Source organism: Mus musculus, chromosome 8 (genome assembly GCF_000001635.26).
Source record: "Mus musculus strain C57BL/6J chromosome 8, GRCm38.p6 C57BL/6J".
Classification (NCBI taxonomy): Eukaryota; Metazoa; Chordata; class Mammalia; order Rodentia; family Muridae; genus Mus; species Mus musculus.
This window is the reverse complement of record NC_000074.6, coordinates 80,680,184-80,742,747: the sequence shown is the minus strand read 5'-3', so window position 1 is coordinate 80,742,747 and position 62,564 is coordinate 80,680,184. Positions and strand designations below refer to the sequence as shown.

Sequence of the window (62,564 nt, the reverse complement as noted above, 5' to 3'; positions counted from 1 at the left end):
TCATAATGTCGTGCCAGGGCATTTTTTTAAAAAACATTATAGATCCCTTATTTGTATATTACGGCTTCTGGCACTGTGTTTTTATGACAGTCCTGTGTGTGAATACGTGTGTCTCCATCTATATGTTTCCTGTGCTTTTGCTTTGACTTTCTTTTTATTTTTTAAAGTTTTTATTTATTTATTATTTATATGAGAACACTGTGGCTGCTTCAGACACTCCAGAAGGGAGCATTAGATTCCATTACAGATGGTTGTGAGGCACCATGTGGTTGCTGGGAATTGAACTCAGGACCTCTGGAAGAGCAGTCACTGAACGATCTTAACCACTGAGAGCCATTTCTCCAGCCCTTGCTTTGACTTTCTTTTCTTCAGTTTGTTTTGTCCTGTTCTGATGCTTTTCTTCTTATTCTGTAGATGCCTGCTTGTTTTCTAGTGGGAGACAGAGAGGGTGTGGACCCAGATGGGAGGGGAGATGGGAAGGATGGGGAGAGTAGGGGGAGAGGAACCAGCAATTAGAATATATTTATAAGAAAAATCTATTTTCAATAAAAGAAAATGTTGCTTACCTTTTATTATTATTATTTATTTTTGAGGCATGGTCTTATGCAGCCTAGGCTCTTGAACTTGCTATGTAGGTAAGAACCACCTTGAATTTCTGACCCTTCCACTTATATCCCAAGTATTGACAGTACAGGTGTATGCCATCGTGCCCTGTTATATGTAGTCCTGGAAACTGAACACAGGGCCTCTTTCATGCCAGGCAAACACTCTACCATGCGGAGACGATCCTTGATCCCTTTATTCATTTTTACACTGGTGGGTTATCTCACCCAGGGCTATCTGCATACCAGGCAAGTTCTGGACCACTGAACTACATCTTCACCAGACCTTAAAAATCACATACACACCCACCATGCTCTCGTGGTAATTATAAGAGATGATGGTGAGTGGGTTCATCAGCTTCAACTAATCATTCATAATATATCTGTATTTCTGAACATCACATTAAATACCTTGAATAAACACACTTTCACTCTTGTGCTAGGGGTTGAAGATACCACTGAGCCAAACCCCTAGTTCATATAAACTTTATCTGTCAATTATACCTCTAAAAAAGCAGATAAGAAGTAGATTTTCACTACTACAACACACTTGTTTAAAAAAAAATTGTGAGACTGCTTAGTGGAGAAAGAGGCTGCCAGGACCCACATGACAGGAGAGAACCAACTCCTCAAATTTATCCTCTCACCTGTACACATGCAGACATGTGTGCATATCTCCCTACCATATATAATCAGAAAACAATGTAATAAAAATGAAATGCTGACAAGAATTAGAATATACAGCCCACAATCAATTTTTAATAATTCCACAAATATACTTGTTTGAACACATTTTTGAAGTACAAAACATTTTCAGATAGTACTTCATAATGAACATACTTTTATGTTAATGATTGTTAAATGCTACTAGTTCATTTTAAAGGTGTACAATATTCTTAATATTAATATGTTCAATTTTAGCCCTTTACTAGCTTTTTGCCACTATAAAGACTACGCTGAGAATTATTGTATTTAACCACATATATATGTAAGCATTACTATATCTTTGAAATACTTTTTAATACTACTTTTTGTTTTGTTTTTTTGTTTTTTCGAGACAGAGTTTCTCTGTATAGCCCTGGCTGTCCTGGAACTCTCTGCAGACCAGGCTGGCCTCGAACTCAGAAATCCGCCTGCCTCTGCCTCCCGAGTGCTGGGATTAAAGGCATGCACCACCACCACGTGGCTTTATACTACTTTTTAAAAAAAGATTTTATTTTGCTGGGTGGTGGTGGTGGCACAGTGTACACCTTTAATTCCAGCCTGGTCTAAACAGTGAGTTCCAGGACAGCCAGGGCTATAGAGAATAACCCAGTCTCACTCCCCGCCGGCAAAATATTTTTAATTATGCATATATGTGAGGGGGTTGAATCCCCTGGAACTAGACTTAACAGTTATGAGCTGACATACGGGTGCTGGGAATTGAACCAGTGCTCTTAACCTTTGAACCATCTCTTCCAGCTCCTTATATCTATTAGTTTTTGGAGACACTTTTAGTGTCTTTTAGTCTAGGCTGGCCTAGTAGCCAAGGATGACCGTGCCTACACTTCTCTAAGTGCTGGGATTTGGGGTACGAGTCACGGCATCCAGATTAAATAGTGCTAGGACTCAAGCCCAGGATTTCATGTATGCTCCCCAACAACTCACCAAATGAGCTACAGTATGTTAAACGAGAGCGTTTTCAGGTTCTCCATTTTAGTTAACGATTATTCGACTGGTTAAAACATTTGAAATTATATATGAATATTATCTATTCCAAGAAGTTTGAAAGTAACTCTGGAAAAGACTTTTTATTCAACATAGGTGGGGACTAAATAATGGGATTAATTAAGATAAAGATCTTTTGTGCCTGGGAGTAGGTGGGGGATGAATGGAACAGTGTTTATATTCCGTAGGATTCAGTAGCCTCCATGACAGCCTAAGGCAGGATAAAGAAGCAACACGAATAACGAACACTTGTTTCCTCGGTGTAGCCCTGGCTGTCCTGGAACTCGCTCTGTAGACCAGGCTGGCCTCAACTCAAGAGATCCGCCTGTCTCTGCCTCTGTAGTGCTGGGATTAAAGGTGTGCGCCACCACGCCTGGTAAACACTTCTTGAGACAAATGTGTATTTGTTTCATGCGAAAACTCGCCATCATTTGTCTGCCTTTATCTGCTGCCATTCTAACAGGGCAGCGCGTCTTCTGTCTTAACTTGAACTTGACAAACGCCGAACTCTCTAAACGAAGCCGACTGACGGAGCGAACACGCAGACTTTTTAATTCTGAGGTGATTTTTCTTCTCAGGCGTCCAACGTCACTTAACGTCACGCCCGTGAGCGAAGGCGGCAGGACGACGAAGGCCAGCCCAGGCCTTTGCTCCTTGCCTAACAGTCGCGCCGTTCCCAAGAGGGAGCCCTAGCGCGGCGGAAGACAGCGAGCCGAGCCGTTACGGGAGCGCCGAAGACCCAGCTCGCGTCACTCGGAGGAGCGGAGGCGCAAAGCACCGCCGACGCGCTTCCTCGAGGCCCCGCCCACTCGGCTCCACAGCCCGCTAGAGGCCTGGAGGAGGCGGGGCCAAGGAGGAGCATGCGCACGCGCCCTCGCGAGCCGGCCTTCTAAGGGGGAACGAGCGATCTCGCGAGGGTTGAGAGCGGGTGGCGTAGGTAGCTGTCCTGGTTGGCTGGAGAAGAGAATCCACTCCCGGAGAGGAGAAGGCGCCGGGAGGCCTCTGAGAACCTTCCGTTTTCCTTTCCCTTTCCCTCGGCCCTCCGCCTCCTCAGAGTCAGCCCGCCTTCCCTGACCTCCGTGACCCCGCTGGCCCCGCCCACTCCCGTCGACGTGATTCCCGCCGTGAGGTAAACGCCTGTGGAGCAGAGTCCCGCGGAAGAGGACGGCGAGGCGAGCGGCGCGGCTGGGCCGGCTCGGGTCGGTGGCGGAGCCCTCGCGCGTGAGAGCTTCCGGGCAGGTCTCACTCCTCCGGCGGCCCGGACGCCCGTGTCGCGCAGGCCCAAGCCGCTTCCCTCGGCGCCGCGCCTGCCCGTGGCCGCGGCGGGTGACGCAGCCGGAACATGTCGTCCGCGGTGGAGCCTCCGCCGCCCCCGCCTCCCGAGAGCGCGCCTTCCAAGCCCTCGGCGGCGGGCGCCGGCGGGAGCAGCAGCGGCAACAAAGGCGGCCCCGAGGGCGGCGCGGCGCCCGCGGCTCCGTGTGCTGCGGGCTCGGGCCCCGCGGACACCGAGATGGAGGTGAGCGCGGCCGTGCGCGGGGAGGGAGGGAGGTGGATGCTCGGCCGGCGCGTCTCCTGCTCTTCACCTTTACCTTTTCCCCTCGGTGTAGCTAGCCTAGCCCGACCGCGGATCGCTCTTACGAAACACATGTTCCTGATTACTGGGGCCGAGGGGACCCGTTTCCTCCATTGCCAGGCTCCCCCAGAACTCGCTCAATTTCTCCCGATTTAGGTTTTAGTTTGCACTAAACTTTGAGGAAGGCGAGGGAGATGCCCCTCCGGAGTGGGATTCCCGGGGCGAGGGGCGACGTTTCCCAGCGTCGCAGCTGGGGACTTGCGCCTCCAGTGCCTCATCCCCGTGCTGGCGGGGGCGGCATCTGTCTGTTCTGGGCAGAGACAATGGCGAGAGCTGGAGGGCCGAGTGCGCAGTGGGGATAAGCGGGGCGCAGCTGCTTGTGTGCAACGAGGGGAAGCCCCTCCCGGGCCCTGCTCCACCGGGAGGGGAACGAGCGTGACAGCCGCAGCACCTGTCCTGGATCCCCATCCAATTACGGGTGTATGCATGGAGAACTGAATGAATGGGAGCCTCGGGGAAGGATGATGGGCTTCTAGCTCTGCGCATTGCTTCCTTTTGAAGCCATTCGGAGGATTCGCTGTTGAACCACCTTCTTGGGGCTCCAGTGGGCCAGATGATGGTGACAATACTGGAGGAAGCGGGGAGAGAGTGGAAAATGGGGGAGCTGCCAGGCAGGTCTCTTTGGACATGCTCCCAGGCATTGAGTTGCCTGGGAACAAAGTTACTGCTTCCAATTTTTATTCTTGGCCTTGGCCTTGTTTTGAGGTATTCTGTAGTTCCAGTCTGAAGGAAGACTCCTGGGAGTTTTAATCCTCAGATTGGAAGCAATACTATAAAAGTGAACTTTAGTGCAGGATTTACACTATAAGGAAATGATGGTGCAGTCTGCATTACTTTTATGAGGCAGCTTGGGTGAAATAACGTTAATCTTTGAAACAACTTTTAGTGGGGAAGGTAGGTGTTAGTGTAATGCACCAATTTGAAGTGAATGCAGTTTCAATTTAAAAATGTACTTGATGCCCCCCCCCCCCTTTAAGGTTTTAAGTGGCCTTTTGAGTTTTTAGTGCTGTTTTACTTGGATTCTTAGATTTCTATTCCATGAAATAAAAGAATCTGGACACCAGTGACACTGGTGGCTTAGGCCTTTTAATCCCAGCACTTGGGAGGCAGAGGCAGACAGATTTCGGAGTTCCGAGTCCAGCCTGGTCTACAGATCGAGTTCCAGGACAGCCAAGGCTACACAGAGAAGCCCTGTCTCGAAAAAACAAAACAAACAAGCAGTAACTGACATAAACAGAAAAGAAAATGCGTGAAGAATAAGATTGAGAAAAAAATAGAAACTGTTGATATTCCTATACTGAGAAGACTCAGTTTACTCATCTGATTAATGAAAATACCACTTATTTTGTGTTTTCACATTTGTGTTTATATTTAAGTTTTAATTGAAAAATAGCAACTCAAAAATTAAAGTATTTTATTAGGGTTTAAATGCTCCTGGCTATTTTATTGTCCTTAAAATAATTATCATCAGACTGCTTTTCATCGTCTTAAGTGAATTTAGAGTCAGAATTAGTTTTGAGTTGAGTACACTTGCCTAATGTATTTGATGACCTTAGATACGTTTTACAGTTGGAAAAAAAGACATTGAATTATTTTTTTGGGTAATGTTCTAGGAAGTGTAAATTAGGGACTAGCTAATGCTTCCTTTCTTGTATACATTTCTATAAAATAGCACAGTAGGTAGATGGAATTTTATGATACAAAGAGAACTTTGTTCACATTCAAGTTACTTAATTTGTATTTATAATTTTATTGAAAAAATATAGATTTGTCCATATGGCTTGTATAGAAAGTAATTTTGCCTTAGGGTGTAAATGATATTTTTACCCCAAAAGTTATATAGTTTATAATTGGGAAAAGTGATTATCCCCATAGTATTTTATTTCATCCATATCAGGTTTCATGTCAGGTTATCTGATAGCCATTAAATATCTTGGGACGGGCCTTGGAGCAAGAATATTATTTACAATTTTTTTTAAAGAAATGAGTATAATGATAGTTGACAATCCTTAAACAATTTGATGATTTTCCTTTCCTACCAGGAAGTATTTGATCATGGATCACCTGGAAAGCAAAAAGAAATCCAAGAACCAGATCCTACATATGAAGAAAAAATGGTATGTTCTAGACATGTGAATACTTTATAATGAACTTCTTTGTTAAGATAATTAAATCTACTAAACTTATGTATTTACTTAGAAGCAGTCAGAATGTCAACAGAACAGCTGTTTTTTGTTTTTTTGCAGTTATAGAGTGGTATTCAGACAGAACAATTATCTTTGTATAAGCTTCATCAGAGACAACTGAAGATAAAACAAAAACAAAACTGAAAAAAACCCAAAATATTGCCCCTCCACATATATAACTAATTTGTGCTGTACATCAACAAGAACCTGTTTTAAATTTCCATGCCACTTTACAATCCCTAGACTGTACCAGGCAAAGCTAGTGGCTATTGAAAATATTACAGGACAGGGCTATCTAAAGATACATTCTGTAGTGTGTTAACTGTGCAAAGGAAAGACACTGTGCTGTTAGAAACAAATCTGACACAGCCTTACATTTCAATTTTTTTTCTTTAAATGGAGTTAGTTGTATTTGTGTGTGTGGGGGGGGTTAAATGTTTTATAGACAAGGAAAAAAACCTTTGAGAACCACCTTCCTCTTCCTCATCCTTTCATCCTCTGCTTCAGCTTCCTCCTTTTTCTTGCTCATTTCAGCCTTTACTAACCCTCCCCGCCCCCCTTTTTTGGCCACATCAGGTTTTCCTTTAGTTCTGTAAGCCGCACTATCCTTTTCGTATTTCTCCTTCAGGTTGGTAGGCTCCTTGTCACAGGGCTGCTTATCACCTGCAGCAGTGTTGTTCCACATCTCTCCCAGTTTCTTTGCAACAGAGGACCAACCAGGATGTCCTCCTTTGGTTTTTGGACAATACTCAGAACAGAATGGCAGGAGGCCTCGGGTGCTTTGGTGTCCTTGAACTTCAATTTGGTCTCCCCTTTGTGTGTGGGTGATGTGGGTTTTTATGTCAAACTTTGCCATGTCTTCAAATTTCCCCTTTTCTTTAGCAGCAGACATGGTCTTCTGCCTCTCTGAGCACTTAGGGAACCTGAGGAGCTGATAGAAGCATCCGGGTGCTGCTTCTTGTGCTCTTCTGGAAAGTTTGCACAAAGAATGCATATAGAAGACATTTGCCTTTTAGCTTCTTTGGGTCTCCTTTGCTTGCCCAGGGTTAGTTGGTTTTCCATTGTGAGACACAGAGTCACCCAGTGTCTGGCTCTCACTTGCTCTGTGGAGCTCAGTTTACTGTAATTTTGTGTTTAATTTTTATAAGTAGAACATAGATATCTAATTGAAATATGTATAACATGGGATATTGTTTGCCTACATAAACCAGACAAGTATTTTAGGAAGGCTACATAGTATGATATAATTACTCACTTGCATTAAAAAATACCTTTAAAGAGAGCATTGAAAATGATTGTAAAAAATTTCAGCAAATTGTTGTCTGTATGTCTAGTTTTGTTCTTCACTATGTTCAATGACTAATTAATGCAATTTGGTCTCCGCTTTCTCTCTCTCTCTCTCTCTCTCTCTCTCTCTCTCTCTCTCTCTCTCTCTCTCTCCCTCCCTCCCTCCCTCCCTCCCTCCCTCCCTCCTTCCTTCCTTCCTTCCTTCCTTCCTTCCTTCATATATGTGAATACACTGTCACTGTCTTCAGACACACCAGAAGAGGGCATCAGATCCCATTATAGATTGTTGTGAGCCACCATGTGGTTGCTGGGAATTGAACTCAGGACTTCCGGAAGAGCAGTCAGTGCTCTTAACCAACGAGCCATCTCTCCAGCCCTGGACTCAGCATTCTTACATTGTGAATGGGTTTGTGTTTTTCTTGTGCTGAGGAGCAAACCTTGTGCATGTGTTTACTGTTGAGCTACAGTATCAGCTTCTTGAATAGAGCCTTACTTTATAAAAAGGAAGCTTGATATTTTACTCTTTTTACAGAGCCAGTTTACATCATGTACTTTGCTCAACTTAGTACCTAAAAAGAACTTTATGTTTAAATTCAGTTTTTGATAATAACAGCCAACAGTGAATGCTTATTATGACCCTGTTCTGAGTGCCTTATATATATATGTTTAAACTCAAGAACATTTAGACTGTTTTTTTGTTTGTTTATAAGACAGGGTCTTACTATGTAGACTAGGCTGGCCTTGAACTCAGTTCTACCAGTTCTCAGTGCTGGGAGTAAAGGAATGTGCCAACATCCCTGGCTAGGGTAGAACTTTTAAAATATATATATATATATTTTTTTTAATTTGGTTTTACTTCTCCTTCAAATATTAGAGAATACTTAAAAATATGTTAAAAAGCTTCAAACTCTCAATATTATGGCATATGTACAGAATTAGCATAATATATATGCTAGCAAAATGTAAATTATAAAGATTTTAATAGGTGCTGGAGAAATAGCTCAGTGGTTAAGAGCACTTGTTGTTCTTCCAGAAGACCCAGGTTCAATTCCCAGCACCCACATGGCAGCTCACAACTCTCTGAAACTCTAGTTCCAAGGAATATGAAAACTTCTTCCGACCTCTTCATGCATGCAGGTGGCTCACAGACTGCCAACTTATTAAACAATAATGCCCATATAATTTTAGTTTTGGAAATAATTATATGAATTCATTTAAGTATTACTGTAAGCATGCTATAGAATATTTTCTGTTGTGCCCCTTTGCAGTAAATCCTTCTTGCCCTTAGCCCATTACCCCATCACTAACTAGAACTAAATGTTTTCATTTCTATTCAAATCTATGCTTGTCTTGGCTATGCTTTGGAGAGTCACCCAAGTAGCATGTTTCAGGAGTTTACTTGATTCTTGAGTTTGTCATGCAGACATGTTGAAATTGATTCTTAAAGTTTGATAAAATGTGTCTTAAATTTTGCAGCAAACTGACCGAGCAAATAGATTTGAGTATTTATTAAAGCAGACAGAGCTGTTCGCACATTTCATTCAGCCTGCTGCTCAGAAGACTCCAACCTCACCCTTGAAGATGAAACCAGGGCGCCCACGGGTAAAAAAGGATGAAAAACAGAATTTGCTTTCAGTTGGAGAGTGAGTAATAGTTTAATATTTGATAGTTTAAACCAAATGTGCTTTTTAAATTCTATTTTTTTAAGGTTTTAAATTTATTTTCTGTGGCTTCACAGATCAATGTTTAAATATCTAAAAATAGACACAGTGACTTACTTTTATACTATTGTATGCTTTATGAATTGTTAACAGCCATGCTGTACATGACATGAAGATGTTAAGCTAATCTCTAGGTTAAAATGCAGAAGTTAAATGTGTTATTCATCATTGCATAGAAGTAAGTAAGTAGGTCATCCAGGCTTGAATTTGTATCTATGTTCTTAGCTTTCAAAACACATAGGTGCATTAGTTTTTTTTGGTTTTGGTACTGGGGATAGAACCCAGGGCTTCATGCTTGCTGGATAAGCATTCCACTGGCTTACAAAATCCACCCATGTTTTTTCCCTTTTTAAAATTTAGAGGCAGGGCTTCTCTGAGTTGTTAGAGTTGGCCTTGAACTTATCTATAGCTCAGACAGGCCTTGTAGACTTCTCTCTTAGTCCTTATCACCAGCCTTGGTTATAAGGGTATTTGAAATCTGAGCTGGTGTGTAGAGTATTCTAATTTGCTTTATTACCATTTGTTTAAAATGTTTGCCACTTTGTTGTTTTTTGATAATATCCTGTACATACTGAATATACAAATAATTCAAGATTTTTGTGCTAGCATATTAATATATTTAGGATAGTCTCTTCTATGCTGGTATAAAAAATGAAACATGAAAAATATATGTAAGATTATTTAAAAGGGAGATTATATATTTATCAATGTGAAAATTGCTAAGTGATTAGTTGAAATAAGAAAGTATGTTCATATAGAGGGAATAAATATCGTAATTTCTTAGTTTTATTTGGAATATTTTAGTTTATCTTATCAATTATTCTTACCAAAATTATATACATATATATACACACACACACACACACACACAACACACAAGTATTGTTTTTATACTTAAAAACTTTATTTTAATATAAATGCATTTACTTTCTTTGTTTTGTTTTTATATCCTTACTGCAGTTTCCCCTCTTCTCCCAGTCTCTCCCTGCACCCTACACCTCCCCTTCCACTCCTCCTCCCTCCTCCATTTCTCTTCAGAAAAGGCCAGGTTTCCTATGGGTATCAACCAAGCATGACATACCAAGTTTCAGTATGACTAGACACCTCCCCTCATGAGGCTGGATGAGACAACTTAACAGTAAAGGGTTCCTAAAGCAGGCAAAAAAGTTAGAGACAGTCCTGCTCCCATTGTTAGGGATCCTACAGGAGGCCAAGCTGCACAACTGTAACTAACATATGCAGAGGGGCTAGGGCAGTCCTATGCAGGCTCCCTGTCAGTTCAGTCTCTATGAGCCCCTGTGAGTCCTTGTTGGTTGACTGTGTAGTTTTTCTTGTGGTGCCCTTGACCCTTCTGGTGCCTGCAATCCTCCTTCCATTTTCTGCAGGATTCCTTCAGCTCTGCCTAATGTCAGCCTGTGGGTTTCCGTTTCCATCAGTTGCTGGATGAAGCCTCTCTGAAAACAACTGGGCTAGGCACCAATCTATGAGTATAGCAGAATATCATTAGGAATCATTTTCTATCCTAGAAGGCTGTCCAGCCTTGGCTCCTAACTTTCCAGGCAGTGTCAGGGGTGGGCTCCCTCTTCGGGCATTGGTCTCAAGCTGGACCAGTCATTGATCCAGCTCCTGGATTGATTGACTGCTCCTGTAATTTCTCCCCTTTATTCCAGCATACCTTGTATATAGGTCACAGGTTTTATGGCTGGGTTGGTGTTGATAGTCTTTCCGCTGGAGGTCTTGCCTGGTTACAGGAGATGGCTAGTTAGGACTCTGTATTCCCTATTACTAGGAGTCAGGGTAAACCCTCATAGATACCTGGGAGTTTCCATTGCACTAGGTTTCTAACTCATTCCAGAGATTGCTCCCTCCCCCTGCACACCTCATTCTGGTTGTATCTCCCAGTATTCTTCCTCCATCCTTCCCCCAACCTGATCCTTCCTGTTCCTGTACCCAACCCATCACATAGGACCCCCCCACCCTCCATGTTGGTTCTGTTTCCCCTTCACCGGGAGATTCATGTTCCCTCCCCAGCCGCCTTTGTTATTTAGAAATAACTGTGTACTTCAGATGTATTAAGTTGTATTAACGGCTAACAAGCTGTTAGCTACTTAAATATATCAGTGTTATAGAAATTACTGTTATAAGCATTATTGTGGGGATAGTAAACATAATATAAAAAGAAATGCTCTTGCTCTTTTAGTTTGTAATTCTGTAAGATAAAGATTGTCCACAGAAAATACAGAGTAAGTTACTAAGTTGTTTCTTTATTGAATAGTATGATTGGAAAATAAGATTGAGATTTCTCTCTCTCTTGAGATAGATAGTCTTGTGAGGATCAAACCCCATGCCTTGGGTATACTAGGCAAGTACTTTGCCACAGGTAGATATATTTTAGTTCCCCTTTCTCATTTTGGAGATGGAGTGGAGTTTTGTACTACCAGAGATAATGTCTCAGTGTGTAGCCCAGACTGACTTTAAACTCAGTCTTTCTCTCTGTTCCTGGGATGTTGAAATTATAGGCATGGCCAGCTAAAACCAGAGATTTGGTTTTCTCTGCCTCCTCAGTGCTGGGATTGCAAGCTCAAGCTGCATTTGGCTTCTGTTTTGGTGGGTGAATAGGTTTGAACTCCTGTCTTCATGCTTGATATTTTTTTCTTCTTTGACTTCAAGACAGGGTTTTTCTGTGTAGCCCTGGGTGTCCTGGAACTTATCCTGTAGACCAGTTGGACCAAACTCAGAGATCCGCCTGCCTTTTAATGTATTTTAATTTTATTCATAATTTAGTTAACTATATAAACATTTCAGGTTATATACTAGTAATTTCTACTGCTCACTTTCTAGGCTTACTCTGCTTTTTAGTTTTTTTTTTTTGTTTGTTTTTTGTTGTTGTTGTTTTTTTCGAGACAGGGTTTCTCTGTATAGCCCTGGCTGTCCTGGAACTCACTCTGTAGACCAGGCTGGCCTTGAACTCAGAAATCTGCCTGCCTCTGCCTCCAAAGTGCTGGGATTAAAGGTGTGCACCACCACTGCCCCGCTTATATCACAATAATCTTAACAGGTATCTAAGTTAAGCCAAGGCTACACAGCACTTGTCTAGAATGAGTAGAAGTACCAAGTTAGATCCCACATACCAATAATATAAAACATAATAAAAAACTAAAAAAGCCGGGCGTGGAGGTACACGCCTTTAATCCCAGCACTCGGGAGGCAGAGGCAGGCGGATTTCTGAGTTCAAGGCCAGCCTGGTCTACAGAGTGAGTTCCAGGACAGCCAGGGCTATACAGAGGAACCGTGTCTCGAAAAACAACAAAGCAAAACAAAACAAAGCAAAAAAAAGATTATTGTGATATCATCATTTGGCTTCTATCATGTCGAAATAAGTCTCATTATAAATGATTTTGTTTTCATTTTGACAGTTACCGACACCGTAGAACGGAGCAAGAGGAGGATGAAGAGCTATTAACAGAAAGTTCCAAAGCAACTAATGTTTGTACTCGATTTGAAGATTCTCCATCATGTAAGTTAAATTCATTGAATCATTTGATTTTCAAAGGAGCCTCCTTTGAGAATCTCATAGTTGTTTGAATTTTACTTTTCATATAATTTATAAAGGAAAATTTTTAGTAATCTTGGATAGTTACTGGCTGTGTATAAGTTTTAGGTGTGTGTATGTGTTTTTTAATTTGAGATGTTAATATGTTGGTTGGAGTTATAGCTATAGGGTGCTTATAGATAGCATGTGCAAAGCCCAGAGACGATGGTATGTGCTGTATTTCAGAAGTATATGAAGATGCTACTCAGTTTATTATGGTTCTAAAATCCGTGTAAAATGGAATGATTTTTGCCACATACTTTTTCCTAAATTAGGAAACTTCATAATAGGGGAACATCATAAAAAATTGCTTTTTTTTATGATGAATTTATTATTTTTGTGAAATATATTAGTGCTTTTCTGTAAGATAACAGCTTAATTTTACTTATACACAATCTTGATTTCTGATAGGGTTAGAAGCTTTTTGTCTGAAGCCTAGCTTTCCTGCAACTCCTGTTACTGGATGAGTAGTTAGTGTGGACAACTAATAGAATTTTAGTTGTATTCTTGCTTAGTTAGAGTATTAAGCAGTTCACTCACTCACTGGTTCACTTTTACATACACTTTCAGTTCTCCCTTGCCTTACAAAGCACCCAGTTTCTTTTTCTTTTTCTTTGGTTTGTTTTTTATTTCGAGACAAGGTTTCTCTGTGTAGCCCTGACTGTCCTGGAACTCGCTCTGTAGACCAGGCTGGCCTTGAACTCAGAAATTCGTCTGCCTCTGCCTCCCGAGTGCTGGGATTAAAGGCGTGCACCACCACGCCTGGCTTTTTCTTTGTTTTCAAATCAAGCTAGAGGCTAGAGCTATGACAAACTGGAAAGGATATTCAGATTATTTCTTCCTCAAATTAACTAATGTACCCAGTCCTGATTAGCTTTTCATTCTTAGGCAGTGATTTGTCCAGGCAAGTACAACTAATGTCTGCATACTGAAGGGCATGGGTCCTTATGTACGATCTTAAGGAATAGAAAGGGTGGACTTGGAGAAGGAATTTCCTGTCTTTATTTCTACTCTCAATGGGAAGAAAGGAAAAAAACCTTCAGAGAACCACTATCTGATCTTTATGAAAGATGAAAACTCTTGGTTAAAAATGTGCTAACATTTAAAAGAGAGGTAAAGAGGCCAGAGGTACTCTTAAGACCAATGTGCTTTCTCATTGGATTGAGTGATTTACTGAGGACTCTGATGCAAACAGTCAAGAGTTCCTTATCTGATAACTTCATTATCAGCTAGTTGTATCCAACTGCCTCTGCTTCAGTCCAGATTTCATTAGCTATTTTTAATGATTTTAACCTTACAGAAACATGTAAGGTTACACATGTATCCTCTAGAAAAGAGTAGATACCCATAGGTTCCTGTTAAACCTCTGAATATCAGATAAAAGGGGCCAGCCCTGTCTTATATTTCTTGTCCTTAAAATGAGCATTGTTTTGTTGTTATTTTTAGATGTAAAATGGGGTAAACTGAGAGATTATCAGGTGCGAGGATTGAATTGGCTCATCTCTCTGTATGAGAATGGCATCAATGGGATCCTTGCAGATGAAATGGTATGTATTTGGTTACCTTGAAGCTTGGAAGATTTTTATTGTTGTAACAAGATTGTTTGACATAAAATTTGTAGCAATTAAGAGAGATAGTTTTGTTTGATTACAACTATTTTTCTTAAAGCACTATAACCCACTGCCTTAGTTGTGTAAGTGACATGTGAAGAATTTCCATCTCTCCATTAGAGTACATTTTAATATAGTACATCTTGAGAACTCTGTTGTTTTTGCAATAATTTGACTGTTTCTTTTTCCATTTTAAAAAACAGCCCACAGGGTTTAGTTTCACAAGACATCTTCTCTTCTGTTCATTACTTACTAGTTAGTGAAGATTTTAATCCTTCTCAAAGTAGTGTTCAAACAAGTGGTTGGGGAAAGTATGCAGCCATTAGTACAGTCAAATGTATTTCACTTCTGCCTCTGATAGTTTACTTTGGAATATCACATTTCCTGAGTCAGGAGGTGGTGATGATACCTTCCTTATAGATTTATGTGACCTAAGTGTAAACTTACACACACAGTAAATCTTGTCATGCTGTCTCACACTCAGCATTTCCTTTAAATGTTCCTGTGTATGATGGGGCTATAAGTATGGGAGAATGTTTTTAATTGTTTAAGGATTAATTTGATTAATGTAATTAATTAAATTTTTTAACGGTTAATTATGATGAATTTTTTAGGGTTTGGGAAAGACACTTCAAACAATTTCTCTTCTTGGATACATGAAACACTATAGAAATATTCCTGGTCCTCATATGGTTTTGGTTCCCAAGTCTACATTGCACAACTGGATGAGTGAATTCAAGAAATGGGTACCAACACTTAGGTCTGTTTGCTTGATAGGAGATAAAGAGCAAAGAGTAAGTTTTTATATACTATGTAGTGGTATTTTTATATTAAAGGAATTTAATTTTAGACTAATAACGAAATAACTGGAGAAGAGATTAAAAAGAAAGGATCTTTACAAATTGTTAATAGTTTATAATTACCATACTGTCTGGTTACTCAAGAATCTTACTGAGAAGGCATTAAAGACTAGAAAGCTATATGAATTTCTTAATTTTATTTTTAGTTTGCTTCACTCCTTCTTGGAACTCATTGTATAAAGTCCAAGATAATTTATTTGGAAATGTTAGCTTGTTTTTTGAATATGTTAAATCATTGGAAATTTGAGGGGCCAGATTTCTAAATTAGGGTATAGTGGTAATAGTCATAGAATAGTAATTGTTAAATATGAGTTGAGTCAATTTAGTAATTTGATGAGCTGTTATGATACAAATGTGAGTTAAATTATTGACTTCTTAGCCACATCTTTTTGGGACAAAGTCATGGAAATCATGACACTATTAAGAATAAAGAACTTAGATTTGGAAGTTGGGGATAATCAATTGCCTTCATTGATTAAATGATTGAATTAAATGATTTTATACTTAATTAGGTTAGTTTTTTAAAATATTGTTTTATATTTATGGGTACTTTGCCTGCATCCGTGGTTTCCACTGAGGCTAGAAAAGGGAGTCAAATCCCTGGAACTAGAGTTACGGATGGTTGGGAGCCACTGTGTGGGTGCTGGGACCTGAATCTTAGTCTTTATAAGAACAAGTGTTCTTAAACACTGAGCCATCTTTTCAGCAGCAGTCTAGATTTCTTTGCTCCTCAGTAGGTAAATTATGTGGGTTATTTTAAGTTACCAAGTTGCTTTTTGGGGAAGTCAATTAATTCTGCTTTTTTACTTCATATCCTTATCTATAAAATAAGAATAATAACAGTAATGTGCCAATACATCTACAAATCAGAGGAATGAGACCATCTACTACCAACTGTCAGGTCTTTCTTAACCCTGCTTCCTAAGAACGGCAAGATCTGTGGAACTTTGGAAAGACATTTTAAAGTTAAGCTATGGAATTTTGTGACTCACTTCAACTTTTTGAAACTAAGTTAAAACTGACATTAAAGTGATAATGAAGTAATTTCAGTGATAGGATGGTAGCTTTAAATGCTTATTTATTAGCTCTGTTTAATACTCTAATTTTTTCTTGTTTTTGATTACTTGTTAAGTGAATTTAATGTGTAATTGAGTTGAGTTGTGTAATTTTTTTTGTTTTACAGGCTGCATTTGTCAGGGATGTTTTATTACCAGGAGAGTGGGATGTGTGTGTCACATCTTATGAAATGCTTATTAAAGAGAAGTCTGTGTTCAAAAAATTCAACTGGAGATACTTAGTTATAGATGAAGCTCACAGGATAAAAAATGAAAAATCTAAGGTAATTTGATACTTAATATGAACATTTTTTGTGTCTGAGAGTTTGATATTTATTCAGAATGTTCTAATACTGGGCTTTGGTTCTTTCAGTTGTCAGAAATAGTGAGAGAATTCAAGACTACAAATCGGCTGTTGCTAACAGGGACGCCTCTTCAGAACAACCTGCATGAGCTCTGGTCACTTCTAAACTTTTTGTTACCAGATGTGTTTAATTCAGCTGATGTAAGCTTCTCTTTTGTGGTTAATAATATTTTGGTTAATACCTATATTTTAATAATAGCACTGTTTGATATGGCCATTAATTTTTTATACTTATGTAGCTAGCCAGTTACTAACCTACTAAATTGATTATGTATTCTGAGAATTTATTCACTTTTGAGCCTTGGCTTTAATGTCATTCCCATCAGTTTCTTCATCTGGGTTGGAGTATTTTTTCTGTTTGGCAATCAAGGCTCTTTAATTTTACTTCAGGGTTTCTAGGTTAAAGGCTCGTCTTTAAGCATTTTCAAGTATCTTTATATCTTACACATTGTGTTTTAACATTAAGAGATGGCCTTCAAATGTGGAGGGATTTGTTTGACCCTTTTGTCTTATTTTCTTTTCATGTTGCTGTGACAAAAGCAGCTTAAGGAAGAAAGGGTTTATTCTGGGCCAGTTCAAGCGAACAGGACAGCGGGTGTAACAGTAGCTGATCATGCTTCACTCACAGTCAGAAAGCAGACAGTGCGATAAGTGTGTCTGTACTACTGCTCAGTTCTCTTTTTTTATTCTGAGCAAGACAATATCCCCAACCCAGGAAATGGTCACACAATTTAAGATGGGTCTTCTTAACAGCAATTAATGTAATCAAGACAGTCCCCTACAGATGTGTTGGGAGGGCCAGTTCTGGGCTAATTCTAGATTGTGAAGTTGACAATGACCAATGAGCATCACACCCGTCTTTTATTACCGTGTAATAACCTAGTTTTTATCAATTCTTTACATAATAGAAATGATGGTATAAGTAGTTATCTTTATGCTGTGTGACAGAAAATAGTTTATGTAATTGATAGTCTGTGCAGTTAGTAAAGACAGTGGCCAAACTGGAGTTCTGTTTTGAATGTTTGCTCCTACATCTGGAGTGGATGGGAGAGCTTTGTAGAGACCCATGTTAGTGCTTTTATATAAACAAATTCTATAAAGGTGTTAACTTGGCTTGTTACATTAAGGGTTCTTTTCATTTCATTTCATTTCTTTTTTCTTTTCTTTTCTTTTCTTTTTTGAAACAGTTTCTATGTTTATCCTTGGCTGTCTTGATCATTCTATAGACAAGGTTGGCCCCAAACTCAGAGATCTACTTGCCTCTGCCTTCTGAGTGCTGGGATAAAAGGCATGTACTACCACCAGCCAGCTAACGGTTATTTTACAAAGAACAGAAATGTGTATGGAAAAAGTACATTCAGATTTGAAAGTTTTAATTCTTTTAAATATTTTGATGTTTTACAAATAGTTTGAAGATTATTTGTTTTTCTTCCTAGTTATTTAATGATTTCTGTTAAAGCCTTCAGTTATAACAGTGACTATAAGATATTTATTTAAGTAGCATATTTATAATAGATATTTTCAGGATACTTGATAAGGAAATTGTCTTTATACAGCTCTTCTCTAAGTAGTAACAAAATGCTTTTTGTTTCAAGTTTCACTTAGATTAATGAGATGAACTTTTCTCTGGAAACCTTGTTGTGTCTTCTAATTACTTCTGTAAACTAGCTTTCAGACTCTTTACTGTCAGTCTGTGTACTTACCAAAAAAAAAAAAAATGCTTAGGGAGCAGCCATTAGTCCTGGAGCTAGTAGTAAACCTGATACTTGGGAAGTAAGGGCTTAAACTAAATTTTTTTTTTTTTTTTAAGAAACAGTTGTTACACTTGGAGATATAGGGCATTTAAGGTTAATTTTATCTTTGAGCTTACGATGTTTTTGTTTGTTGATCTAGGACTTTGATTCCTGGTTTGATACAAATAATTGCCTTGGGGATCAAAAGCTAGTTGAGAGGCTTCATATGGTAAGTATGGTTAGAACATACTTTTAATAGGAAAGTATTTTCATTATTTTACTGTTAACAGAAGTATGGTATTGTGTGTGTGTGTGTATGTGTATGTATGTGTATATAACATGTATATATGTATATATACACATGTTATGTATATATATATATATACATGTATATATGTATATATATGTGTGTGTGTGTGTGTATGTTTGAATTTAAAATCCAGTGTTTGAAATGATATTAGAAAGATAATCTTTGATAGTTTTAGTATCTAGTTTTAGAACCTAGAATGGATTTTTAATGTAATGAAGAAAGTAATCTTTTAGTTTTAAAAGGTATAGTATAAAGGATAAAACAACAGAGTAGATAACTTCTTAAAGCTTAGTTTCACTTAAGTTCCATAGCAGGATCTAAAAAATTGATATCTGAAAGGACCAGTTGATACATCTGACTCTAAATATAGTGAGTGTACATAAAGCTACTACTGCATAGTTCAGTTTCTTCATAGTATAGAAGTTCATAGGTAAAAGTTGGTAGGTAGATAAGGATACTCTTTTTTTTTTTTGGTTTTGGTTTTTTGAGACAGGGTTTCTCTGTATAGTCCTTGCTGTCCTGGAACTCACTTTGTAGACCAGGCTGGCCTCGAACTCAGAAATCCGCCTGCCCCTGTCTCCCAAGTGCTGGGATTAAAGGCGTGCGCCACCACTGCCCCGCCGATAAGGATACTCTTGATTGTCAGGTTCAGGATACTGTAACCATGCGCTAGAGGTTCTTTCATGACCTATACTGGAGCTTTTAAACACTTGGTCACATTTTGGCTAGGGTAATATGTAGGGGATAGGAGGAGAAGAGAAGGTTGCATTGTGTACTATATATGTAGTCCCTAACACTTCTTCCTACATGCCATGCATGACAATAAAAATGTCTGTAAGTTCCCTGGAAGGTAAATCATGCTCTGCTCACCTCTCCTTCCTTACATCCTATTCTTTTCAGATACACCAGCGTTAATTTTACTTTTACATAAATATGCTAGAAACATTTGACTAGTTTTTCTTATTCTTTCTTTGTTCATTGTTTTTACTCTAATTGAATCTCTTCCTAATTGTCTTCTACATAGCCTAAGTCTCAGTTATATCTACCACCTTTCTTGTTGACCATCTAGGCTGAGCCTAGCCTAGGTACTTTGTGTATTCATTCCATCTTTAGTCATTTGAGCAGTCTCATTTATAGGACTTCCTACAGAAGACTGAAGGGTTTTCCTTAATGGATCTTAAGCACAAACTCTGAAAACATAAATACTTTGCATGGTTCCTGGCTTCAGTGGATATTTTTCTTCTTTCTCCTCTTCTGTTCTGTTTTGTTGAGACGTGGTTTTGCTTTGCACCCCTGGCTGGCTTGTACTAGGTAATCCTGCCACAGCCTCTCAAGTGCTGGGATTATAGGTGTGAGCCCTTATTGCCAGGTTGGTCTTTTTTTCATATATAAATTAATTATACTTTTAAATTCTTGTGTATTGAGATTTTTTTTTTTTGTTAAGTATATCTGAGAGTAGTGATAGTCTCCTAGGAACTTTTAATTCAGATAACAGTAAAACATTTAAATGTGGTTTAGGATTTTCTTATTTAAAGGACTGAAATCTTGAAATGTTAGAGTGTTGATAAGATCTTAGTGATGAAAAATGAGGCACAGGAATTGATTCCTTTCTAACTTTCCCCTTTACTTCATGACTTTCCTTTAAGTAAATGTCTAGGTACATGTAGATAAAGCAGGCTAAAGTGCCTATGCAGCAGAGTCAAGTGTTTGGTATCTTTGTTGTTTTTTCTCAGAGTAATATAAAGTACTTATCAACTCAAGGGAGAAGAGAAATGATGTTTTCTACTTTGTCCTCCTGCCCTTGCATTCTGAAATCCCCACTCTGACCCTGTGGTGAAAGAGACATAAGCAGTCAGCCTGGGAGGCTGGTGGCATGTGTCAGTATTACAGAAAGGTGCTTGCTTTGGAGGCCTCGTAACCTCAGTTAAATCCCTGACACCCTCACCAAGGTGGAAGGAGAGAACTGATTCGACATGGTTGGCTTCTGACTTCAATGTGTGTCATAGCAGATACAGCATGCACGGATACACTCAATAATAATAAAAAATTTAAAACTCATCCTGGCATTCTTAGGAATAATACAATGATACAAAATCACTTCCCTACTCTCTACAAATTTCTATCTTAATAACTTGAATTTTAATAGTTTCAGAGTTTGTGGGTAGTCTGATGAGTTCTTGGCTGGGTTTATCAAGCTACTGGACAATTTTATAAGAAAGCCAAGTGGGACTGAAGGTCTTCTTGTCTCTGCAGTAGCTGGTGTTTGGCCTAGCTTTGGTATATGCGGTAATCAGAAAAGAGTTGATGATGGTTTTTCTCACCCACTTTAAATTTGTTTTGTGATATAGTCATTATTTTATAAGCCAGTAAAACTAGTACAAAGAAAGAATAAAAGTAATTTTTTGTTTTATTGTTATACTAAAACTTATATTTTATAAAAAGGACTAGTACTTTTGAAATTTAAGATACTAATCATAAACATTGAATAAAGTTATAAGTGATAATATGTAGAAATAATGTGTTGTATACAATTAAAAACAAGAGGTGAAACAGATCTATCTTTAAAAAGAAAGAATATTGCTTACTGTTAGGAAAGAACTGAGAGCAAGCCGGGCAGTGGTGGCGCATGCCTTTAGTCCCAGCACTTGGGAGGCAGAGGCAGGTGGATTTCTGAGTTTGAGGCCAGCCTGGTCTACAGAGTGAGTTCCAGGACAGCCAGGGCTACACAGAGAAACCCTGTCTCGAAAGGAAAAAAAAAAAGAACTGGGAGGAACTCAAGGATTTGTAGTCCGACTACATTTGCTAATCTGAACTTGCTAAAACTGAATTGAACTGGGTTTTTTATAGTTGTCACATTGAATGCTTTTGTAATGGGTAGTTATTTAAACGCAGTCACGCAGGTCTTACTGTGGGCTAGCCATGTCTTAAGCAGTGCTGAACAGCATGTGTTCAAGTAACTCATTTTTACACTTGATCTTAGCCAAAAGGCCGAGAAGCGATGTAACTCATTTTTAAACAAACATGAATTAGCAATGGTGAAAATAGTTTTAAGACACGTCATTGTTTTCTAGTATTTAATGAAAATATAGCAAGTATTATATAAATACAAATAGAATAAGTGGTGAGAGTCAGTAATGCAATAGTAATAAATGGTATTTTCTGGACAGGAAAATACTAAAAATAGTTGTTATTCAAGCAAATTGTTTCTATGTATTTGGTACATAATTTTAAGACTTTGAAATAATATCAGTATTGCAGATAAGGTCATCTTTTTTTTCCCTCTTTCTAAGGTTTTGCGTCCATTCCTCCTTCGTCGAATTAAAGCTGATGTTGAAAAGAGTTTGCCTCCAAAAAAAGAAGTAAAAATCTATGTGGGTCTTAGCAAAATGCAAAGAGAATGGTATGTATTCTGAGATACTTGCTTGTACTGTTTTCCCAGATTTTCATTTTACAGTCTTATTTACCTAATTTGTGTCTTTAGAATTTCTGTGTACTTGATTAGGCTTAACCTGTTAATTCAGTGCCCATTAAAAGGTAGGTGGGAGGAGGCAAGTCAGCACACCAGACTGGCTTGCAGTGTGGTTTCTGCTGCCCAGGTGTATTCTGGTGGGGTGTCTTCCTTCTGTTTATTTGGGACAAGTGATAAAATACTAAAGGTTTAGTTTAGTTATCCTAACATTGAGTGATATGCTTCTATTTAATGTTTGTTTGTTTGTTTTTTGAGACAGGGCTTTTCTGTATAGCTCTGGCTGTCCTGGAACTCACTCTGTATGTAGACCAGGCTGGCCACGAACTCAGAAATCCGCCTGTCTCTATCTCCCAAGTGCTGGGATTAAAGGTGTGCTCCACCACTGCTCGGCGCTTCTTTTTAATTTTGCCCAAAGTTCATAATTTCTGTATTTAAAAAGTACAGCATTTTGCTGGCCAGTCATGGAAGACAAAATAGACAGAATTAAGATCCATGAAACAAACAAACAAAAAAATGATGGCTCAAGCTGCAGTACATTTGTTAAAGTGTTTAACATGCACCAAGTCCTAGATTCATGTATTTCATGCATCATCACCACATAAGCTGAGAAATACTTTTTTTTTTTTTTGCTTTTTGCTTTTGTATAAACATGGGAAACTTTTTAAGTCTCTGTTATACCAGTTTATTCCTAGACCATTGGAAGCAAATTTCAGGCAGTGGTTTTTCAAATTATTAAATATTTTGTGGTTGGGATGGGTGAGGGGATTAAGTATGCAATGTGGTAGGCATATTAAACAATTTTTCTTTTTAATAGGTATACTCGGATATTAATGAAAGATATAGACATATTAAACTCAGCAGGGAAGATGGACAAAATGAGGCTATTGAACATTTTGATGCAGTTGAGGAAATGCTGCAATCATCCTTATCTCTTCGATGGAGCTGAACCTGGTCCACCGTACACAACAGATATGCATCTAGTTACCAACAGTGGCAAGATGGTGGTGTTAGACAAGCTACTCCCTAAACTGAAAGAACAAGGTATCTATATTACTGGCGTTTAATTGTAAAGTAATGAAGACTTTAAAAATTCTAGAATTAAGAGGATGAAATACAACATTTTGAAATGTCTATTCTAACAGTTTTTAAAGTTGAAATGTTAAATGTTTAAAAAGATCTAAAAATTTCAGCCAAATCCTCTTCCCTTAATTTTAGGCTTAAATTCTTATAGAAAATGATAAACATGCAGAGTAGCGACCATTTTAACTTCATGTAGGTTTCCTAGAAATTTCATCTTTTTCATAAGATACCAGGAATGCCTTTCCTACATACACCTTTCCCAGATACTTTGTTAGACAGTGATGTTGTGTTCCTGTTATTTTCTTTTATGAATTTAAAAATATTTACTTAAATATTATTTACATGTACTCAAAAGTATTTCTACTTACAGTATTCTGAATTCTTTTGTATGAGAATGTCTGGATTGTATGTATATAGGTATAGTTCTCCTAGATGAATTGAAATGAATCTTCTCATTATAGTGGTTTTGCATATTAAAGATAAATAGCAGTCCTAAAAGAAACAGAGATTTCTGTAATATCAAGAGTCCAGTAAGCTTTCAAATTTCTCTAGTTGTGTTTTAAGACAGAGCTTCTCTGTGTAGTCGTGGCTGCCCTTGAACTCCTTCTAGATTAGTCTAACCTCAAACTCAGGGATCTACTTGCCTTTCTCCCTCTTATAGAATTAAGGCATATGCCGCCATTGCCTGGCTTAGGTATGATTTTTCTTAGGTATGATTTTTGAAGGAAAGAAGGCACAGACATCATGACCAAGTTACACGGACAACATAAAATTGGGGCTGGCTTACAGGTTCAGTTCATTATCATCATGGTGGGAACATGGCAGCATCCAGGCAGGCATGCTGTAAGAGGAGCTGAGAGTTCTACATTTTCTTTCTTTCTCTCTCTTTCTTTCTTTCTTTCTTTCTTTCTTTCTTTCTTTCTTTCTTTCTTTCTTTCTTTCTTTCTTTCTTTCTTTCTTTCTTTCTTCCTTCCTTCCTTCCTTCCTTCCTTCCTTCCTTCCTTCCTCCCTCCCTCCCTCCCTCCCTCCCTCCCTCCCTCCCTCTCTCTCTCTCTCTCTCTAATGGAACGTTTTTCACCCTTTTTTTTTAAAGACTTATTTATTTTATTTGAGTACATTGTAGTTGTCTTCAGACACACCAGAAGAGCGCATCAGATCCCATTACAGATGATTGTGAGCCACCATGTGGTTGCTGGGAGTTGAACTCAGAACCTTTGGAAGAGGAGTCAGTGCTCTTAACGACTGAGCCATCTCTCGAACCTGAGAGTTCTACATTTTCATCTGAAGGCTAGGAGAAGACTGGCTTCCAGGCAGCTAGGAAGAGGGTCATAAAGCCCAGGTCCACAGTGACACACTTCCTCCAACAAGGCCACACTTTCTAACAGTGCAACTCCCTGGGCCAAGCATATTCAAACCATCACAGATGGTTATACCAATAGATATACCTTGATAATGACAGCCAAAAACCCCTTTGTAGTTGCTAGTGAATTGACACATGTTAATGGTCTATTAAGTTAAAATGTGGTTCCCACAATTAGATGGATTTTAGTGTTGAGGAGTTCAGGGAATCATGTTTAAAGAAAAAAATGTGCAGTGGTGAAATACAACTTTTAAATATAAATGAGGTAACAGGCTAATGATTCACTCTCCTAAAGCAGACAGGTTTTACCTTAGTATACTGTACACGTGACACTCTCTTTTTTTGTTCTATAATGGAAGATAGGTGGGGAATGGCTGGCCTAGGTATTTATTGATGTCATTGTTATCCTTTTATAGTCAAATAACTAATTTGGAACTTGATGGATAATTTTAGTCTTATTTTTGTTTAGTGTTAAATTTTTAAATAAAAAATTCTGTGTTAGAAATTTCTGATAATAGGTATTTATGTTCATTAGGTTCAAGAGTACTAATCTTTAGTCAGATGACAAGAGTATTAGACATTTTGGAAGATTATTGCATGTGGAGAAATTATGAGTACTGCAGGTTGGATGGACAGACACCCCATGATGAGAGACAAGTAAGTATGAAAGGGTGGGAAGTTAAAAAGTGAAGTAAGAACTTTATTTTTTATATTCCATTAGTGTGTACCAATTTAATATATGTTTGTATTGTATTGCATCAGAGTATTTGATTTTTTTTAAAAATATGTATTTTTCTTTTAAAATTTATTTTGTGTGATAGTGTTTTGCCTAAGTGTCTGTCTATCTGTACCTTGTATGTGCCTGGTGGCCAAGGAGGCCAGTGGTGGGCATTGGAACCCTGGGAACTAGAGTAACAACAGATGGTTGTGAGCTGCTACATGGGTGCTGGGGATTGAACTAGGGTCCTCTAGAAGAGCAGCCAGTGCTTTTAACTACTGAGCCATCATATCAGATAAAGACTTATATATCTAGGCTAGTCTGAAATTCAGTGTAGTTGAGTATGATCTTGAACTGCCTCTTCCTGCGTGCTGGGATTGATTATAGGTATGTGCTACCATGTCCTAGATAAAGTAATTTCCTAAGCCAGGCATGATGGTATCAACCTGTAGTCCCAGCTGCTTGTAACTTCAGGAGGAGCGGGTACTTGAGCTAGTGTGGGCAATATAAAAATATCCCACCCACCAGTTTTGGTTATGGTGGAGAGTACCTTTAAATCCAATACTCAGGAGTCAGGAGGAGGTCTACATATCCAGACCAGCTAGGGCTACGTAGATCGTCTTTTGAGAGAGAGAGAGAGAGAGAGAGAGAGAGGAGAGAGAGAGAAGAAAGAGAGGCAGAGGCAGGTGGATTTCTGTGTTCGAGGCCAGCCTGGTCTACAAAGTGAGTTCCAGAATAGCCAGGGCTACACAGAGAAACCCTGTCTCAAAAATACAAAAAACAAACCCTAAGAACCCCTGAAAGAACAAAAAACCAAATACAACAAAAATTTCTAACACTTGTTATTTTATTTCCATAGGACTCCATCAATGCATACAATGAACCAAATAGCACAAAGTTTGTATTTATGCTAAGCACACGTGCTGGTGGTCTGGGCATCAATCTTGCAACTGCTGATGTAGTCATTTTATATGACTCAGATTGGAATCCGCAAGTTGATCTTCAGGCTATGGTAAGAGATGAACAAGTAAATACTGTGTGTGCTTAATAGATGTGTTCATTTTATAAATATCCTGATTTTACCTACTAGAACTTTCTTTTAATTTTAAAAAATTTAGTTATTTAGAAAGTATGTCAACACATTTCTGCCTAATGTATAAGTGGAGGCCAGAGGACAACTCGGGAATTCTCTTTCCATTATCTGTTTTCCAGGAATTTACTCAGGTCATTGGGCTTGGGCAGCAAGTTCTTTACTTAATCATCATCTCAGCTCACAGTCGTCTTTATTTTTAAAAGCTATATAGTATTTTAATCTTTTATTTTGGTCATATACATCTCCCATTGCCCCTGCCTGCTCTTCTTAGATTCATCCTAATACATCTCTCCTTTCTCAAACCCTCCTTGATCCCCCCCAAAAGGAATCAAATGATTTTAATTATTGCGCGCGCGCGCGCGCGCGCACACACACACACACACACACACACACACACACACACACACACACGAAAAAAAAAAGTTCATCCCATAACAAATATAACAGCACTTGGGAGGCAAAGGCAGGTGGATTTCTGAGTTCGAGGCCAACCTGGTCTACAAAGTGAGTTCCAGGACAGCCAGAGCTACACAGAGAAACCCTGTCTCAAAACAAACAAACAAACAAACAAACACCGATCCCCCCCCAAAGTCCCCCCTAAAAGAACAAAAAACCAAATATAACAAAAATTATAGGCCATATATATATGGCCTTCTACTGGAGCAAGGGCAATTTATCAGTGGTTATACCTAAAGAAAAAAGATTCTCCCTTCACCCAGTAGCAGTTACCCGCCAGGAACTCCTTGACAGGGAAATGGGTCTCAACAGCTGGAATTTTGGTGGGCTTGATTTTGTGCAAGTAACCACAACTGCTGTGGGTCAGTGCCTACAATAGGCATGTTATATATTCCTCTCCAGTCTCTGGCTCTTAGATTCTTTCTCCCACCATTTTCTCTCACCTCTTTTGATGTGTTAAAGAACCTTTTGAATGTGGTGGGAGGTTGATGAAGATGTCTCATTTCAAGTTGAGTTCTCACTGTCACTTAATAGAATTTTATTTCTTTTGATCTAATAGGTCTGTAAAAGTATTTTGAATACTCTGGTGAATGAGCTTGTCAGTAAATGTGTGTAGTTGTGTTTTAAGAGAAAGGGGAAATCAGTTTGTAAGTTGGTAGTTCATCTGCCACTTGGGATGCCTAAAATTTATGCCCATTTTGAGAGTGTCCGGCCAAATGAGGAAATTGATTTTAAAGCTGAAAAAATTCAGGATCTACAAACTAATGTGGATTGTACAAATTCTGACTGTTGACTTAAAGTATTGGGTGTTTTTAAGTGCAATTTCAAATTATCTGCACTAGTCACTTTCTTTTTTTCCTTTTTTTTTTAAAATTAAGGCATTTTTTAATTAGATATTCTCTTATTTACATTTCGAATGCTATCCCCAAAGCCCCCTCTACCCTTTCCCCCCCTGCTCCCCAACCCACCCACCCCCGCTTCCTGGCCCTGTACTGGGGCATATGATCTTCTCAATACCAAGGGCCTCTCCTCCCATTCAAGACTAGGCCATTGTCTGCTACATATGCAACTAGAGGCACAGCTCTGGGGAGCACTGCTTAGTTCATATTGTTGTTCCTCCTATAGACTTTTTCTTACACTCTTTGTAAGGATGGTTAAGGGAAACTGATAAACTATTAGAATTAAGGTGTTTTAAAAAACTTATTTAATGTACGACTGTTCTGCTGCATGTGCACCCACCTGCCAGAAGTGGGCATCTAATCCCTATGTGGTTGCTGGGAATTGAAATGGGAACCTTTTAAAAGCAGCCAGTACTCTTAACCACTGAGCCATCTGACCAACTCCATAAATAAGGTGTTTTGTTGGTGGAACATAGTTTGAATTTACCAGAAGTTAAACAGAATTAACATTCAAAATAATTTGATTGAGTAATCTTTGAATGTGATTTTTATATCATTTGTGAAGGACATTTTTTATGGTTTTTATTTCCCTAATGAGTGACAAGATTTTATTAATTTGATGAAGAACAAGATTTTGAAACTAAAATCAAGAGAAAGAAATGATTATCCAACTGATATGTTACAGTTTTGCCTGTTAGATAGTATCATATTTTTGTTACTCATGCAGTTGGCTTTGTCTATTAAAAAACTATGATTTTCTTTAGTTTTAGGAAGCTTTCCTTGTGTTTAATTTGATTAAATCTGAGAATTTAAGAACTATTTATGTAACATGAATCCATAGTATAGGTGTTATATTTAAAGAGTATTTTAATTTTGCTTCTCAGTGTACATGTTTCTTTATTCACTTTTTAATTATATTCAAAGTAACATGGTAATTTAATTCTAGGACCGTGCCCATAGAATTGGACAAACGAAGACTGTCCGAGTGTTTCGCTTTATAACTGATAACACTGTGGAAGAAAGAATAGTGGAACGTGCTGAGATGAAACTTAGACTGGATTCGATAGTAATTCAACAAGGTGAGACCTAGAACTTTAAATAATTCCCTAAGTTGCATATTTCAGTCTGATGCCCTAGGGGAGATTTTTAAGCACCTGGAGTCCAGCTAACAGCCAAGAAAGAAAGTTTATATTCCGGATATTTTAAGCTTTAACTTTGTCACTAAGTTAATGAGTTTTGAACTTCATAATTCACTTAAGTGGAAATAAAAGTAATACTTAGCTTTTAAAAATTAGTGGGATAATATATAAAATATATGACATTCAGCATAGCATATATTAAATTGAATTGTGGTGATTTATAAGCACTGAGGATACTGAACAAAAAGTATATTACTTTTTTCTTTTTTTTTTGGTTTTTTGAGACAGGGTTTCTCTGTATAGCCCTGGCTGTCCTGGAACTCACTCTGTAGACCAGGCTGGCCTCAAACTCAGAAATCCGCCTGCCTCTGCCTCCCAAGTGCTGGGATTAAAGGCGTGCGCCACCACCACCCGGCTACTTTTTTCTTATCCCGAACTATTTACTAAGTGATGACTGTCAGATGCTAGGTAGGCATTGGGTGGACCAAAGTTACTATTTTGAAGGAACTTTAGAATTTAGTAGGAAGGAAACTCTTGACTATAGCTGTAGAACTTTATTTGGCACTTTATTTGGCTCAGTTGAAGGAAACTTCAAGTTCTTGTACCAGATCAACTTTTAGATGACATTTTTTGCTTATATTTGTGAAAACACAAATTAAGATTGGCTAAATTCCTACCAGTTGATCAAACTAAATTTTCAAAAGCTTTTGAGTTTATTATATCTAGATATTTTCTTTTGTTATTTTAAAAATCAATCAATCAATCAATGAATTTAGCTTTGCAGTGGTGGTGTACGCCTTTAACCCCAGCACTTGGGAGGCAGAGGCAGACAGATTTCTGAGTTTGAGGCCAGTCTGATCTACAGAGTCGTTCCAGCTAGGGTTACACAGAGAAACCCTGTCTCGGGAAGGAAAAAAAAAAATCAATAAATTAATTGAAATGGTCTTATTGTGTAGCCCTGACTGGTTTAGAATTTGATAAGTGGACTGGGCTGACCTTCAACTCATATACTGCCTCTGCTTTTCCAATATTGGGGTTAAAGGCATCTGTTCTTATATAAAATCTAAACATAATGGGAAAGATAATCAATAACATCACTATGATAGGAAGGATTTCTTATAAGGTTTAGATATGTTAAAATTTGTGAGGTTTTCTCTCAACTTTTCTTTTCCCCTTCCCCTTCCCCTTCCCCTTCCCCTTCCCCTTCCCCTTCCCCTTCCCCTTCCCCTTCCCCTTCCCCTGTTTGTTTGCCATTGAGTCAGGGTCTCACTATATATAGCTGTGGCTGTCCTGTAACTCACTATATAGTTCATGAAGGTTGGCCTTGAGCTCACAGATAAATGCCTGCTTCTGTGTCTTGAGTTCTGGGATTAAATGTGTCTGCTATTGCGCTCAGCTACTTGATTTTCAAATATCTCAAATACTGTATTCTTCATAAAACATTTTAATGAGCCAATATACAATAGGTAATATATAATGTGTTAGCTTTAGAAATATTTAAAAACTTACACAGCTGAAAATATGGCATTAAATTTAACACTCAGTGAGTTTGATCATTTGTAAATTAACAGTAAACAGAAATGGGTAAATTTTCTAATTTTTTAAGTTTACAGTAAAATAAATTCAGATTAATATAATGTTGTGTGTAAAGTTAAAAACACGCTACCTCCTTTTCTCTCAACTAGGTTTGCCAAGCTGCCAACAACTGCCTGTCTTTTCTTTCCCCTCTTGCCCACTTTAGCTCCATGGATAGAAAACATATAATACAATTGCTAGGCTCTTATCAGCAAATCTATTTCGGCCAACCACCTGTCAGGGCGCTGGTTCTGGCTGCCCTAAGACCTTACATGGCTCTTGCATCCTCCTCCTTCCAAAGCCTGGCCAAAGACATCCTCCTGCCCTGTGTCCTTTCTCTGCCTCTTAGGACACAGAAATCCCACCTTTTTCCTTTTGTCCAGCATTCCGCCTTCTTTATTGACACAATCAAGAACCAATTAGGGAATCCGATTTTCGTTTACTCTCTTCCCCCTACAATATAATACAAGACAATCCTTTTTTTCCCCCCCAGGGAGGCTTGTAGATCAGAACCTGAACAAAATTGGGAAAGATGAAATGCTTCAAATGATTCGACATGGTGCTACACATGTGTTTGCTTCAAAAGAAAGTGAAATCACTGATGAGGATATTGATGGTATTTTAGAAAGAGGTGCAAAGAAGGTGAGATGCATAGTAAATGATAGTGTTTTGTAACAAATAGTTTATGAAGAAACTGACGACCTGACATGGTTAAGGAGGTTTTTTAATTGTAGATATGAGAGAGAGAACAGCCAGCGGCATCTGGAGGAGTCCAGAGCAGAGAAAGAAGTAGACGGAACATGATCAGCACAGCATATGTGGCCAGGCTGGAGAAGCAGCAGAGGGTAGAGAAATAGTAAAAATAGCAGGAACAATGGGGAGAATAGTGAAACTAGCCAGGCTGTAGCAGGATGAACAGTTGGCAGGGGAAGCCCAAGAGCTAGATGAGGTTTAGGTAAGGGACTAGGATGGTAGTGTAGCAGCATGGACTTTGAAATGGATAACAGGTACTCATGGTACTGGGGGAGCTTGGAGGCCAGCATGGGCTTTGATAGATAGGTGGATAGGTGCCAATGGTAGAGAGGCTGCCAGCGGCAAGGACAATGACTCCCTTTGGGAGGCAACTGGCTTGACAAGTTTCTGAGGAATACTGGCTTTGATCTAGCTGCCAAGGCTCCTCCTATAGTCCAGGCTGATGTAGTTTCTAGATATTTGGACTGCCTTTGGATTTGAGGAATTAAGAGTTTCCTTTGAATCTGACAGTTCAGTCCAAAACTATTTGAGAAAAATATTTCCTCTGTGAATCACCAGTTTCTTTTCTATATAAAAAAAAACGTGTTTGTATAAAGGAGTCTTTTTTTTTTTTTAAACTTATTTTTTTGTGTATGGGTGCTTGCCTGTGCATCACGAGTGTGCCTGTTGCCCAATGAGGCCAGAAGAGGGCACTAAATCCCTTGGAACTGGAGTTAAATAGAGTTGTGAGTTGCCTTGTGAATTGAACCAGGTTATCTGGAAGAACAAGTGTTCTTAACTCGTGAGCCATCTTTCTAGTTTTATTTTGACTACAGGTCTTAAGATTATTTTGCTCTCAATTTAAGAAGACTTTTTTTTTTTCTATGTAGACTGCAGAAATGAACGAAAAGCTCTCCAAGATGGGTGAAAGTTCACTTAGAAACTTTACGATGGACACAGAGTCCAGTGTTTATAACTTTGAAGGAGAAGACTATAGAGAAAAACAAAAGGTACTTATTTTAGAATGAAGTTTTACTGAAAACTTGGAATCCTGTGTTAGTTTATCCACATCTTAGGTTTTTCATAGTCTATTGTTGTAGTTTGCAATCTCTGATTTATTTTTTCCCTTGCTTATTTACTTATGGTGTGTGTGTGTGTGTGTGTGTGTGTGTGTGTGTGTGATATCTTAATATGGCCCTGGGTGGCTTTCCTTGATTCATATCTGAGGCTGCCTTGAACTCTTGTAATCCCTTGTTTCTAGGTCCGTCCTTAGTGTTGCCATTATGGATGTGTACCTCTAAGCTAGTTTTGGAGTATTTTTAATTTATACAGTAAAGTTCACTGTATACTATTACTGAAAGTATTCTTGTAGAGTGTGTCATTTGGAATATTTGAAAGTAAACTAAATGGCAATAAAAAGGCCACAGGCTATTTTTCTTGGAACTTGAATTAATTGGTAATTAAAATGGTTTAGTTTTAGTAGATGTATTTGCTACTATAGAAATTGTCAAATGCTGTATAGAAGAAATACTTGTCATTTTTCTTATCATTTAGATAAGTATTGAACATAGTTTTTTAAACAAAATTATGTCTAATTTTTCTACTTATTTGGGTTGTAGCATAAATTCTGTAGTATTTATTGTGTATTAATTACATAGTACTAAAAATACCATAGTCTGCACCTTTGTAGAATTTTTAGTTTGGTACTTCATCATTATATTTTTATTTATAAGTCACTATAGATAATTTATTGCTGTGTATAATGAAATTAATGATTGGAATGTTTTTCCCATCTCCTAGATTGCATTCACAGAGTGGATTGAACCACCAAAAAGAGAAAGAAAAGCCAACTATGCTGTTGATGCATATTTCAGGGAAGCTCTCCGTGTTAGTGAGCCTAAAGCACCCAAGGTAAGGGGACAGCATGGAAACATTTAAATAGGTGGTAGGTAAGATTGTGCTTTCTCACATTTTTACAACAAAATAAAATTGAGAATTATGTTTTGAGTTATTTTTGAATTGGTTTACATTTTTTTTGGTTTTTTTTTTTGTTTTTTTGAGACAGGGTTTCTCTGTGTAGCCCTGGCTGTCCTGGAACTCACTCTGTAGACCAGGCTGGCCTCGAGCTCAGAAATCCGCCTGCCTCTGCCTCCTAAGTGCTGGGATTAAAGGGTACGCTACCACTGCCCAGCTGAATTTTGATTGTCAGTTCATTTCTATTTAAAGGTGAATTCTCTTTCTTGGAGATTTGGTTGTTATGGTTTAGGAAATGACTTAGGAAGTGTGAGTTTTGTGTATTTTTGTTTTTTAATGGACAATACTGTTTTTATTTTTCTTTAGGCACCTCGACCTCCAAAACAACCAAATGTTCAGGATTTCCAGTTCTTTCCTCCGCGTTTATTTGAATTACTGGAAAAAGAAATTCTGTATTACAGGAAAACTATTGGGTATAAGGTGATTCAAATTCTTCTCTTTGCATTTTCTTCTCAGACCACAAGGGCAAAGCTACTACTTAATTGACTTTTAACTAATTTGAACCTAGAAGGAAATACTGTTGCTTGCTATACGCTAGTATACGAACTTTCTGAGTTTTCATTAAGGAAAAAATTTCATGAGTAATACTTTTAAAAGATGTAATATATTGGAAATTAAATAATATGGCTAATCCCATGGGTATATTAAAACTATAATGTTAATTTGTTAAGAATTTATTAAGCCCCTTAAAATTTACCAATTGATGGCATTGAAAAACATCTGCTAGGTACCTCGGAGTCCTGATCTACCTAATGCAGCACAGGCACAGAAAGAGGAACAGCTAAAAATTGATGAAGCAGAGCCCCTCAATGACGAGGAGTTAGAGGAAAAAGAGAAGCTTCTGACACAGGTATAACCTTTGATTAACACAAAGTTATTTTGTAAAGTACTGTTTTGGGTTTTTGAATCATACATACGTGCACATTTCTGCTTTCAAAGAGAATGGTTGGGCTGACTGTAACCTGGTACTGGGTGCTTCCCTAGCATATGTGGTATTCTAGGGCCAGTCTCCAGCTAGGAGAAGTAAGAGGCAGGATAAGTAAACATGGGCAAGCCTGGACACGTGCTGCTGGATTGGACTGTCATTACTAGTTGAGGTTGTAGTTAAGTACTGGTTGAGGTTGTAAGTTGAGGTTGTAGTTAAGTATTCTTTAGAACTTATTTTCAGTATTGCCAGCTTTCTGGTCTTTTCCAAGTTCTTCTTTTTTTTTTTTTTTAAAAGATTTATTATGTATAAGTACACTGTAGCTGTCTTCAGACACCCCATAAGAGGGCATCAGATCTCATTACAGAAGGTTGTGAACCACCATGTGGTTGTTGGCATTTGAACTCAGGACCTCTGAAAGAGCAGTCAGTCAGTGCTCTTAACCGCTGAGCCATCTCTCCAGCCTTTCCAAGTTACTCTAAATTACAAATTTCTACTTGGTACTTAGTTTAAAATGTAAAAAAATTTATGTATTCATTGTCCTTGGTACTGTGTTACATGAAAAGTACATTGACACCAAAATTATACATTGTATGTTGAGCACATTCGTCCCCATACACTTCATTCTCCCACTCCTCCGGGGAGAGGTGATTTTTAAGTGTCAGCATAAAATCTAGATGCAACAAGTGAGAGAAAACAGGCAGTGTCTGAGGCTGGCTTCATTCACTTTGTAAGATTATCTCCAGTTGCTTCCACTTTCCTGTAAACAATGTAACTATTTTTTACGGCTCAAAAAGTTTCTACACATTGCTGATACTATATTTTCTTTATTCCTCTGTTGTTGGACAACTGGATTGGTCCCGTAATTTAGCTCTTGAGAATGATTGCTGAATACACATTGATGTGCAAAGTGTCCCAGATATATTGACTTGGAGTCTTTTGGGTAATAGAACTGTCATACGGTGGACTGGAGAGATGGCTAAGAGGTTGTTAAACCACTTGTTCTTGCAGAAGATTAGGGTTTGATTCACTGCCCCTACATGGCACCTTGCAAATGTCAACTAGTTCCAGGACACACAAGATATAGAATGTATTCATGTATAACAATTACATACATAAAATTAAACAAGTCTTAAGCAAAAAACTGCCATAGTGACTTTTATAATAGTTTTACTAGCTTAAGTATCCACTAGAGGCATATAATTGATCCATTTTTGTTCACAACATTGGCAATATTTGATATTTTCTTAATGAGTGCCATTAAATAAAATACAATTACAATGCCATTTTAATTTGTATTTCTCTGATGGATAGTAAAGTTGGATAGTTTATATATGTTTGTTAGCCATTTGTATTGATTTTTAGTTACGTTCATTACTCATTTGTATTTCATTTTCTGTAAGCTACTTTTGTATTTCCTTAGCCTATTCTTTATAGGGTTCTTTAAGTTCAGTTTAATTTTGTGGAGTCCTTTGTTGATATTAACCCTCTGTCAGATGTATTCTGCTTAGTATTTTTGAAACATTGCTTGGGATTCAAGCCTTTGAGAATCTGGTCTTTAACCTACCCTTTAAAAAAATTAATTTGACAGTTTCATACACACACACACACACACACACACACACACACACACACACACAATGCACTCTTGGCAACTCTTGCTCCTCAACATCTCTCTCTATTCCCACCACTGTAAACCCTTCCCCAGTCCCGTTGTTGCGACCCACTGAGTTTTTAGTTAGATTTGTCTGTGTGAGTATGCGTGTGGAACTGTCCACGAGATAGAGCATGGTAGTCTCATCAGTGACTCCACAACTGAACATATCTGCTCCCCTTGTCTTAGCATCCATCAGTGGCCAGTAGTTCCCCCATTTGTAGATAGGTCCCTATGAGCCTCTGCTCCATCCATAATTGAATACCAACAGAAACTGCTATTAGTTTGTGATTATAGTGGCTATTTATACCCAGAAGGGAAGCATTTCACAACTTCCTTTCTTGTCTGGCTTGTATATCCTGTCTTCTTTTCTTTGATACTCCCTGCAACAGTGTATAGCACTTCTGTCTGATACATGCGTGCATGAGATGCCAGCCAGCAGGAGGGAAGCAGCTAGTTAAATTCCAGCTTGAGTCCTCTATCTGCAGCCAAATTGTATGCTGTCTCCAGCAGGAGGGCCTTACATCTAATCTAGTTCTGGTGGGCAACCAGGAATACTGGCAGTAGCTTGTATTCCATTTTAGGGTTTCTGGAGCCTTCCTAATCAACAACTTAAAGGAGGTGTCCCACATCTGGCAATGGGAATTTTGTTTAATCCTCATAGGGCTTGGCTGCAGGTACATGGTGTACCTTCTCACTGGCTCTTTTAAAATTCATATAGAGTAGTAGGTTTCGATATGACTTTTTACATCTTTAGTTTTGGTCAGCCCTGTCACCTTCCATTTTCCCGTTTCTTCTGTCCCCTTTCCATTTAATTTTTACCACCCCAGTGTATCCTTCCCACTTACACATCACTTGTGTTCTGTCCTTTAAACTTGGCTTTTTGTGCATTTTTCTACTTGCTCATTTTTATGATACTTTTACTTCCCAAATACTAATAGTATTTCAGAGTTTAAAGTGTCATTGAGCTTGTCATGCAGCATTCCTACTGCCTTCTATGTAGAGTTCGTTGCTCAGGTTTCTTTTTTTTTTTCCTTTTTCCTTTTTTTTGGTTTTTCGAGACAGTTTCTCTGTATAGCCCTGGCTGTCCTGGAACTCACTTTGTAGACCAGGCTGGCCTCGAACTCAGAAATCCGTCTGCTTCTGCCTCCCAAGTGCTGGGATTAAAGGCATGCACCACCATGCCCAGCCGTTGCTCAGGTTTCTAAGAAATATATGATGTACTGGTAAAAGTGTGTACATGAAAACTTAACCAAACTCCTAGTTAAGATAAAGTAGGAGTTTTTTTCTGTAACAAATGTATTTGAAAGTATGGTAGCATTATTTTCTAAGTCCTATGTGCTGTGATTAAATATTTTGCTTATTGCTGTTTAGGGGTTTACAAATTGGAATAAGAGAGATTTTAACCAGTTTATCAAGGCTAATGAGAAGTGGGGTCGTGATGATATTGAAAATATAGCCAGAGAAGTAGAAGGAAAAACTCCAGAAGAAGTCATTGAATACTCAGGTAATACTTTTACTATGTTCTATAAGAATGTGGTCAATATTTGGAAGCTTCCTGTTTTCCTTCTTGTATTTTTTTCATTTCCCCCATTTATTCTTTTATACTCTTACAGCTGTGTTCTGGGAAAGATGCAATGAGCTTCAGGACATAGAGAAGATTATGGCTCAGATTGAAAGGGGAGAGGCAAGAATTCAAAGAAGAATAAGTATCAAGAAAGCACTAGATACAAAGGTACTTTGCATATTAAATACAGTGACTAGTGTAACTATACTGTGATATTAGATAACTACATTAAAGGAAAAGAAATTGCCATTTGAAATCTAAAATTTCTTTTGAAAAGAAAAACACATTAACTCTTGTTAACATAGTTTTCCTGAATATTAAATTGTTAGCCTGGTTTAAAGAAGACCCCACTTCTTAAGTGTTAGAACACTTAGACCCCATTTCTTGTAGTCACAACAATAGTAAAAGTCTATAAAAGTACTACAGGACAAAGAGCAGGTACGAATCTTGATAGAAAATTCTGATTTGAAATGGTACATTTATGGTTAGTTATGGAAAGGCTAAAGTAAGTTTGAAGTATGGATTACATAGGACTTGTATTTTATATGTGTACATTATAACTTTTATAGATTGGACGGTACAAAGCACCCTTTCATCAGCTAAGAATATCATATGGTACTAACAAAGGAAAAAACTATACTGAAGAAGAGGATCGTTTTCTCATTTGTATGCTGCACAAGCTTGGCTTCGACAAGGAAAATGTGTATGATGAATTACGACAATGCATCCGAAACTCCCCTCAGTTTAGATTTGATTGGTTTCTCAAGTCCAGAACTGCGATGGTGAGTGTACAAGGTTTGTGTAATGCAGCAGAGTTCAGAATGAGTATATTCAGTTATGTGTTACCTTGTAAAAACATCCTTGAGGAACACTTTCCTTCAGTTTCAGAGATTAAGTTATTTCATCTTCTATCCACAGCCACAGTTTGCAAACTTTATAGGAAATTTGAAAAGTTTATCTTCTTCTTTAATGTATGTTTTAACATGGCTTTATACAGTGAGACTGTATTAGGTTCTAAGTGAGGAGAAATGTTCACCTGGACATGATGGCTTTTGAGTTTGCAAGTAGACAGCTCTGTAGAGAAGAATGTTCTTCAGGCATCTGTCTGCTCATCAGGTTGCTGAATCTGGGTTCTTTTAAAATGGCTGATTGACATAGAACAATATTTTTTACACTGATTTAAGACTGGGTTTTATTTGTAGTCTTAATGTCTAGCTGTCTAACAAGAGATGTCCATTTCTAACATCTTCAAATTAGAATTCAAGAAAGCTTACTTTGGATTATGTCTTGCCTTCTATATTTTAGAACCTTTAACAAAAGTTGTATAGTCTTAAGTTTGAAACATAGCAGCAGAACTGGAGAGATAGCTCAGTGGTTAAGAGCACTGACTGCTCTTCCAGAGAGGTTCTGAGTTCAATTCCCAGCAACCACATGGTGGCTCACAACCATCTGTAATGGGATCCGATGCCCTCTTCTGGAGTGTCTGAAGACAATGACAGTGCACTCACATATATAAAATAAATCTTAAAAAATAAATAAATAAAAAGAAACATAATAGCAGTAAGAAAGTGTATGCATTTGAAGTATAGCCATGGATAATGTGTGGCATTTGATCATTGAAAAATACTTTTATTTTTCAGTAGCTATTAGGGCTGTTGTTATATGCCATTGTTAGAAAATGTAATTAGCATATGGAACTTACCTGAAGATACTATATTATATAATCATATAGTTAGTTGAAAGATTGAGTTGCTATAAGCTCTGCTGTGTATATTTTATGTAAGGTACTATTTTTATATAACATAAGAAATTATTTCATAATAATGCTAATGAAGATAGTGTCACATACTACATAAGCCAGTTCTGAAAACTGCTGTACTTCTTAATATGGTAATATTAAGGCATATAAAATAAACATACATAGGCCTTTGTGATAAAAAATAGAGGCATGCTTTTTGGCCAGTTCTTCAAAGGATTCAGTGTACCAGAAGTGTGTGTGCTATAGTAAACTTGATAAGACACTGAGCACCATATTCTTGGTATGTGTGCTGTGCTATACTTTCTTGTCTTGTTTTGTTTTGTTTTGTTTTGTTTTGTTTTGTTTTGTTTTGTTGGGATAAGGTTTCTCTGTGTAGCCTTGGCTGTTCTGGAACTTGCTCTGTAGACCAGGCTGGCATTGAACTCATAGAGATCCACTTGGCTTCTGTCTCCTCAGTGCTGGGATTAAAGGTGTGTGCCGCCGTCCCCACCACCTGGCTTTGCACTGTACTTTTTAAATGGAAACACAACTTTGCTTTTTATTGCCTTCTGTCTCTACTATTGAAAATATTACTAAGCCATGCATGGAGTTTCTGCTAAGTAGTTCAGAATTATTTTACTGTGTTTGCCTGTATAGAAGTTTTACTTACATATAAGAGATTTAAAAATCAACAAAGCGCTTTTGTTCTGTAAGGAAACAAAGCAGTGAGGCAAATGGATCTTTACTTCAGTGCGCGTCCTGTGGTTTCTTCATTATGCTTCACATCTCTTCTGGTGGCCACATAGATTGGTAGAGAAAGGTTTAAAAATGTGTTGTGGGTGTTGGCCTTCCTGCTTGGATGGGAGGTGTGAATAGGCAGCAGTGGGCTTTATGGCCATGTGCATAACTGCTGTAAACTAAGATGATGATGCTTTCAAAGAAAAGATTATCTTTATTCCTTAAGTTCTTGTTGGTTTTGAATTATGTATGTTAATTTTTAAATATAAGTCGTCCAGCATTCCTAGGCATAGTTATTACATGTGTGGGATGCTCATTTCCATTGCTTTAGTACCTATATGAGAAATGAAGGGACAGTTGGTGAAAACTGTACACTAGTGTGGAGCTTTACTGTATGTTTGATTGCTTATTGGCATGTTGCCATTGAGCTACATGTACCCAGCCATGTCAGTGCAGCTTTAAAGGGTGAAATAAAAACATTAAATCCTTGGGGTTTTGTATTCTCATAGCGTGGTCTGTGAGAAAAAATAACTTCCTCTTGATTTTTTTAAAATCTACTACGAATATTTTAAGTGATTTTTTTTTATTTGTTAAAATGTATCTTTATTTAGTTACAGAAATCCTGCCAACATGTAGTTGGAAAAACCAAGTTTATCATGTTTATTTATAATGCAGGAGCTCCAGAGGAGGTGTAATACCTTAATTACTTTGATTGAAAGAGAAAATATGGAACTAGAAGAAAAGGAGAAGGCAGAGAAAAAGAAAAGAGGACCAAAACCTTCCGTGAGTATAGATTATATAAATCATACAATTTCGGTGTTTTATGCACACTAGTGTGTGTGTGTGTGTGTGTGTGTGTGTGTGCGCGCTCCATATATGTATGTGTGATAGTACTGTGTGGGACAGAGGTTGATATTCAGGTGCTATATTTTTTTGAGAAAAGAGTCGCATTAAGTTTGCGGCTTGCCATTTTGGCTAGATTGGCTGTTCTGAGCACCTCTTCTCTTCTTGACCCATTTCCTTCATTGATGGGGTTGTGGAGCTTTACTGGATTTTGGGGATCAGAACTCAGGTTCTGCTTTCAAGAGAAGCAAAACCCTACCACAGCCAAGTATTGGAACACTGTTTTGTCTTTTTTTTTGTAAATAATACATTTGAGTCACCTTAAAATATAAACTGAATTTGATGCACTAAATATAGAAAAGCAAGTTACTCTGAAAAGGTGAAAGTCTTTTGATTGCCAAGACTGCACACTTGTTCTGAGAATTCTTGAAATTTTAGGAGCCTTTTAAGAATATTAGATTAGGGCTGGAGAGATGACTCAGCAGTTAAGAGCACTTGACTTGCTCTTCCGTAGGTCCCAAGTTCAATTCCCAGCAACCACCATGGTGGCTCACAACCATCTATAATGAGATCTGATGCCTTCTTCTGGGGTGTCTGAAGACAGCTACAATGTACTTACATATATTAAATAAATAAATCTTAAAAATATACTAGAATATTAAACATAGTAGCTTTACAAGTTCTGTGGTATTCTAAGCTTGGATTCACTTTCTTAGTAATGTGTTAGCAGTTTGAATATTTCAGGAGGAAATAGGCATCTTGCTATTTAACAGCAATAAATTATTTGGAGATTTGATAGTGGTTTTGAAAGATTTGTTGTCTAGCCCTGGAGAAAAGTCTCACGCTGTTACTACTTACATGCTGCATCATGTTTGGCAATATTTTAATTTTTGTATCATTTTTGACTTGTCATGAGAACTAATTGTTGTTTGTTTATAGACACAGAAACGTAAGATGGACGGTGCCCCTGATGGCCGTGGAAGAAAAAAGAAGCTGAAACTATGAATGCATTTTTGTCTTATAATCACTAACTGGTAGTTCTTTAATTTACGGGTCTTCATAAGATGTGCTGTACAGTGCTCAACTGTTATGTCATTCAGACATCAGGTCCATCTGCTTACTGAGCTAGAAACATAGTATGTAGTTTCACTTTTTTTAAATGCAACAGCTGTGCTGAAATTTTTTTTATCATTAACAATTGAAGTAATAAAACAGGCTTCATTTATTAATAAATGTTTCATTTGATTTATTTTTCTAATAGTTTCATTTGTGAGGATTGTGGCTTTTTATCAGCTACTTTAACACTTGTATGGCTTAAAAACAAGCAAACAAGTAAAAAAATACTGCAGATAACATTTGATTGGTCCCTTCAGCTTGGTTGTGTAATTAATTACTTCACATTCTTTGCCTTTGCTGATTTTTTTTTTTTTTTGTGGTACTATTGAGTCTCATCTGGAAAGATTGTAAATTGCATTCTTGCTTATTATAGAATGGGGAAGACAAGTATTAATAATTTTCTATGCATATTTCTGTTATACTTTCTGTTCCTATGGTTCTGATGTGAATGTGTCCTATTTTGTTGGATGAATGGCCTTTTTTAGTTGTATAGCCAAAGACATTTAGTATTTTCTGGTTCTTTAAGGTGATGTATTATTTTGTAAAAGGAATTTTTTTAAGTATTTGGAAAATATTTTGACAAATGGCCTTGCAGCAGCCACAAGATAATGTCAGAAGTAAGGTGATTTTTTTTTTTTTAAATTTGAATGACCCAGCCAAAATGAGGTTTGAATTTGTCATACTGTTATAATACTAATAGAATGTACCCTCTCAGTTTATAGTATTTTTGAGTTTTTAGAGTAAATGAAAATTTTATTTTATTATATTTTAAAAATAACTTCTAAGTCTTAGTAGCAAGATGGAGTATAATTCCAGTTTTTATTTTCTATGGAATAGACTGGTAAACTGGAGACCCTGAAGCAGGAATACCCAGAGGCCTTTATGTGCTACACATCATTTGTATAAAGTTTTATATGTGCAAATTGGGTACATAAGCAGTTCTCCATTTTTCTAAGGGAATGCAATAAATGTAGCATCGTGAATAAATATAACTTTTATAATCCTTAAAGTGGTCTTTTCTTTCCATTTCTTTGAATTTTTTTCCCCATTTATTTAACTTTAACCTTTGACTATAAGAGAGTCTATTTTTCTTAGACCTCTATGAAACTTAAATTTTGTGTGTGCATGAGTCACTGAAAAGACTGATGCCCGTATTGTGACAGTCTTATTTGTCTTAAATGTAGGATTGCTGGTGTGTCATGCAGATAGTCTTGGGAAATTATAGAGTACTTTGAATTTTCATGTTCTCGGAGTTAATTAATATTGAACATCAAATGTGCCCTCATTTTGGAAGAAATAATTGAAAACATTTTAAGATGGAAGAAAACTCTATAAACAAGGTCACAAAATTGAGGTTTGGAAGATGGAAAGAGATTGGGAGGTGCTGTGCAGTGGAAGGAAGTAGAATTGAGCATGATGTATCTGTTGAGACCTGGAGATTTAAAAATAGAAGTATAAAGGGAAATCTTAAGTGGAAAAAGATTTAGCATTATGATTTAGCCAGTGCTGGAGCTTTGTTCTAAGCCCCATTTGGATAGCATTCCATGAACTTCTAGAAGGAAAGAAAGAGTACTCTAATCCTGAACTATTTCTGTCTTGAATGAGGAATTGTTGGTGAAGATGAACTGGAAGCCACACCAGACTAGTACAATGGGGCATTGCATCAAGCTGTTCAGAGGCGATGTGTGTAGTAGAATCGGAGAAGCAATGCTTCAAAGTAGTTTGCTAAAGGGAATGGAAACCTTAGTGGCTGTGTAGCAGCAGACATCATTATCAGTATAATATAAGCCTCCCTCCACCCCTACTATGCTGAACCATCGAGCTGTAATATTTCCCAGGTAACCAGCCAGTACTTATAGGCTGGTCTTGAGCAAGTGATCCTTCTGTTTCAGCATCCTAGCTGTGATCCCAGGTGTAAGCCAGTACATACAACACCTAGATTGAAAAAAAGAAAATTACATTTTTCAGAAAGAATGCTTCCTTACTAATTTTTCCTATGTATATAGTCCAGGCTGGCCTATAATTCTCATGTACCCTCCAAGGGCTGAGATTACAGACATGCTCCAATACACCCAGTTAAATTACTCAAATTAACTTAAGAGTCCCAACTACATTAGAGATGTGTTTCTTTAGGATGTGGCACCAGTGGTGTCAGCAGTGGCAGTATATGAGAAGAATCACTAATATGGTTGACAAGCACAGGCCCTGGAGTCAGTCTCCCACACTCCTAAAAGTAAGTCACAGGTTGTCACGCAGAAGTTCATGGGCTACATACAAGCATGTTAAATTTGAGATACCATCATTTAGAAGTTCTCAGTATATCCATTGGTTAATGTTTTCCTTCTAGTTAAATGGAATGAATGTAACAACTTTAAGCAATTTATTTTTTCTGCTCTCAAATTTATCAGTCTCAAATGTATCAGACAATAAAGGAAGGATGTTGAACTTTTGGGTAAGTCTGAATAATTAAATGATGTTTGACATACTGGATAGTTTTTAGCTAGCAACTTGACATAACCTAGAATAACCTGGGAAGGAAGAGAATCTTAGATTACATTTATTTATTTGTTTACGTGTGTGTGTGTGTGTGTGTGTGTGTGTGTGTGTGTGTGTGTGTGTATGTGTATGGAAGCACAAATGCCACAGTACATGTGTGGAGGAAGTAGGAGGACAGCTCTTTTGAATCAGCACTTAGCTTGTACTATATAGGTCTTGAGGATTGTATTAGTCAGGGTTCTCTAGAGTCACAGAACTTATGGATAGTCTCTAGATAGTAAAGGAATTTATTGATGACTTACAGTCGGCAGCCCAATTCCCAACAATTGTTCAGTCGCAGCTGTGAATGGAAGTCCAAGGATCTAGCAGTTACTCAGTCTCACGCAGCAAGCAGGCGAAGGAGCAAGAGCTAGAGCTAGACTCCCTTCTTCCAATGTCCTTCTATTGTCTCCAGCAGGTGTAGCCCAGATTAAAGGTGTGTTCCACCACACCTTTAATCCCAGATGAAAGGCGTAGCCCAGATTAAAGGTGTGTTCCTTAAACTCTGAGATTCAATCTTCTGGAATCCATAGCCACTATGGCTCAAGATCTCCATACCAAGATCTAGATAAGGATCTCCAAGCCTCCAGATAAGGGTCACTGGTGAGCCTTCCAATTCTGGATTGTATGTAGTTCATTCCAAATATTGTCAAGTTGACAACCAGGAATAGCCACTACAAGGATGGAACTCCGATTGCCTGGGAATATAGTTTTAGGAATTCTCTAGATGAGGTTGGCCTGTGGGGATGTTATTAAGGAGGTTGGGATTGTTTTTATTGTTAATTGATGCGGGAAGATCAGCTCATTGTTAGTGGCAGCTGCTAGGTTGGGTCCAAAACTGTAAGAAGCTAGAAAGCAGACAGCACGGATGTGTTCATTTTCTGTGCTCTTGATTGTGGATGTGATGTTATAAGCTGTTTGAAGTCCTACCTTGACTTATCCAAAGTGATGGACTGCCACCTGGAATTTTAAGCTAAAGTAAATCCCCTTCTTTTCTAAGTAGCTTTTGGTCAAAGTGTTTAATGTTGCTTATAGTGGAGAGTTTCCTTGTTAATGCTGGAGGGTTGTACACGCTACATTCACAAAACCACTTAATGGCACCCATGAAGTAAGTACTTCAAAAGAGTAGAACAGACTAATTTCATAGGAAGTATTATTTGTAGCATCTCCATAAAACAAACGTCTCAACACCTCATCCACTTGAAGGTTAATTCCTCAATTTAAGAGTAAGAGACACAAAGGATTTTCTGAGAATCACTGAGAGGATGAAATTCAATCTTGTGTGGCTTTTCCTATTTTCCTTGTTTTTTTTTTTTCCCTGTTTTCCCTATTATGGCACATATTCTCAGTATGAAATTCATGATGGACAGAGTCAGAGCCTAGATGGAGCCTGGCATATCCAACAGTTACCTGTTCATAGGCACTTTTTTTTTTCAATACCCTTGCTAATATTGTGGGGAGAGTCTCTCTCCTCTCCCCCCCCCCCCACCTATAGAAGGTTAAATCAATGTTTGTTAACTGAATTTAAAAGATCTTTTTATGGGGGGAGGCTGCATAGATGGCTTAGTGGTTAGGAGCACTTGCTACTCTTCTGGAGGTCCTGAGATCAATTCCCAGCAACTATATGGTAGCTCACAACCATCTGTAATGACATTTGATGCTCGTTTGTGGTGTGTCTGAAAATAGCTACAGTGTACTCAAAGAAATAAATCTTTAAGAAAAAGTTTTTGTTGTGTGTTTGGGTTGGAGAGATGGCTCAGCAGGTAACATTGATCACTTTTTCAGAGGACTCAGGTTTGAGTCCCAGTACCCACGTGGTGGCTTGTAACCATTTGTAACTTCAATTGCAGCAAATCCAAAGTTCTCTTCTGGCCTTATAGGTACTGCATGCATGTGGTACACAGATTTACACGCAGGCAAAACACCCATTTTCTTAAGACAAAAATGAAAATAGAATATGGTTAAAAGATTTTTTTTTTGACTTGGGTCAACTATGATTTTCTGGTGGAATCAAAACTGGAAAAGTTCTTTCTTTAGAAATTGCTGGCACATTTTTCATGGTAGAAACCTTGGACTGAGAAATCTGAACTCTAGCACTGCTGCTAAGCTTTGGTTGATTGAAGTCATGTCATTATCCATACAAATCACCCCAGTCAGGAGCCTTCTTACTTGGTGTGTGTAAAGTCAACATTTTAGGTCCCATATAGGCTTGGAAATAGATTTAGAAATGTCTGGAACAAGTTTAAGAAAATGGTTACATAAGAAATACTTAAAGGTAATAGTGGGGCATAAAGATGTATTTTAAAAACAATTTGGCATGATGTACGCCTTTAATCCTAGCAGAGATGACAGAGGCAGGTGCTTCTCTGTGAGTTTGAGACCAGTCTGGTCTACATAGTTCCAAGACAGCCAGAACTAAGTAGAAGGACTCTTACCTCAGAAAGTAATTTGGGAGTTTTGAATTATGTAACATTACTACGGTATGGAATGGTTAAATGTCAATTTAAAATTAGTTAATTTACTGGGTAATGTGGGAGCTATGCATATCTCTTTGTTCTTGTCTTTTCTGCTACTCATGTTTTTCTCATGTTACCCCTTTAACATGGAGAAGTGAAAAGATAGCTATTTGCTTTGATGAAGGATTGTGAATAGACATGAAGCAGTTGGTAAAAAGGAGTTTGGGGTTATCTGCAGGTTTCAGTTAGGGCACTCATCAATTGTGTGTGTGTGTGTGTGTGTGTGTGTGTGTGTGTGTGTGTAAGTACCTTGTGCTTTGCACCTAGCACCAACTAGTAGAGAATGCTGATTTAATTGATGACTATGGGTTTTGTTGATCTAAAAACAAATGAAACACAAAAAGAACATGACCTCATTTTTTTTTTATTGGCTCAATCCTTTGCATATATATTTCTATCTCCATGCATTGACATAGACTATTTTCACAAAACACACTGACAGTACAATGTCATTACACAGAGTCACTAAGCTCTGGAATGGCTTTGTGTTGGGAAATAACTAGGATACTGTTCCCCAATTGAAGGTCTTATTTAGTCCAAGGAACTACACACACTCCTCTTCACAGTTGGTGACACTGTCATTGATGGTAACAGTGGTCTTATTTGGTTCTCCAATCACTGCACCTGTAGGCATCTGGAGAAGTAATTCAAACATCTCTGGACCCTCAAAGGCAGGCTGTGGCAGGTCATCAAGGATTGTCACTCGGAGTCTCTGCACACTCACTCCTGGGCTAAAGTGCAGATGTTGCCTGACACCAATGTAGTCTGTTCCAGCTGGTATGGGGAGGAGAGAAAAGACAGTAGTGAGTCGGGTTTTTTATGTATGTGTTGAGAGCCATGCTCTCTATGGTTAAGATGACCACACTTGAGATTGCAGTGGATTCCCAGAAGGGGAGGGGAATCTCTATAAACAAATGTAGTTCTCCATCACACGCCCACGTACCACCCTTATCAGACATGGTATATCACCTGCTTGACTTCCACTGAGACTCCACTCATTACATTGGAAGAGGCAACTTCCAGTGCAAATAAAAATTTGCCCTTTAAACTCCATCTTGAAGGTAACTTATATTTGATGAGGCTCCATATCTCTGGTTCAGTCTTGAAAGATCCCAATTCACTTAACCATGGAGTTTCTGCCATTCCCTGGCTTGTTTTACCAGCCATTTTTGCAGGCTGGCACACCTGACCATTTAGATTCTTGGTGACTTATTTAAAGGACATTTAGTATGATGACAGCAGCAATGACAGTGGAATAAGATGGGATCCTCTAACAACACAAATGTAAACGTAATTTGAGGAACATGAAAAGTTACATTGTCTCAGGGGATCTCTCTGGAAAACAACTAATAATCACAAAGAAAGTAAGCTAACTTTACAATGGAAGAACCTAGCAGATACCCCTTGATCGCATTTGATCAGGTGACAAGAGTTAGGCCACCAGACAGTGTGATGAGAACACAGTACCCCTGTAATATACTTGTTGAAGATGTATCATTTCAGTCTAACCATGAAGAAGCCAGGCAAATCCAAGTTGAGACATTCTGTATATTAGAAAGACTAGCTCGTCATTTTCAAAAACAGCAAATTGATGAGCGTTAAAGGAAAAAAGTGTGGGGCTGGGGGTCAAGATGCTAGGGGGATGACTCAGTTAACAAAGTGCTTGCCAGGGGAACACGAAGTAAAGAAAGGTGCTCTCATTTCCTTTCCTATTGCTGTGACAAAGTACCTTGAGCAAAGCACCCTAGGCTAGAAAGGTTTCATTTTAGCTCACAGTTCCAGGTTATAGTCCATCATTATAGAGATGTCAAGGAACCTAAAACTGATAGACATCCTCAGTCAAGGGAAGAGAGGGAACGAATGCATCCTTGCCTCCCCCCACCCCTCTCTTATATAGCCCAAGACCCAAGTCTGGGAAATGGTGCTGCCCACTTTTAGACTGTGTCTTCCCACATCAATGAATAATGGAGACCATCCCTCACTGAAACTCCCTTCCAAGGTGATTCACATTGTGTCAAGATGACAACTGAAGCTAACTGGCACAGTCACAATACCTGATGAGTCTCTGGCCTCAGAGAGAAGAAGGGTCAGGGAGGAAGCAGAAGGGATGAAGCAGAAACTGGTTTTCATTGTTAGAAATCAAAGAGGGCTGGAGAGGTGACTTGTCAGTTAAGGGCACTGACTGATCTCCCAGGAGACCTGGATTCTATTTCCAGCAACCACATGCCTGCTCACAATCATCTTTGACTCCAGTCCCAGCTATCTGATACCCTCTTCTGACACCAAGCCTGCATGTGGTTCCCAGATGTATATGCAATCAAAACACCCATATGTAAAGCAATAAAGAAATTAAAGCAGATCAGACAACTAAATATAAGGTGAGATTCTAAATTTATTGGCAAGTTTCAGTGGCTGAGGGAAAAAGTGCAAGACTTGTGGCCCTTGCTGCTTTTCTGCCAGTTGAAGATTGTTTCAAAAATTTTTTGAGATACATCAAATAAATGATGGCATTAACAGAAAATATAAAACTGTGGTGAAAAAAATCTCCAAGCAGGGGAGTAGGAGAAAAAGGACTATGTATCCCATATGCCTGGGTCACATCTTGGGTCATTGCTTCATTGCATACATTAGTCAACCTCATGTGGCCTCAGTGTCTTTACCTGAAAATTCAGATAGTTACAGCTGCTTTCAAGGTCATTATGATGATTGGAAACAATAAATCAGCCACAGCAACGAGATATCTGGCAAATACTGGGCATTGAGTATAGAGGGAAAAGTACAGCCATTCATTTATTAAAATACCTACTTAAAAGATTTATTTTGAAATAACATTTAAAATTATACATTTATTTAAAAATACATATGCAAAATGAGTACTACATCCTGAGCAGGTTCTATAGAGTACCTGGTCTGAGCGATTATCTGTGTGTCTCTCTTGTTTAGACACATGAATCACCCCCCACCCCAAAAATGGTTCATCCCAGCCCCAAGGTGGCAGTACTTTTATCCAAAGAGATTTACCTAAAACAATTTAATGTCTCCTCCAAATTATAAACCAAAGAGTCCAGTATCCCATGTATCCCAATTTGTCTATCCAGTTCTTCATTTCATAGACATATATAGAACAAGAAATGAACCAATCTCTCTGCAAATTAAAGAAAGGTAGATGGGTGAGATGAAAACCTTGATGTGCCAGGCTGGCCACTGAATTTGATGCCTGAAACTCACAGACAGGTGGAGGGAGAGAATTGACTCCAAAGAGTGGTCCTTGGAGCTTTGTGTGTATACTGTGGCATCTGTGCCCCGACACATAAATCTTGCATGCTCACACACATACACACACAAGTAATGTTTGAAACGGGAGTTGATGAACTAGTCAGAGTGATCACTGCTGGTTTCATGTATTTACCTGTGATGTCTTTATTGAGTGTTATAAAATGTAGGTTTCCCAAGACTAAGCAAACATTTAGTGCTTGTTTTCTTGAACCATTTCTGGGAATGTAATGATACTATGTTCATATTTCATGCATTTTGCTGTCCTACATTTGGTTAATTACTGCAGAGGTTTAGATTACTAGTTTCTATTTGTTTACAGGGCTTTTGCTTTTAAATTTATTTATCTTATGAGAGCTCTATCTTCATGTATACTTGCATGCTAGAAGAAGGCATCAGATCACATTATAGATTGTTGTGAACCACCATGTGGTTGCTGGGAATTGAACTCAGGACTTCTGGAAGAGCCAGTGCTCTTAACTACTAAGACATCTCTCCAGCCCAGGCTTTTGCTTCTATATCAAAGTATTGCCGTGGTTTTTAGATACATAGGCTTCTGGTCTTGAGGCATTCTTGCCTTGAGGCTGACTATCCCAGAAGACTAAAAGATTCTAGCTGAAATGAGGAAATGCAAGCATCTATGTATTGGAGATGTCTTATCTATTTCTGTTGGGTCTTACTGTTTTTCCTCTGTGTGTGTGTGTATGTGTATTTGAGACAAAGTTTCTCTGTGTAACAGCCTTGGCTATCTTGGACATGCTTTGTAGACCAGGTTGACCTCACAGAGATCTGCCTGCCTCTGCTTCCTGCCTTTCCCCCACCCCAGTGCCAGTGTTAAAGGCACGTGCTACCATGGCCTTCATCTGTTTTTACTTTTATGGTAAAGCAACCAAGAAGCTTGCAGGAGGATATGGGACCCAGAGTCATCTAGCCTGGCTGCCAGCTAGACCTTTGTTACCTGTATCAGGACACACAAATGTGAGAGGGCTGTGAGAACAGTTACTGAAAGACAACAGAAATGCTGGAGTTGGAAGTGAAAATCTCCTTTCTTCAAAGGTGACTTAGAATCTTCCAGGAGTTGGACTTGTCTAGCTACTAAACAGTTCTTTCACCAGGCCTTGTGTGTATATGTCTCTCTCTCTCTCTCTCTCTCTCTCTCTCTCTCTCTCTCTCTCTCTCTCTTTCTCTCTCTCTCTCTCTCTCTCTCTGTGTGTGTGTGTGTGTGTGTGTGTGTGTGTGTGTGTGTGTGTGTGTGTGTGTGTAAGTCAGAGGTCAACCTCAGCTATTGTTCCTTAGGAGAGAGTTTTATAAGACAGGGTCTCCTCCTCTGGAACTTGCTCATTAGGTTACAGTGTCTGGCCTTGAGCCCCAGAGATACTTCTTCTGTCTCTGCTTCCACAGCACAGGGATTACAGCTGTGCACTGCTGTGCTTATATGGGTTCAGGGGACTGAATCCAAGTACTCAGGCTTTTATGACAGGCATTGTACTGACCCTTCCCTTATCCCTTCCCTCCTGCCCCCTGCCTGCCTGCTCCAGCCCACATGTTGATGAGCGTTGTAGGGTCTTTATAAATATCCTGAACTTTGGAAAAATTACTCTGAGCCAATAATAAGCATGTTGGTAAGGAATCATCTAGGCTGTGGTCTAAGGATGCTTTTGCATAGACAAGCCATTTGTATATTCAGATAAAAGAGACAGAACCAGAGCCCACCAACAACGACCTGGCATGCTGGACCTTGACAGGCCAGACCCCACCATCCTCATGAATAGTGATGATGATATACCCTTCCCATGGCTCTCTCACCTTCTGCTGCCTGTTCCTCTGTCCCCCTAGAGCGCACAATGACAGAAGATGCTTGAGAAAGGCCAGTGCCTCTTCTCCAGACGGCCACCTCCACGTAGCCAGCACTTTCCTCAGCATGGTACTCAGAGCATTCGAAGTGCAGGGCAGGCTCTAGGGAGGTACAAAGGGACAAGCTGAGACAGGATGCGTAGGCCTCCCAGGTGCCCCTCTGTCTTTGCTGGCCTGTGTGGGCCTGGACACATGTGACCTATCACACATGTCAGATCACACAGGCCCTGTTCATGGTGGGAAAATAAAACCCAAGTAAACAAAAAACCCCAAATTCAAAGAGCCAAGTCAGTGAACAACATGCTATGATTCTGACTTCCTTTTGGTTGGGGTTCCACTTATTCTTCTGTTTTATTTTTTTAATATTTTTAAGAATTATTTATTTTATGTATGTGAGTACACTGTCGCTGTCTTCAGACACACCAGAAGAGGGCATCGGATCCCATTACAGATGGTTGTGAGCCACCATGTGGTTGCTGGGAATTGAACTCAGAACCTCTGGAAGAGTAGTCAGTGCTCTTAACCACTGAGCCATCTCTCCAGCCCCTTGTTCTTCTGTTTTAAGGGCTTTCTGTCAATTATTAGGAGGAATTCAGCCAGTCAAGCAGACTCGGCAGTCAGCTACTGTTTTGGGAATGTAGAGGAGAAGTTAATGAGGTTTTGCTTTCTCTTAAGAAGCAGTTGAGTCGCTGTTCTGAATTTGGGATAACTGCTGTGTATTTTTTCATAGTATTTGTTGATTGCAGGGACAAACAGCAATCTGGAGCTGAGAAGGTGGGACTCTGAAAAGCTTCCCGGCAGTGAGAGAGTAGATTTGAGGAGGAGACTGAAGGAGGTCAATGTGGGCACCAGCTTCCAGGAAGCAAGGAAACCTTGATAAAGAGAATGTTGAGATTTGGCCAAGTAAATATACTAAAATCATACTATGACCTGACCCAATTACAGTTTATATGAAGTTTGGGGCTGGTGAGTAGTGTAGGTAAAGCCCCTCCCCGACAATTAAGTTTTATGACCTGAATTTGATCTCTAGGACCTAAATGGTAGAAGGAGGGAGTAGACTTCTGCATGTTGTCCTCTGAGCTGAGCATGCTGTAGCACACTCTCCCAACAAAATAGACGGGTGACAGGTAAATAGAAAGAAAGAAAGATACATAGATAGATGAAATAAATGTAATAAAATTAGAGATTTAGGAAGTTTAGCTCCCAACACTAGATATATTCTGTCCTAAACATTTTTTTTTCCTAAAAGTGAGGAAGCTTCATCATGGAGGAATAATAACTCTGGAGATGGAAAGACAGAAAACCACAGGGATGGAGTCAAGGAGATAACATGCTTGTAAGTATACCTGTGAGTGTAGTGAGGGTGTGTGTGTTTAATCCAAGTAAACAAGAGTCTGGAGAGCAGAAAGCAGAGTTAAAGGATCATGTGTGTTCATGACTCATTTTGGTAGAACTTAGAGATGCAGGTAAACCTTCCAGAAGGTTCTGCCCTGGCACACTAGACCTCTTCCAGCACAGTCTGATTGGAGTCTGCTTTTGTTCTCCAGAAGTCACTGGAACCAGCTCCATGGCGTTCCCTGTTTCCCAGTTACACCTAGGAGCTCGAGCTGTGCCTGCTCCACGCGGCACGAGTGATTCACTGGTGATTTTCTCTGAGCTGGTTTGAGCTCTTTTGATGGCTGTGTGTTCTTCAAAGCTTTGATGAGACATTACTGGGAACAGGGAACCCAGAGTTTCAGCTCTGGGAGCCACGTTGAATTTTTCTCAAGAAATTGTGAATTCTATAAGCTGTGCTTCCATAAGAGCCTGCCTAGTTTGTAATTGTGGGAATGGTTCCTGCAAACTGATAACAGGAAGCATCCAGAGAAGGGCGTCCAGGCCATCTTCTTTTTTTTGTACCAAGAATTCCAACTCCCACCTCCCTGTTCTCAATCCTGGAGATGTTTCTGATACCTTCCAGGTTGGCCAGGATCAAAATTAAGAGCTGGAAAGGAAGTTATTTTTCTTTAAATCCTTTAAAAGTTTAATAAAATGAGTTGCACAAAGCCTTTCTTGTGTGTTTGTGTAACTATATAATGTGCTTTGAGCATATTCTGGCTGCTCTTCTCTTTTATACCCTGCCCCCTTCCTTTAGACCATTTTGTCCCCATAGGCAGTTTCTTCTCTAGTTTCATGTCTGTACAACCTACAGCTTTATGGATCTGCCAGGCAGGACTTTCTTGACAGACACCTCTTGTTGTTGGTCCTCTCTGGCCTTGGATGACTGAAAAACCAATTTGTTTGTTGTGGAAATGTTGTGGCATCTTCGGAAGCCTGTCACGCCCACAGCTGGCGTAGTTTCTTGATAAGGATGAAATGTCACCATCTGGATTGCTCACCTATCAGTCCCTCTTAAACCCAGAATCATTGGGTGATGCCCTCTTCTGAGAGTGTCCTAGCCTCCAGGTGGCGCATTTGGACCAGACCAGCTGGGGCTGGCTCAGCAGCACCTGTAGCAATCTCCCTGCTCTGCCAGGATAGACTCTGAGAAGACTGTACAATCCCAGCATGGTCCTCTCAGTTGTTTGTTCATAAAAGCAGCCAATTGTTTATCTCCTAGACTAAGGACTTTCAGGGAGAGCAAGACCAACTCCAGAGAGCAGAAGCAGGGGGACTGAAGTCTATCATTATCATCATCATCAATTGTGTCCATTTCTCTCTCTCTCTCTGCTTCTTTTGTTTGTTTCTTTCTTTCTTTCTTCTTTTTTTTTTTTTCTTTTTCCTTTTTTGGTTTTTTGAAACAGGATTCTCTGTGTAGCCCTGCCTGTCCTGGAACTCTCTCTGGCCTCAAACCCAGAGTTCGGCCTCTGTGTATCACCACTACTGGCTTCTTGTTTTCTTTTTTAACTTTTTGATTCTTTGTGAGTTTCACATCATGCACCCCAGTCCCGCTCATCTCCCTGTCCCCTCATATCTGCCTTTCACCCTTGCAACCGCCTCCCCCCAATAAAACACATACACACACACACACACACACACACACAACAACCCCCCCAAAGCATAGGAAACATCTCATCATGGAAGCTGTAGTGTGTCACAGTGTGTCCCACAGTATATCCCTCTGTCCACACACCTTCACTTGCAAATGTTCCTTGTAATGAGTCACTGGTCTGTTTTGAGGTCTCTGGCTTCTGTTATACCAAATGCTGGATCCTCATCAGGACTCCTCCCGGTTATCCTGTTGTTGCCCTGTGCCATGGAGATCCTGCAGCTTTGAACAGCAGGAGTGGCCCTTTCATGCATCCTAACTATTCTTAGATGATGTAGATTTTGGTGTTGGTCAGTTTGGAGCCCTGAATCTGGACCTGGTCGGCTCTCCCCTGTCCAGACCACCCGGGTGAGTTTTCCAGCACTGCTCTGGCCAGGCCACCCAATGCTGCCATCAGCAGGAGGAGAATCAGCTCTTCTGTTCTCAGACCCTTGGGGCCAGCTCACTCACCAGGTAGACATAAGGAGGAGCAGAAGTTCAAGGCCATCCTTGGCTACACAGTGAGTTTGAGGCTAGCCTGGGCCACATGTGACCCATCTAAAAATTGTAAAATTTATCTTACAAGTGTGAGAGCAAAGTTTGCTATCACAAAGAAGCTGAATCGTTGCTTAGAGAAGAAAGGGGACTTACCATCCTCTCTGTCAGCCAGGATCGTTACCCTGGCAGTGGGGAATTTGGCTCCCAGCTGCCCTCCCGTTGGCAGGCTCAATGCAATGCTGAAGGACTCTTCCTCCTCATAAAGGGAGTCATTGATAATCAGGACCTGGCAGGTCTTCTCGCTCTCATCCTTTTCAAAGTGGAGCATGCTGGTATTATCTTCTGGTCTTGAGACATAATCTGACAAAGATAACTGCACGGAAGGAATTGTGCCAGTGGCAGAACCTACGGGCAAACAGGGAAGGTGAGAAGAAACAGAATTGCGAATGGGAATTTCTTCCAGGTCCATCAATGCTTTTGTAAACAGCAACCATCTAAGCTACCATCTATGCAGGTCCGGAGACCACCGCCTCCCCCGCCCCCCACCCCCGGAGTGGGGTCCCGAGGCTTCTCATAGCCCGGCCAGCCCGGTGTGGGAAAGCGCAGTCAAAACTCCCACCTCTCCAGTACCTCTTTCATTTAAAAGTACTAATATGCAGTTGGCAGGCTTCCAAACAGACTGCTTCTTGGTATGGTGCATAGTTACTAATCTCTAAGTAGATGTCAAGTCTAAAGGATACTCCACCTTTACCTCTAATAAAAGGGCAGGTCCACCCATTGAGCCCAAAATTGCGTCTAGGTCCAGCTTTGTGGGTTAAAGGGTGGACCATGTCCACCCCAGGGCTCTGGGTGCTGGGGAGGTGGGACTTGGGAGTTTTGACTGCGTTTTCCCCGGGCTATGAGAAGCCTCTGGACCCCACTCCAGGGGTGGGGGAGCACAGCATGAGGTCCCCCTGCCGGAATTCCAGAACTGGCTGGGGCAGGCGGGACCTGCATAGAGGCTGGGACAGGCGGGACCTGCATAGAGGCTGGGACATCAGGTTCTCAGACTCTTGGGCATCCCTGAAGCCTCTGGATGCCGTGGAAGAGTTGAGAACCGAGTGGGGGCCTGCGGGCTGGATCTAGCCTGGGGCCAAAGGAAAAGCAGGGGTGTGTGTGTGTGTGTGTGTGTGAAGAAGAGAGCTCTGACTAGGTCCCGCCAGAATGAGAGAGTCCTTGGCTTGCTCGGTGGGCAGCTTGGCTTGGTGGAGACCGTGGCTGGGAGCACTGAGAGACCTTCTGCGGGAGATTAGGCGGCCTGCTCTTTAGATGAAGGCCTGCTTCATTGCTCCCCATGGTGGATCCTGATGAGAAGAGACAGTCTATGGCTTTAAGGCTTTTATTTATTGTCATGGCAAAGAGTTGTGATGAGTAAAACTGTATCCCCCCTTTCTCAGGGCAGGCCTGAGGTTAAATATCTTTTGCAGGGAGGAGAGTTTGGGAAGAAGAGCTTAATTGGCTAAGCCCTTCAGGCCTTTAGGTACCTCATTAAAATGGAGATCTGTCTTGAGGCTATGTCATCTGTGGTCAGGTCTTCTACCTGTGGAGGGGCTTGGGCATTGCCCTTAAGTGACTGATAGCTACAGAATTATGGAGAGCTGAGGCCTCTTGTCAGGAGCCTGGTGTCTAGGAGCATGGCAAAGTGCCTACCATTCCTTGTAGGGTCTCCGGGGTTTTAAACCTAGCTCAACCAGAAACCAGGCTGCCTGTCACCGTCCCACACAGCTTAACTGGCATGATAGAGGATTTCTGGTTGTTTAGATAATAGGCAGCATTCCTCATTCATTGGAGTGATGCTCTTGTGCACTGTGTGGAGCTTTGTCTTTGTCATTCCCTCCTTGCCCACCTAAGGTACCTTCTGATTGATTAAAATAGAAAGCCCATGACCTATAGCAAAAGACAGGATAGTAAGGTGGGACATCTGGCAGAGATAGGAACTCTGGGGAAGGAGTCAAGCCCTGGAGATTGCCACCCAGACTTGGAGGAAGTCAGAGACATATAGAATAGTATAAATGGGTTAATATAAATTAAGAGTTAGTAGGAAACAATGCCTAGCTATAAGGCCAATGGCATTAATTAATAAATATAGTCTCTGTGTCATTATTTGGGAACTGGTGTGAGCACAAAAAAGGTCCCTTTGGCTACAGTCAGAAATTTGCGAAAGCAGTTATCAAAAGAACTCATTGCCTTACCTCTGACAGAAGGGACATTTGGCTCCATTGACATCCACTGTGGCTGCATTTCAAAACCCATGCTGACCTCCAGGCTCCCGTGGTCCCCACTCACTTGCTGTATATTTCGAAGTCCCTGCGTCCCTCCTCCCATGTACCAGTCAGTTCTCTTTATAAGAGCAAGGTCCCCTGTCTGCTATTGCCAGTGTTCTCTCTCTTCCTCTCTCTCTCTCTCTCTTGCTATTCTCTCCTTTCTGTCAGATAACCCTGTCCATGTCTGTTCTGTTTCTATTTCTCTCTGTTCAAGACTCTTCCAGATATCTGTGAATATTTTCTCTTATGCACAATCAAAACCTTTCTTTTAATCATATCATGGAGTGGTCATGTTGGTACTTTCTTTACTAACCCCCCTTCACGTACTACTAGGGTTTGGTCTGTTGTCATGTATTCAAATGCTAAATGCTGTATGCTAAGATCTGGTTGCCCCAAGGTTCTAATGTATACCAGCCTTTGTATGGAAACCTCGACCCCCCCCCCTAAATGATTAATAAAGGTTGCTGACAGATTGTGACCGGGCAGAAGAGTGGTAGATGGGGCAAGGTTCTCAGGCTTGTGGTCTCAGGTAGGGACCAGGAGGAGAGAGCAAGAAGAGGAGGGAACAGAAAGTCGTGACCATGAGCATGTGGCCACGAGGGCTGGCCTGATGGAGCAGGAGCAGGGCAAACGAAACATGTGGCAAGTGACATATTGGTGCTCAAGGCATGGGAGCAGACAAAAATAGCTTAGAGGGTTGACATCTGCCCAGCTCTAGTGCTTTAAAGCTTACTATATAGAGGTTTCTGTGTCTTTTATTTGGGTCATAGCTGGTTAAAAAGTAACTGCTGCTGTTTTAGCTTCCAGCATTAGTTGATAAGCTCAGACTAGATAAACCACACTACAACGTACAGCAGGGTATGTTGAATTTGGCTTGTTTAGCTTAGGAACTCAATGAACTGGAGGAGGGTAGGGAACCACATCTGCTTTAGCCTTCCTCTTGCATCAACAGATGGGAGGATGGAGAGGCAGAGGAACGAGGACCAGGACACTAGAGGATGATAACTGCATAGAATCTCCCCTGCTTTCCTATGTCACAGTGACATAGCATTACATACGCTGTCATTCACTCTCAGATTAGAGTTCCCTGCCTGCCGCCAGCATACAGACATGAGATTGCCTGTCAGTTTACAAATGGTGTAGGATTCATCAGGGGATTTTAGCTTGGATTCAATGCACTTTGTATATATGTATATTTTTAGTTTTTTTTTTAATTTTTAAAGTGTGTGTGTGTGTGTGTGACCCTTTAGTATCAAAATGAAACTCTAAACTATAGATATAGTCCAAAGACAGACTGGAAACCTTATTTTCTGGATCTTCAACAGTGTACTTTTACAGACTACCACCTTTTTGATACTAAAGGATCTTCAATTAATCTTTCCATTCAAGATTTTAAAGCTGAAATTTAACAGGGATAAAACTGTAAAATCCCAATCTTATAAAAGCTTCTAACTTTTTGTAACTGTTAAAGATAATTAAGACAGGCATATTAATGACCAATTTCTTTATACATTATTTAGTTCTTTAGTGTACCCAGAAGTATGGTTGGAATCACACTAAGTACAAATGTAATTCATTTACAGGGACAAGCTTTTAGCCTTCTGTACATGTTGTCAAGGTTAAGCCTTAAGCAAGTAAGTAAAAATAAGTTAATTGTCATTTAAGGTGTTTAATTAAAAAGGCTTCATACCTGACAGACAACATACCAACTTTCGGTAGCAGTAGCTGAGGCTGTCTCTAAAGAGTTGGGCCACAACAGACTCCATCTACAGTTTGCTTCAAGTGCGGTAACGCTGACCACTGGGCAAAATTCCTTGCCCACCACCAGGGCCTGCCCAAACTGTGGACACTGTTGGTTAACTGCTCTTCTCTGCCTCACCAAGGTAGTTTATGTTTTCCCACGTTTCTTTCTATATGAAAATCTCTCAGCTCTTCTAGGTCTAGCAGCCAAGGGTTGATGCTGCCCAGAATGACAGCTGACGATGTAATGTCCTGTGAGACAGCCCAACAGTGGCAACCTCTCTGCCCACAGCATCAGGGTTACCATGGACGATCCCAGACTGGTTGTCCAGGGGGTGGGCAAGCGTCCGTCATTTTAAATGACACAGAGGTTGTTTGGATTATGCTTTCTGCTTCAATGTGTCTGTCTCAGATCTCTGTGGTGATGCTGACGGTGAGCTATGACTTTATCAGCTTAGCAGCAGCAAGCTTTCTTTAGCTAGCTCCTCCCTCTGGTCAGTTCATATGTAAGAATATGGCCTTGGTTTTTTTCTGCAGTTACTAGGTCTCCTGCTAGGAAAGACAGAATTACAGACAGGTTTATCTTGCTGACATATCAGGCTTCATACTGAAAACCATAAGCTGACAAAACAGGTTTCAATATTAAAAACACAAGCTATCATGTTGCTATTACTAGCTAAAATCTTACTTTTTGCTATTCTTTTATTTAAAAAGAACTTGCTTTCAATGACTGCTCTTTGTAGTCAACCATCTATGTCTCATGGTAAATGACTGGATGGAAGAAAAGGTTTTAAAGTTATGCAAGGAAGGAAAGGATTTAAGGTATGTGAAAATTGAGACTTTAAAATGATACAGGATGTTAAGATTTCAAAGTCCAGAGTTTTAACATATTAATCGATGGAGTTCTGATAAACTATTTATCTAGCCTCGGTAACTGGCCACTGTTACAATCACAGGCTCAAAATTTTAATTTGACTTAAAAGTGATTTTCACTGTACCCACAACAATCCATCTAAATCCAGATCTGCTTCATCGTGCTGACAATTTCTGAGGACTTATTCTTGCCATGTCTCTGAGGCACCTCCAGCCGTTTACAGACACGTGTTAATAATTTGTTTTTCTACAAATAAGATCTCAGTACAGACTATAGACAGTGGTCATTCTAGTATTTTTAAACTTTTATCTCTACTGTCAATTTAAAAATTTCACATAAGTTTCAGGGAGTCCTGACTTGATTTTACCTGTTACCGTCCACAGCCTAAGCCTTTTCACCTACCCCGTACCTTTGAGGGTGGGCTCTTTCCTTCTCTTGGTCTTGGGATTTCTTTCCAACTGTCAGGACCACAGGCCTGAAGATTTCCCCCCTAGGCTCATTAAATTTACCTTCAGTCCCTAGTCTATGTGTGTCCCATATGACAGCTATGATCCAGGAATGAACTGTGACCAGCAAACTGCGCCAGATAGCCTGCATCACAACAGCTCCAGGTGATCCTGTAGAACTAGCAGCCCTGGACTTGTTGAAAGCTGATATAAACTGGTCTAGCCAATGTGGTCACACCCAGTCTCTTCTGGCTAAGTCAGCAAACCAGGATGCTTCTGATGAACGCCTCCTACCATTGGATGACTTCCTTTCCACTCCTGGCCTTTGACCCATATTTCCAGCATTCCTGGGCCCCAAAGACTTCCAAGTTCAGAGTTTTAACACTCCCCACTGTCTGGCGATGTTACTATGTCTTTTACTCATTAGTTAGCGGATAATGGAACATTTCCTTTTTTTTTAGTTATTTAAAATTTTAAAAAATTTTTGCTAACCAAAGATATTTGGGGGAAATCCCATCTGTACTGAACATATGCAAGCATCTTCTTATCATTATTCCCTAAAAAAATGCAGTACAATGGCTCTTTTCACAGAATTCATATGGTATTAGGTGTTACACATACTCTAGAAATGACTGGAAGTAAATGGGAGGGTGGGCAGAGGTTCTATGGAAATACTATGTCATTTTCTAAAAGCTACGTGAGTATCCGAGGATTTTGGTTCTTGCGCATGGTGGTAGAGTCAGTCCCCTGTACACAGCAGTGGACAGTTTTATATAAACATATAAATAAACCCTCCTTGATTCAAATTCTCTGGCAAACCTTAATACATGGCAGAATCTCATATAGAACCACAGCAAAAAGTGGGCATATAATCAGACCACAGCAAGCGACATGTGGAGCTGATGACAGGGGTAGCTAGATTGGCAGGGGCAAGGCTCTCTCCACCTCTTATGTGCACTCTTCTGGTATAAGACTCCGGGGAGCCTTAGCTTACCGGGGACTCCCTGAGTGAACCACGTGGAGCTGGGATTGATGCAAAAAGCAAGAGGAATTTATTCTCCCAGTGCATTGGGGTTGTCCCAGACCCGAAGGAGAGGCGGCAACTCCCAGCACCCATTCAGCGAGTTTTTATATGGTTTCTAGGGGCAGAATAGAGCATCAGCAACTAGGCACAATATGATTGGTAGAACAGTGTACCCTTTAAACTGATTGGTCTTTAGGGAATGAGGTGACAAGGACTTGCCTTGTCTGAAGGTGGGCAATAGTCAGTCCTGAGGAATGTGTCCCCACCCACAGGTTGGTTCCTACCCTGTGGTCAGAGAAATGTTAATTAGTCTCTCCCTTCTGGGAGGGGCAAACATTTCATGGCCTTCCCAAAGTTCCTAAACTGACCTTTTCATCCACCCTTTTCTTTGTGTATGCTTCAATCTTGAAGCTATTGTGGATAGTTATGCAGCTCATATCCCTGGTTCTCTGCACTTAGCTCTTGATATCTTTGTCTCAGGACCATCAACTGTATATACCACCACCTATGCAAGCTTTACTAAAAGCAGCTAAGCGATTTAGAATGTAAAATCCAAAGGTCAGAAGCAGGAACAAAATGATTGTCAGGGGTCCTAACAATGCAGAAATCAAGGTAGTAAACCAGGGGAAGCTGTTAAACCAAGACTCAAACAGCCCTGTCTGTTCTCTCTTCTGCTTGGCTAACCCTTACCTCACCTT

General features: G+C 39.5%; 2 protein-coding genes across 2 annotated transcripts in view; one reads left to right on the top strand and one right to left on the bottom strand.

Annotated features, from left to right (window-relative positions):
• Positions 1 to 3,288: 3,288 nt before the first annotated feature.
• Smarca5 (SWI/SNF related, matrix associated, actin dependent regulator of chromatin, subfamily a, member 5) lies at positions 3,289 to 42,805 on the top strand. The gene is made up of 24 exons (NM_053124.2): positions 3,289 to 3,825; positions 5,985 to 6,059; positions 8,892 to 9,058; positions 12,553 to 12,653; positions 14,175 to 14,275; positions 14,953 to 15,132; positions 16,382 to 16,537; positions 16,627 to 16,758; positions 18,511 to 18,579; positions 21,951 to 22,060; positions 22,944 to 23,170; positions 25,105 to 25,226; positions 26,147 to 26,299; positions 28,682 to 28,814; positions 30,943 to 31,091; positions 32,072 to 32,191; positions 32,982 to 33,092; positions 33,522 to 33,635; positions 33,943 to 34,065; positions 37,169 to 37,301; positions 37,411 to 37,529; positions 37,931 to 38,143; positions 40,513 to 40,620; positions 41,620 to 42,805. Exons 1-24 carry the CDS (start codon positions 3,652 to 3,654, stop codon positions 41,683 to 41,685), a joined length of 3,156 nt encoding a protein of 1,051 aa, NP_444354.2. The 5' UTR covers positions 3,289 to 3,651; the 3' UTR covers positions 41,686 to 42,805.
• Positions 42,806 to 47,190: 4,385 nt separating this feature from the next.
• The window catches only part of Frem3 (Fras1 related extracellular matrix protein 3), an 84,519-nt gene continuing 69,145 nt past the window's right edge, over positions 47,191 to 62,564 (bottom strand). The window contains exons 6-8 of the mRNA NM_001167898.1: positions 55,633 to 55,884; positions 51,927 to 52,076; positions 47,191 to 47,621 (exon numbers count right to left, since the gene is read on the bottom strand). Of these exons, the coding sequence (NP_001161370.1) occupies positions 47,392 to 47,621; positions 51,927 to 52,076; positions 55,633 to 55,884 (632 nt within the window). The 3' untranslated portion in view covers positions 47,191 to 47,391. The remainder of the gene's footprint in view (positions 47,622 to 51,926; positions 52,077 to 55,632; positions 55,885 to 62,564) is intronic.

What these genes read in the sequence shown, in the direction of transcription:
- Smarca5 (NM_053124.2), top strand. Translation starts at nt 3,652, where the DNA reads ATGTCGTCCGCGGTGGAGCCTCCGCCGCCCCCGCCTCCCGAGAGCGCG. An exon ending in CCGCGGACACCGAGATGGAG is followed by an intron (nt 3,826 to 5,984) that starts GTGAGCGCGGCC and finishes CTTTCCTACCAG; the next exon opens with GAAGTATTTGATCATGGATC. An exon ending in TAGTTGAGAGGCTTCATATG is followed by an intron (nt 18,580 to 21,950) that starts GTAAGTATGGTT and finishes CCTCTTTCTAAG; the next exon opens with GTTTTGCGTCCATTCCTCCT.